This window comes from Pituophis catenifer, unplaced genomic scaffold (genome assembly GCF_029215685.1).
Source record: "Pituophis catenifer annectens isolate HBS135680 unplaced genomic scaffold, rPitCat1.0.hap2 SCAF_10, whole genome shotgun sequence".
In the NCBI taxonomy this organism is placed as follows: domain Eukaryota; kingdom Metazoa; phylum Chordata; class Lepidosauria; order Squamata; family Colubridae; genus Pituophis; species Pituophis catenifer.
Window position 1 is genome coordinate 31,305,174 of NW_027256890.1, and position 69,423 is coordinate 31,374,596.

The 69,423-nt window shown below is 49.2% G+C and overlaps 3 protein-coding genes across 3 annotated transcripts in view; all 3 read left to right on the forward strand.

The window, feature by feature from the left end:
- The first annotated feature begins 18,426 nt into the window (after positions 1-18,426).
- SEMA4A (semaphorin 4A) lies at positions 18,427-42,162 on the forward strand. Its single transcript, XM_070950914.1, has 14 exons — positions 18,427-18,523; positions 24,805-24,962; positions 28,393-28,455; positions 29,759-29,857; positions 31,679-31,790; positions 33,892-34,008; positions 34,471-34,610; positions 35,025-35,194; positions 35,412-35,562; positions 35,725-35,914; positions 36,727-36,842; positions 39,413-39,570; positions 40,600-40,718; positions 41,121-42,162. The coding sequence occupies exons 1-14, from the start codon at positions 18,427-18,429 to the stop codon at positions 41,774-41,776; spliced, it is 2,346 nt and encodes a 781-aa protein (XP_070807015.1). The 3' UTR covers positions 41,777-42,162.
- Positions 42,163-46,669: 4,507 nt separating this feature from the next.
- Positions 46,670-61,585, forward strand: SLC25A44 (solute carrier family 25 member 44). Its single transcript, XM_070950982.1, has 5 exons — positions 46,670-46,778; positions 51,437-51,558; positions 52,687-53,322; positions 54,952-55,079; positions 57,934-61,585. The coding sequence occupies exons 2-5, from the start codon at positions 51,546-51,548 to the stop codon at positions 58,123-58,125; spliced, it is 969 nt and encodes a 322-aa protein (XP_070807083.1). The 5' UTR covers positions 46,670-46,778; positions 51,437-51,545; the 3' UTR covers positions 58,126-61,585.
- A 2,407-nt stretch (positions 61,586-63,992) lies between these two features.
- Positions 63,993-69,423, forward strand: part of PMF1 (polyamine modulated factor 1) — a 5,738-nt gene continuing 307 nt past the window's right edge. The window contains exons 1-4 of the mRNA XM_070950981.1: positions 63,993-64,136; positions 65,476-65,581; positions 68,182-68,282; positions 68,554-68,749. Of these exons, the coding sequence (XP_070807082.1) occupies positions 63,997-64,136; positions 65,476-65,581; positions 68,182-68,282; positions 68,554-68,749 (543 nt within the window). The 5' untranslated portion in view covers positions 63,993-63,996. The remainder of the gene's footprint in view (positions 64,137-65,475; positions 65,582-68,181; positions 68,283-68,553; positions 68,750-69,423) is intronic.

The window sequence follows — 69,423 nt, forward strand, 5'->3', positions numbered from 1 at the left end:
AAGTGTGTGCACACACAAATGGCTATTCCCAGATGGTGTGTATGGCAGGAGAAGGTCCAAGTCGTGCATGGACTTTCCTGAGGATCATCTGTGGTGCCAGCAGGTTCGAAAGAAATGACTTTCTCGCTTCCTGGAACTCTATTTACCTCCCGACCTTCCTTTGCAGTTTATTTCTTATGAGGCCTTTTTATTAGCACTTTGGAGCCTTTTTATAGAAAATAGAAATAGAATGTGCAGTTAAATTAATGGGTTGCACCTTCCCAGGGATCTCAGGTCTGTAGTTCTTGGGTAGGCAAGAAACTATGATTTCCTGCAGAAGCTCCAGAGCTGAATCCAAATTTCTTTCCGAATTCCATGCCAGGATAAAAGAAAGGGAAAAAAGTTTCCTGAGCGCTGTGGCCCAAACAGGCTGGATGTAATATGGGTGCTCAATCACTGAAGGTTTTCAATAGGAGACTGGCCAGCCCTTTGTCTGGAATGGCATTGAGCAGGAGAGGGTTGGACTAGAAGACCTCCAAACCCTCCTCAACCCTTTCAATTCTCTTCTGCCATTTCGGAATTGGTGGTGGGATCCCTGGGGCTCTCTGAGCTTGGTGGTTTTCTTTCATTACTCAAACTGGGTAACATCCTCAGTACTGGTTCATCTTCAGCACTGATGATGTTACCTTGTCAGGTCATGAAACGTCTGCAAGAAAGCCACCAAGCTCAGAGAGCACCAAGGATGCCTCATTTCAACCCTGAGCTACAAATCATCTCCTTTGTTAGAATTGGGGTTGCTGGGTTTCCTCCCGAGGCCTCCTGCCTTTCCCCCAATGGATGAAGGGTTGCAGGCCCTTCATTCGCAGAGAGAGCATGCTCTTCTGGGCCTGGCCGGGGGGGGGAGAGCTCTTTCTGGGCATGGCGAAGCAGTGGGGGGGGGGGGGGGCTCCGATGTGCCTTGAGGCCAGCGGCTGTTACATGTTGGGGCAACGGAGAAAAGGGCCTGGAAGCTCTCAGAGTGGAGAGTGGCCTCCCTCCCTCCCTCCCTCCTCCTTTTCTTCCTTTCCAGCCGTTTTTATTTAATTTACTTATCCGCTGGGCACCAACAAAGGAGCGGCTTGCAGCGCCAGCGGCCTCAGAAACTCCCAATTGTTTGCAAAGGGAGGGGAGCTTAAGAAGCAGGAGAGGCAGAAAGGAAAGTCGCGTGACAAAAATAATTCCAACTTTGACAAATCCCAAGACATCTGCAAGGGTTGCCAGAGCTGAATTGCCACAGTGGGTGGAGGGTGTGAGTTTCAGGGTTTTTTATGCTCTCTTTATTTCCCAAAAAAATGCCCCTAGGTTGTTCCCCCCCCCCACCCCAACTTCAGTCCCAACTTAGTCTGGAAAAGTTATTTTGTGCCCCCTCCCCGAAAAGACAAGAAGAAGCTGGAAGGGCCAGCAGCACCACAAGGAAGCAGTCCCACCCGTGGTGCCCGGATAGCCCCACCAGGGCAGCTTCTCTGGAAATGGCAAGGTTGCCTGCTTACATGCCTGATGCCATGTAAATTTGACAGGTAGGTAGGTAGATAGAGGTAGATAGATAAATAAATAAATGAGATAGACAGACAGACAGAAAGAGGAGAATATTTGTAGCTCCAGATTGAAATAAGGCGTCCTCAGTGCTGAGCTTGGTTGTTTTCTTGCAGATGTTTCATGACCCAACTAGGTAACATCATCAGTGCTAGGTGATGTTACCTAGTTTTAGTGGTGGGTTGCCCCCGGTTCAGACCAGTTCACAAGAACCGGTAGTAAAACCGACGGAAGGCTCCGCCCACCGGCCCCCACATGATTAGGAAGTTCCTGTGCATGCACAGAAGCGCCAACACATGCGTGGTCCCGTTGTGAACCGGTAGCAAAGGTAAGTAGAACCCACTCCTGCCTAGTTTGGATAATGAAACATCTGCAAGAAAACAACCAAGCTCAGAGAGCACCGAGGACCCCTCATAAGGGGGGAGAGAGGATGGAAAGGACAGATCCAGATGGACAGATGGAAGATGGATGGATGAGTAAAACAATAGTTGGATGGATGGACAGACAGACAGACAGATGAATATGGATAAGTAAATAGAAGATAGGTGGACAGACAGATGCAGGAAGATCCAGGGTGCCAAAGGAGCTTGGAATCTGTTTGGAGACCTCAGCCTTTAGCTGCTTGGCTCCCAAGCATCAGCTGCTTAGAAACAAAACCAATGTAAGAAATTTGGATTGGATTTTCACCCCTTTCTCCCCTTTGGTGACAGGCCACGTTTCCCGTGGCCCTGATCAGGGGTTCTCCTGCTTCTTTACCTTCCCTTGAGAGACGGCTTTGCCAAGCAGGAAGCCATTCTTCCCCCTCGCAGGTCCTCTCCCCATCGGCTGCAGGAGTGTGGCTGGGTCTCTGATTTCAAGCTGAGCTCCAGAAGGACAGTAATGGCTGCCTGGATGGTGTGGCTGCTGGTGGCTGGATCCAGAGCTGGGCTGCTGTTCTTGAACATCTGGAGAAGGTCTGCAGCAAACTTGGGAGGGGCCCTCTGGGCTTGCCGCGTTTCCTCCAGGTCTCCCTTCTGCAAGCTCTGCTGGGAAAGCGGGGTGCACATGATACACCCTGGTTGTCATACCAGACACCATCCGTGCTTGTGACCTGGCGTGGCATGCTGTGGTCTGTGGGCAATTTTCTGCATCCTCCATGTTTGAAAAGCCACAAGCGGGGTGATCTTTATGATCAAGAAGTACAAGGAAAAGCGGAAGACTCTGTAAATAGTAACCAAACACGTGACAGGTTTGAATGTGTGAAATGGCAAGTTTTTGTCACGGATGGTGTTTCCCTGCATTGGTACCTGAGGATTGGAGACTGGTTCCTCATCTCCAACCCAATTTATAGAAACAGAATTCTAGGACTGGAAGGGACCCTAGAGGTCTTCTAGCCCAACCCCCTGCCTGAGGCAAAAGATCTTATACTATGCTGGACAAATGGCTGTCCAGTCTCTTCTTGAATACCTCCAGTGATGGAGCAGCCATAACTTTGAGAGGCAACCCCAAAGTTAATTAACAGTTAATTAACTCTTCTCACAGTGGGGAAATTTCTTCTGAAATTTGAAATTGTCTTGAAATTTAAAATTCTCCTGAAATCTGAAAACAGTAAAAAGCATCCTTGTGCGAAGCTCCTTGTTGGTAGAAGCAGAAAAACGTGTAATGCGTCCAGTGTTACTGGCTGGTGGGCAGTGCCTCTCCTATTGAAGTTGACCTTCTGGGTAGCAGAGTATGGAGGGCACCCCTGTATCGTAGGGCCCCTAAGACTTGAGCCAAGGAAAGGGACTGAGAAGCAGATGCACCTGCTGCCACTTGAGGAACTCATGAGGTTGGTCTGGGCCTCTCTTGTCCTGGCCAGATCCTGGGTCACCTCACGCATTAAGGAGGCTGTGTAGGAGAGGACCAGGCTGAGCTGAAGAGAGGGGGGGGAGGGAGGGGTCAAGCAACTCACCAGTCTCGAGTCCCTTGGCGCCCACAAGAGATCTAAGTCCAGCCCACCTTGAGTTCCGTTGACTCTTATCTGCCACCAGTTTGCTTTGACTGTTAGTTGGCCAGATTCTTGTCGAGAGCTTGAACTAGAAATCAACCTTACACCCATTTGCACTGCCTGGATCTTCTGATTTCCTGCCCTGGACAGGTTGCTTTCAATCCCGGGCAGCCGAGCCTGGCCTTAAACTGCCTGAGGTGCATCTCAGGCAGGAGAAGAAAGCAGCAGCACCAGGAGGGCACCTTTGGGGCACAGCTTGGGGGACGACTTCTCTGAAAACCAGGCTCCCCTCCTTTGCTCCTGCTGCTGGTGGCGGGTGCTGATGTCACAGATGAGGTGGCTTAGTAACCTGGGCAGGGCTGGGCGGTGGGGGGGGGGGGCATCCAGGGAGCCCTTCAGGACAGAGCAGAGTAATTTCTGCCTTTGGGGCTGGCCTGATCCCAACCCAGCTCCCTCCAACTGTGGGGGGACTGCATGCCTCCAGCCTCCGTGGATAGAAGATTTGGGGAGCCTGGGGCTTTCTAAAAATTGGCCTCTGCATCTGCCTGGATTCCTTCCCGGTCCCCAGATCTGCCTGGTTGGTTGGCTTGAAAGTACTTATGGTTGATTTGGGGATCTGGGTAGAGTCTCCCTCTGAGAACCAGGGAAAAAGGGCACCCCAGAAATTGATGGATGGCGTGGGGAGGGTAGTCTCTCTGCAGGGGGTGGGGGCTCCTGTCTCCCTGCCCCTTTCTCTGACACCGCCCCATGCCCCGGGTTTCCCCCAAGAGGCGAGGGATAAGGGAAACCTCTGGGCGTAAAGGGCATCTCAGGAACAGATGGTTATTTCTTTATTTTTTTTATTTCTTTATTAAATTTATTTGCTGTCCATCCCATTTCAAAGCAACTCTGTTGCTACGTGTTAGAGGTAGTCCTAAACTTATGGCCACAAGGGGGACCAGAATTTCTGTCGCTAAGCAAAGCAGGGTGAATTTTATGACCTTTTTTGCGGTGCCCTTCCCTCCTTGGCCTTAGTTGTTGGAAGCCCCCTGGGATGTTGGAAGGTGGCGATCACGAGACCCCAGGAGGCTGCACCTGTCCTAAACACCGGCCCAAATTCTGATCACGTGACCACCGGGGGGGGGGGAAGCTGTGACGGTCGTAACTTGGAGGATCTATCATAAACCACTTTTTCCAGTGCAGTGGTAACTTTGGACAGTCACTAAATGAACGGTTGAAAATCGGGGACTGTATCTGTATAAGGTTACAGATGGGCCTGTTGATTGCGTACCTGGCTCCCTGCCACGTATCAGCAGCCCTGCCTGAGCCCCTCAACGTAATAGCCGAGGTGGCAGTTGAGACTCCTAAGCTACTGATTATGGGAGATTTCAACCTGCCATCCATTGGTGAAACGTCTGAAGGGGCTTGGGAGTTTATGGCTTCCATGACGGCCATGGACCTGACCCAATTAGTTCATGGCCCTACTCACACAGGGGGACACACTCTGGATTTGATCTTTATCTCTGACCAGTGGCTGAATGGTCTAGATATAGGGGATATGGTCATCGAACCCTTGTCATGGTCAGACCATTCTCTCCTTAAGCTTGACCTTCTGAGCACTACAACCCATCGCAGGGAGGCAGAACCAATTAAATGGTTCCGCCCCAGGCGCCTGATGGATCCTGATAGGTTCCGGATGGAGCTTGGGCCATTTCCTGAGACCTTGGCTCATGACTCGGCTGAAGACCTAGTGGCGTCCTGGGATAGGATGGCTGCAGGTGCTTTAGACCGGGTCGTGCCTTTGCGGCCTTTGACCCGGCGTCAAACCTACCCAGCTCCTTAGTTCTCTGATGAGCTGAGGGGGATGAAACGCCGGAAAAGACGCCTAGAGAGCAGTTGGAGGACCAGCCGTTCCGAATCCGACCGAACACTAGTGAGATCTTATATTAAGACCTACTTAGTGGCGATAAAAGCGGCAAAATGTAACTATTTTTCTGCTCTTATTGCATCGGCAGATAATCGCCCAGCCGCCTTGTTTAGGGTTACCCGCTCTCTACTCCAGCTGAGAGCCTGGGAAGACCCTCTGCAAGGACGAGCTGAGGATTTTGCACAATATCTGCACGATAAAATTGCTCAGATTCGGGAAGGCTTGGACTCTAACTGGGTTAATTCGGATGAAATGACGAGGGCAGATCTTGAGGACATTATCTGGGATGAGTTTGATACTGTGACTCCTGAGGACGTGGACAGGTTACTGGGGAAGCTGAATGCGACCACATGTTTATTGGACCCGTGCCCTTCCTGGCTAGTGCTGGCTACCCGGGAGGTTACACGTAGCTGGCTCCAGAGAATTATTAACGCTTCTCTGAGTGAGGGATTCTTACCTCCTGCCTTGAAAGAGACGGTGGTGAGACCCCTCCTTAAGAAGCCTCTCTGGATCCGGCTGTTTTAGCAAACTACCGTCCAGTCTCCAACCTTCGCTTTTTAGCGAAGGTTGTCGAAAGTGTGGTGGCACGACAGCTCCCACAGTACCTGGATGAAGCTGTCTATCTAGACTCGTTCCAGTCCGGCTTCAGGCCTGGATACAGCACAGAAACAGCATTGGTCGCGTTGGTTGATGATCTCTGGAGGGCTCGGAATAGGGGATGTTCCTCTATCCTGGTCCTATTAGATCTCTTAGCGGCTTTTGATACCATTGATCATGGTATCATGCTGCACCGGTTGGAGGGGCTGGGAGTGGGAGGCACCGTATTACGGTGGTTCTCATCCTACCTCTCTGACAGGTCGCAGTCAGTGTTGACAGGTGGACAGAGATCGACCTCGAGGCTCCTTACTTGCGGGGTGCCACAGGGGTCGGTCCTCTCGCCTCTCCTGTTCAACATTTATGTGAAGCCGTTGGGGGAGATCATCCGTGGTTTTGGGGTGCGATGTCATCTGTATCCTGATGACACTCAGTTGTACATCTCCACCACAAACCACCCCAATGATGCCCTTGAAGTGATGTCCCGGTGCCTTGAGGCCGTACGGGTCTGGATGGGGAGAAACAGGCTTCGACTCAACCCTTCCAAGACTGAGTGGCTGTGGCTGCCGGCGTCCCGGTACAGCCAGTTAGTCCCATCACTAACTATTGGGGACGAATCATTGACCCCCGCAGAGAAAGCTCGCAATGTAGGCATCCTCCTGGATGCACGACTGTCTTTAGAAGATCATATAACAGCTGTGGCCAGAGGAGCTTTCTATCAGGTTCACCTGAATCGCCAATTGCGTCCCTTTCTAGACCGGGACTCATTACGCACAGTCACTCAAGCCCTCGTCATTTCCCAACTTGACTACTGCAATGCTCTCTACATGGTGCTCCCCTTGAAGTGCATCCGGGAGCTCCAACTAGTCCAGAATGCGGCCGTGCGAGTAATTATGGGAGCAACATGGCGCTCACATGTAACACCTCTTCTACGCGAGCTGCACTGGCTTCCGGTGGCCTTCCGAGTGCGCTTCAAGGTGTTGGTTCTTACCTTTAAAGTGCTCCATGGCTTAGGACCTGAGTACTTACGAGACCACCTACTGCAACCGATAACCTCCCACCAACCAGTACGCTCTCACAAAGTAGGCTTACTCATAGTACCATCATTAAAACAATGTCGTCTAGTAGTTCCTAGGGAGAGGGCCTTCTCTGTGGGGGCACCTACTCTTTGGAACAAAATACCCCCTGGAATATGAATAATCCCAGATCTTCGCACTTTCTGACGTCCCCTGAAGACCTTTCTGTTTCAACAAGCAGGGCTAGCAAAAACATCTAAGTTCTATGCCAAGGTCTTAGCAGATACACCAAGTTGACTCAATTTATTATTTACTGTTTATAGAAATTCAATAAATAAATAAATAAATAAATAAAATTTCTCTTTTTATAAGCGGTGGGACTTTTGACCAAAGCAAAACCGTGAAAATGGCGACTGCAAAGAAGCTTCTTTCTCTCGCAGATCCCACTGAGACGTCTGAGTGCTCCCTTGCCTGGTCTTGTCCTCCCAGGGGTCCCACGTGGTCGCTGACCTGCATGAACTGGCTTTAAGAGGTAAATAAAATAGGGGGCGGGAAGGGGGGGAGAGGGGAGGGAGACATGGATTTGAGGGGGGGGTCCTTGTCTTCACATTTGGCTGCAAAAGAACTAAAGCAGGGGTCTCCAACCTTGGCAGCTTTAAGCCTGGCGGACTTCAACTCCCAGAATTCCCCAGCCAGCAAAGCTTGAATTAAGTCACAAATAAATCCAAAAGTAAAGCTGGCTGGCTGGGGAATTCTGGGAGTTGAAGTCCGCCAGGCTTAAAGCTGCCAAGGTTGGAGACCCCTGAACTAAAGGATAATCCACACTTCCGTTTTCCCATCTAAGGGTCGGGGGGACGACACAGTAAGTCATTCACAACTCACGACCACAATTGAGCCCAACATTTCTGTTGCTAAGCGAGACAGTTGTTAAGTGAATTTTGCCGTGTTTTGCAACCTTCCTTGCAGAGTTGTGAAGTGGAAGCACTGCAGTTGTGACATTAGTAGCTCAGATGTTAAGTGAATCCGGCTTCCCCATCGACTTTGCTTGTCAGAAGGTCTCAAAATGGGGTCACGTGACCCTGGGACACTGCGACCGTCATAAGTATGAGTTAGCTGCCTTTTGATCACCTGACTCTGGAGATGCTCCAACGGTTGTAAGTGTGAAAAGTGGTCATAAGTCCGTTTTTTCACTGCTGGTGTGACTTTGGTCACTAAATAAATGATTTTAAATTGGAGTCTACCTATATATAACATATGTACAGTGTATGTGTATATATATACATACACACACACACACACATATATATACACATAATATATATGTTTTCTGAGGTTTTCACGGGTGTTTGTATGTAGGTCTTTGGTTCTTTGGGTTTTCTCCCACGTAGAATTGGAAGTGTCTTGGTGACGTTTCAACGAAGTCTCATTCGTCATCTTCAGGCTGGTGTTTTCGGCTCTGAAAACACCAGCCTGAAGATGACGAATGAGACTTCGTCGAAACACTCTGGTGTGCATGTACGCACCAGCCAGCTGATTTTTGGGCCTTCTGGGCCCACCAGAAGTAGAGAAACAGGCTGTTACCTGCCTCTGGAGGACCTCGGGGGGGAGGTTGGGAAGGGCCGTTTTTCTCTCTCCCCAGACTCCTAGAAAGGAGGCTGGGGAGACCAAAAAATGGGCCTAGCATGCCAGGAGCATGGGGGGGGGGTCGCGTGCGCATGCATGGGGGCAGGGCACATAGAATTATGGGTGTGGGCACGCGCGCCCCCCCCTGCTCCTGGCATGCGAAAGCAAAAAGGTTAGCCATCACTGGTATAGTTCTTAAAATTTGCCCTGACGAAGCGGATGTGAAGCATGATGTTTGTATGAGCCAGGATTACTCAGTCCTTCAAAGATGAAACGAGCTTCCTGTGCTGGATCTTTTATCATCCCTTTCGCTCCGTCCACCCAAACTAGAGCATCAGCGGGTGCTCCAGTCTCCCTGGCAGGGCCCAGGACATTCCGAGGGGACCCAGGCGGTCTGGGTGGGCTCCTTCTCCCACGAGGCTCTAGGGGAGGGGCGCCTAGGTGAGCCGTGGGGCTGCCTAGCCCTCCCTCCCCAGTGGGGTGCGGAGACGAGAGGCTGCTCAAGACAGCCTGGATGTGTCTGTACTCGCCGCCTGCCTCGCTTCACCTGGGCGAGAGCGGCAGGGAGGCTGGGTGGACTTTCAGGTTTTCTGCGCAGCAAGTGGCAGCCTGCTCTCTCTGGCAGGGCCTCTGCCAGCCAGGCGGCTTCGGGGCCCAGAGCCCAAGAAGCTGGGCTGCGGTGGGCTGCAGGGCCCAGGGGGGCCTTGGCTCCCACCCTCCCCTCTGCTCACTCAGAAAGATGCCCCCGATGGAAGAAAGGTAACGCTTCCTCCTGCGGGCACCGGACGGGCAGCTGGGGGAGGAATGGTGGCACAGTCTTTTGAAAGGGGGCTTCAAGCAAGGAAGGGAAAATGCGCCCGTGGGACCTGATCCCTGGCTCAGGGGGGAGTCTGTGTCCTCTCTCTCCCTGTCCCACTTTTCTGAGTCTTTCAAGCTCACCGGATAATTGTTTGCACGGAAGCTGTGTGTATTTTTGTACCCACCACTTTATCTAACTTGGTCTAACCTGCGTAGGTTTTGCGGAGTGTGTCTCCCGTTGGAGTGCATTTTGGACGTTTCTTTGACGTGTTTTTGAGTACAATTTTTCTCTTGACATGTATTATTTATTATGGCGAATGCACGACAACAACTAGAGGACTGCAGTGGAGGTGAGGGAGGTTGAGGAGGCGGCTAAAGGGACCCTTTTAACTAGGGACAGGGCATTTGTGTGGTGATTGTAGCCCCTCACCGACTCACTGCAGGAAATGGAAAAAAGGGTCTTATATGACTGGAATAAAATAATAGATTATAGGGGAAATGTAAATAATGCTGTAACCATGGAGTAAATCTTTATTTTATATTTATACTTATAACTGCTGTAAAAGTTGTTTCTTGTTCTTTTTTTTTTCTTTGATTCTGCACAATTGTTTTTGCTCCTTCCTTCCTTCCTTCCTTCCTTCCTTCCTTCCTTCCTTCTTTTCTTTCTTTTCTTTTTCCTCTTTCCTCTTTTGTTTCCTCTTTTTCCTTTTTCTTCTTTCCTTTCCTTTCTCCATTCTAAATAATAGAATAGTAGAATTTTGATCATGTCATCACAGGGATCCTGTGATGGTTGTAAGTGCATGGACTGATCATAAGTCACTTCTTTCAGCACTTTGAAAATAACTTTGAACCGTGAGTAAATGAATAGTCATACGTCTAATTCTTTTGTTTTGCCCCTCCCTCCAACCTACTGAGATTGTTTTGAATTTTACTTCTATCTTCCAGTTGACTAACTTCCTTCTTTTAGTCATCTGCAAATTTGATAAGCATTTCCCTACCTCTTCGTCCAAATCCTTGATAAAAATATTGCTGAGTTGGGGGTCTGGGACGGGGCTGCTTGGGGTCTGACTGAGTGCTTCTGACCTTGCCTGGCGTGGCACCATTGATTGACTCCCTTTGAGCACAATTTTTATGGCAGCTGTGTATTTACCCAATTATTGGTTCAGCCCACACTTGAATAGCTTATTACTCAGAATGTCATGGGATATTTTGTTGAAATCATTTCTCTAGCAAAACAGAAAGCAAGCTATGTCTGAGGCAGTTCAGCTATCAATAAAGGAAATTGCCCAACGAAAAGCAAAATCAGGTTAAATTGATTTTTGACTTCTTCAAAAGTCCAGCTGACTTCTGGTCATCACTGCATCACTTTCAAGTTATGACCTGATCTAAAAATTTCTCTGGATAACCATTTGTCTGAAATGGTCTAGGGTTTCCTGCTTGAGCAGGGGGTTGGACTAGAAGACCTCCGAGGTCCCTTCCAACCCTGTTATTCTATTCTGCTCTCCAGGGAACTGAGGAGGTTTGGTAGCCCCACTCTAGGGCAACTCTGAGGGTTCCTCCACGCAACTCCACTGAAGTGGAGACTGCCATGGCTGCCCATACGACATTCTTGTACTTTATCTTGGTGAGAGATGGATTGGGAGAATGCAGGAAGACTGGAGAAACTGCTGAATGGAACCAGGGCAAGAGAAGAGGAGAGAAAAAGAACGAAACCCACTCCTCCCTCATGTAGGCCTCCCTGGGTGGGATGGGGGTCCCCACCTCAGCTAATTGAAGGCGAAAGCAGGTAGACCATCCCATCTCCATTTCAGAGGCTAAAAAAGTCAACATCAAGCCACTCCCAAAGCTATAAATAATCACCCACCCCCTGAGGACAGTCAGTCTCTGGGTGTGATGTCTTCTTGAGTGGGGAGGGTAAAAAAGAAAGGGGGGGTCTACTTTCTCCTCTGGGAATATAGGAGTAGACTAGGTGATCTTCAAGTCCCCACGATGGAGTCCTTCTGACCTGGAGATTTAAATTCATTTCTTGGCCATGTTGCTCTCGATTATAAACTTCTGTTAGGTCCTTCATCCTACTTTTCACAATCTGCTGGTGGAATTACTTTTGTTGGAGAAGCTGAACCCAAAGGAGCCTCGTCTCTTAATTCTATTTCTCTGTTCCCTGTCAGCATTTTGCCGCCTTCTCTGACCAGCCAGAAATGCTCGTCCTCTTCCTTTTGAGCAGAGATGAGAAGAGATCCTCCTGGCATCCCTGGGTGGCCTCATCCCTTCTGCAGCTCCATCCGACCTTGGCCCGTCTCCCGGCCTCTGTTTTTTCTCACTTGTCTGCTGTTCCCTTTTTAGCAAGTCCTTCTTTGTCAACTCCCGTTGGTCTTGAATTCCTTTCCCTTCCCCTGCCTCCTCATTGTTGCTTCTCCGAGTTGAGTAAACCTGTTTGTTGAAAGTCCAAGGTAGGCAAGGAAGTTCAGTTTCAGCTTCTCTTAAAATCAAGACCTGCCGCATGCCAGAATCATTTTACTCCTCTCACCTCTTCCTGTTCAGATTAGCCTCGTGTGCCTTTTTCTGAAGGAGATCAAGAATCTGAGTAATTAAAGTCACTGTGACTTCGAAGCTTCATTGGAAGGTTTGCAAGAAGACCTTAGGAAGACATCAACCACGTCTTCTTCTGGGCCGGGTGGGTGAGAAGAGACGCCGTGGTGTCCCTCCATTTATTTTAATCCAGATGGTGTCCATCACACACCTTCATTTTGGATTTCTGGGAAAAAATGAGTATTTACACCAGATATTTGAACTCCTGCCTTTCTGATAGCCTCCAAGATCCTTTCTAACTCCCTTATTCTATTGCATCTATTCCCTTTGAGCAACTGGGTCCCTCAGTTGTTATATTCGCATCCTGGGAGTGGTCCCACCAGACCTCTTTTACCTTTGAAGTCCTACCTGCCTTTTTCTGCTAAGCGTGGAGCTCCTCTGGTGAGCATTGCTACGTAGACAATGATGTCAGTAACACGATTTAAATGTCCAGTTCTGAGTATAAGATTTTGTTCTGTCTTGAGATTTTTGTGACTATTCCCCAAACTTTTAGGGGTGTTGTTTCTTCTCCTTGGAGGCCAAAGCACCCAGATCCCATTTGGTCTCCTTCGCCAGATCCCCATGGCTGAGGATAGCGAATTAATCACAGCAACTGACTTAATTCATATTGTATAAACCTGGACGGCTCCTTTCACCCTTGACATGAGGTCTGCGGTGGGCCACATAGTGATCAAAGGCAGCCCTCTGCCCCCCCACCTCAAATAGTCCGTTGATGGCTTAATGGTACTGTGCAAAAAAAGAAGTAGGACCCAGATAGTCCTCGACGTACAACCAACAATTGGGATCAGCGAGGTGGCCATTAAGTGAGTTGCGTTCAATTTCATGACTTTTTTGCAATGGTTGTGAAACAAATCACTATGGTTGCTAAGTGCTAAGCAAATCCAGCTTCCCCCATTAACTTGGCTTACCAGGAGCTGCCTCCGGGGGGCGGGGGGTCACAAGGGTCAGTTATATGATCCAGGATGCTGCGACTGTCGTAAATGCAGACTATCGTTCCCCAGTGCACAAAGGACGCGGCGATGGTCATGGCATGAGGGGCCATGAGTCCCTTTTTTCATTATTATTCTTCATTATATCTTCAGAGAGTTGCTGAAAGAATGGTCGTAAGTCGAGGACTACTTGTATTGATAACATATCATAAAAAGGAGATCTCTCGGTGAGGCAGATGCAGTCTTTAAAGCTTTGTCCTCAGTTTCCCTGGCTTCCGGCCTTTTCTGCTCCTTCCTGCGCAGAGCGAGGGACACTTCAGGAGCCGAGAGAAGCAATTCTAAAGTGAATTTGCTCAGAAATGGGCTTTGTTGTGATTCCTGCAAAAACAGTTGCAGTCAGGCCGATTTTTTCCCTTTTCTGAAGGATGCAATTGGAACCATGAGCAGACCTGGAACATTTAACGGATCCCAGATTCCTGGGGAATGCAGGTACGATCTTCTGCATCAGGGATCTGTTTCTTCGACTTCTCTTCCCAGCCATCTGCCAACCACAAACCTAGTTTGCAGCCCTCCCTCCCGCTTTCCTATGAGCCTTTCTCAGATTCTGCCATTGTGGCCCATCTGTGTGGTGGTTTGCTAAACAGACGGCGGGAAAATATGGGGAAATTGGCTTCCACCTGTCTCCATGCTTAGCTCTCACCGTGTGGCTGCTCCAGAGATGCCAAATCAGACACAAACACACTCCTGCTGTGCTGTCTGTTCTTGGAAAGGGCTGTAGGGATTTTGTGCATGGGTTTTCCCCCCCTTCAAATAAAGATTTGGGGTACCTTAAAAACCTCAGTTTTGTCCCTGTTCAGTGTCTTTAAACAGACATCCCGATGCCTTTAAAGCAATGTTTTTCAATTTCAGCCATTTTCAGATGGGTGGACTTTAATTCCCAGAATTCCCCAGCCAGCTGGCTCGGGAATTCTGGGAGTTGAAGTCCACATCTGAAAATGGCCAAAATTGAGAATCAATGCTCTAAAGATCATAGATGCCAACTACCATAAGCCCTAGGCATCATAGAAATATAGCTCAGTGTTGTGGGAGTTGCAGTATACCAAACTACAGAAAGCACCCGTTTTTTCTGGATTTTTCCACTTTGAGCAGCTTTTTTCTTCTGCTTCCTCCTGACTGTTGTTCTGTTTTCTGCCTCTCGCCTCTGCCTGTTCTGGATCTGCTGCTGGAGAGAACTTTGAGCTGCAATAAAGTGGAGATCACAAGATGAATTTCTGAGCGGGCGGAAGCTGCCGGACTGCCATGCTCTCTCTGCAAAAAACTCTCTTTCTTGGCTAATGAGGAGGGTTTTGAGCAGGGTCACGAGGGTGGAGGCCAAGGAAACATGCCCGGGAAAGGAATCAGCCAGGGAGGGGCTGGGGAGACTCCTCCTGGCTCATGGACAGGTACGCTCGTCCCTGCAGCGGAGGCCAAAGCGATTTCTTCTTCAGTCAACTCATCACCGACTCACTGGGTTGGAAGTCAGCAGTGCAGCCCAAAGTGACTTTGAGAAGGACGAGGTCTCTGGGTCGGAAAGCCTTTGCTAAAGGCCGGTGGTGGGGAGAGGAGGACCCCCAGGAATCAGGAGGTGGGTCATGGGAAGTGGGCGTTTGAATAGAGAAGGTGGAATAACAGAGTTGGAAGGGGCCTCGGAGGTCTTCTACTCCAGGAGACTCTATACCAGGGGTGTCAAACTCAATTTCATTGAGGGCCGCCTTAGGGTTATGTTTGACCTCAGGGTTCTGGGGTGGGCGTGGCCAGCTCGACATCATTGGTGTCGGGCGCGCCTGTGGTGGCCCAAGTGCTCTGCCAGCAAAAACGGGCGCCTGAGCTCTGTTTTGGCTGCGATGGGCTCCTCCAAGCCTCTGCCAGCAAAAACGGAGCCTGGGAGGGCCACGTGTTTTCTCTGGCAGAGGCTTCTCAGGCTAGTCCTTGGCTGTTTCCAGGGCATCCCTGCAGGGCAGATCTTGAGTTTGATACCCCTGCTCTATACCATTCCAGATAAGTGGCTGTCCAGGCTCTTCTTAGAACGCCTCCTGTGATGAAGCCCCCACAACTTCTTGAGGGAAGCTGGTTAATTGTTCTCACTATCAGGAAATGTCTCCTTAGTTCCAGGTTGCTTCTCTCCTTGATAAGTTTCCATCCGTTACTTCTTCTCCTGCTTTCTGGTGCTTTGGAGAACAGCTAGACCCCCCTCTTCCTTGTGGCAGCCCCTTAGATAGCGGAAGGCTGATATCACGTCACCCCTAGTCCTTCTCCTTGCTAGACTAGAGATATCCGGTTCCCACCACCATTCATCGTACTCTTTAGTTTCCAGACTCCTTTGTTTGAAATGGATTTGGTGCCTGGAGCTCTCCAAGGAAGCAGGATCAATCCAGATCAGTGTTCCTCAACCTTGGCTGCTTTAAAATGCATGAACTTCAACTCCCTGATTTCCCCAGCCCCTTTGAACTGTCATTATACAAAGGGTTGTAAGTCAAGGACCACCTGTCACTAAAGTCACAAAATACAGAATAGCAACAGCACTTAGACTTATACACCGCTTCATGGTGCTTTACAGCCCGCTCTGAGCGGTCTACACAATCAGCATGTTGCCACCAACAATCTGGGTCCTCATTTTAGCGACCTTGGAAGGATGGATGGCTGAGTCAACCTTAAATTGGTTAGGATCAAATTGCCCAACTGCTGGCAGTCGGCAGTCAGCAGAAGTAGCCTGCAGTACTGCATTCTAACCACTGCGCCACCTTGAAATATTTGCTTGATGGAGAGACCCGTCTGCAGATTCAGAAGCCGTAGAATTTTCTGCTCTGGAACTTTTGAATTGTCTTCCAACTTGACAGTTGATGACGGTCACAAAAGACGTGTGGCCGTCGCAGGCATGTTGTGAATTGCTTTGCATGTGTGGGCAAACTTTGGCAAGAGAAAGCAGCGCAGCGAGTGTCCTTGCAAACATTTGTGCCTCTTTGGAAATCAGCCCGAGCAATTAGAGCCCCCCTTGGTCTGCAGGGGGGTTCACCGCCAGCTGCCAACTTTTCAGCGGGGTTTCTGTGGTCGTTTCCACGCCTGCTGACGTGTCAGCCAGGCCAGGAAGTGGAGATGACCACCTTATTATCGCCCGTCATGTGCTCTGTGCGCCTGAGGTCAGTGTTAGCAGCAAGCAGGCCGGGAGGGAACGGATGCCTGGCTTGGCCTGTGGTACAGCAAAGCGCTGGAAAAGAGGCCGATGCTTAGCAAAACTTGGCCGTTTCTGGAGTTTGGTTTGTGGTTCTGCGTCTTTCTTGTTCTGTGGCAGGAAAAAAAGGGGCCGTTGCAAGAATTAAAGCAAACCCAGGGCAAAGAGGAAACAAGGAAGTGTCAACCGAAATACTTCTGAGACTTATAATGGGGGTGTTTTTATGCCCAAAACTTTCAGACCGGCAGTCAGACTGAGATGAAGCTGTGTGGCTCAACAGAGGACAGGCTGGCTTATAAAAGAGCAATCAGTTATGGCAGCGTTGGTCCATGAGGGGGTCGGGGTGGGGGGGTCGGAAATCCAAAATTAAATCATTCCTTTAGAGCAAGGTGGACAACTTGACATAGTTGTTTCTATAACAGCAAACTATATTAGCAAAACCCAAAGTAAAGAGTTTTCTTGTTTTTTTCTCTCTCAAGCACAAAGTCCAGAAGCGGTTTCCAAGTAGAAGCAAAAGGGAATCTATTCCTTTCTCTAACTGACACGGCCAAGGTGTCCGTCTCTGCTAGCGCCATCATTTTCCCCATCTGTTCTTCCGAGGTAGGGATTGACGTCTCTTTCCATTTCTGCCCCTGCTCAGAGAGATCTGTCATGGCGTACTTCATGTACTGGCTCTGGGTCTTCAACCCACTGTGTATCACTGGTGGCTCCTCGCTCCTTCTTAGCAAGGAGGAGGCTTGGTCAACCTTCTCAAATGCCTTTCTGAAGTCCAAGCTCACCACAGGCCTTCATCTTGCAAAGGAAGCAACAAGATTAATGTGGCACATGTTATTTTTAACAACCCCATGCCGGCTCTGGGTAATCACCTTCCTTTCTAAGTGCTTCCAGGCCGACTGAACATCTTCTCCCCGGATTTTCCTAGGCACCGGCGTCACTTGTGCCAGTCTGGAGTTTCCTGGGTTCCCTTTAGAAAGATAGGAAGTTGCTTGTCTGCAGTCTTCTGTGACTTCCATTGAACTCAACTGAGTTCCCCAAAATTACAGCTGCTGGCTCCCAGCACTCTTTAGTTCTCTGTGATGTCACCTTCTTTGGCCAGGCTAACTTGAATTAAGGCAGTGCAGCCGGACAGATGCAGCTCTGCCTTCTCCTGCGGGCTACCACCATTTTGCCCTCTTCTGCTGCTAGTAGACTGGCGTTTCCTTGACTTTCCTTTTGTTCAACACATACTGTCTCCTCCTGAAGCCTCCTCTGCTGTTGTTTGTGTGTGTTTGTGTTTGTTGCGAGCCACAACTCAAGTTAAGACTTAGCCTTCCTGACCCCATCCTGGACTATTTCCACATATCTGTTAGTGCTTCCCCCCCCCCCAGTGGTGGGTTGCCCCCGGTTCGGACCGGTTCACAAGTACCGGTAGTAAAACGGGTGGGAGGCTCCGCCCACTGACCCCAACGTCATTCCCTCCTTCTACCACACAGAGGCATTCAAGGGATTGCAGGCAGGGGTGACTGAGCTCCTTTTTACTGTATTTTTTTCCAAAGCGGTTTGCAATCCTCAGCTTGTTTTGCACTGTTGCTTCAACAAGACCTCGCCTCGTCTCGCCTCTCCTTTTTTTTTTTTTTGGGTGTAAAAAGTCAGTTGGTTGCGATAAGGTTCATTCCAAGGATGTTCAGAGACTTGAGAAGGAGAGACAGGTGGCACCAGCAATTTGGCCAAAAAAGGGTGGAATTAAACACTGTTGAAACAATGCAGTGATTCTTGTACAGATGTTTTCCACCTGGCAAGGCAGAGAAGGGTTTGCAAAGCCCCGTGGACTCTGCAGACGTAGACCCCTCCCCGAACGCCCCTCAGGAAATGCTCGCAACCCCCTGGGGCCGGCTCAGAGCTCTCCCACCCCAGAGAAAGGTGCCATCACCCCTTGCAGGCGGGCTTCAGAGTGCGGAGACGCCTTCCGGCAGATGTTGCCTCATGCCACCTTCCCCTGCTCAAGCGTCTGCCCTCAACTTGAACCAACATCTTCTCCTTCCTCATTTCTCCGAAGGAGGGACCAGCCAGCATAGCCCAACGTTTCAAGCTCTCAGCCGCTTCTGCTCTGGACAAGTGGGAGGCCCTGGATTGCCATAAGTGGGCACTTCTAACATCCGTTTTCTCCTCCTCTTCCTCCTTCTCCATTTCTTAACAGCTGCCGAGTCAGGACCGGCCCCTTTCCGTCTCCTTCAGCCTTCTTGGTGACGGCCAGCTGCTAACCAGCCATGAAACCTGGCCGGTTCCCCTGCCTCCTGGGATGCTTTCTGATGGCTGCAGCCACCCTGGGCAGCAAGGTGGTGCCCAGAATGACCTTTCAGAGAGGTAAGAAGCCACAGCGCAGGACGGTGCCCGGGGAAGTCATCCCTCGGAGGGCCAGGAAGGGGGACGGAGGGCCCCGGGCAGGAAACGGGCGCTGAGAGAGGCACTTCCCACTCTCAGGTTGCACAGTTCAAAGTATGTTACGCCACATCACCTTAAAGGCAACAAAGCTGTTTGCAGAACTGGTGCAGAGGCCACGCTGTTTGTTTGTTTATGATTGATTCCATTTATATGCCACCTATTTCACTCTCAAGGGACTCTGGGTGACACTAAAACTTTATTAAAATGAACAGAGATTGAATAAGATATATTTGATTAAACTATTAAATAAGGACCAGAATTGGGACCCAGAATTTCTGATGCTAAGGAAGGCAGTAGCAAAGGGAGTCCCACCCGATTTTATGATCTTGTTGTTAAGTGAATCATTGCGGTTGTTAAGTGAATCTGGCTTCTCAATTGACTTTTCTTGTCAGAAGGTTGAATAAGTTGCATTTAATTATGACAGTTAAATAAGGGCCAGAATTGGGACCAAGATTTCTGTTTTTAAGAAAGGCGGTTGCAGAGAGTTTGCCATGGTTGTTAGGCAAACCACTGCAGTTATTAAGTGAATCATGGGGTCATTAAGTGAATCCAGCTTCCCCCAGTGACTTTGCTTGTCAGAATTCGAGAGGGATGGTCTCAAATAGAGATCACATGACCCTGGCATGCTGGTTGCCAAGTGCTCAAATTTAGATCTTGTTACTGTAGTTCAGGGCCCTCCAACCCCCCCGGCCTTTAGCCTTTCAGAACCGGGCTGTGGAAGTGGTGGGCCAGCGTGTGCATGTGTGCAGGCATCCCCACTCGCACGAGTAGCATGCAAGCGTGTGTGTGCGCACTCTATTTGTGCAAAGCCACCCCTTCCCCCCATCTGCGAAGCCAAAAAGGTTGGGGAACTCTGCCGTAGAATATGCTGCAATGGTCATAAATGTGAGGATTGGTCATAAGTCACTTTTTCCATAGTCGTCATCACTTTGAACAGCCACTAAACGAATGGTTATAAGTCGAGGATGTAATGTCTACACAGCTAGGGAAAAGGAGGGGGCCGGGAGCCTCTCCAGCCCCCCTGGAATTTGGGCAGGTTCTCCCCTCCTTAAATCATTTCCAATTGAATCGCTTTCTCTGTTTTATTCATTTTTCATTATCACTGTTATAACTTATCCCTGTAGTGTTGTGACTTTGATTAGGTATGGGTTGTTTTTATTTACTGATGTTTTTCTTTACGGATGTGTATGTTTGTTGTTGTTGTTGTTGTTGTTGTTGTTGTTGTTGTTGTGTAAACTGTAGCAAGCCTCTGTTAATCCAGGCGCATCTAACTGGAATGAATCAATACAGAATATGCCAAAAATCAGCAATATTGAATGAAAGGCACCTGGGCTCCAGTTAGCACTTGCTGTTTCTCTCAGGAAACCTGGAACCATATTTCAGGCTAGTAGGATATTTAGGCCCCTTTCAAGCATGTGAAACCTCCTGAACAGCATCTCTTGCAGCATGTTAGTTTGATTGTAAATGACAAAGCTTTCCTTTTCTGGAGATGCACTGGAAAACTCACACCGAAGTGATTGAAGGTGGGGTGCCCAGCCGACACCATCACATCTCCCACAATTTCCTTCTTCAGGGGAAGCATCAGAGCTTCACAGGGTTTGTTATAGGAGCCCCACCGTCCTCCCTGCCAACTCTTGGGTCAGAGACCCAATTTTTCAATAGCTGTTGCTGTATTTGCAGCATTTGTGTAGCATTTCTACATGCTGATTGTCCCCCTCAAAGCCCTCTGTGGCTCAAATCCTTGAAGGACCATCTTTTCCCATTATATCCACCCAACCCAGCAGAGCAAGGAGGTAGAGGGTCTCCTCTCTTAAGGAGGTCCACCTGGAGGGACCCAGAAGAAGGGCCTTCTCGGTGGTGGCTCTCTCCCTGTGGAACATCATCCCTGCGGAGACAAAATTGGTCCCACCTTGACGCTCTTTCAAAAGGCCCTGAAGGTACGGTTTTGCCAACATGTCAGGGGACCCCAGAGGGTTATGCAGCCCCTGCTTTGTAGGGCTCTGTCAGCCTTGTCAAGTAGACTGGAATCACGACCAGAGGAGCTAATTCTACCCCATTGTAAGGCAACATGAGCAGAATCTTGCGAGTCTGAAAGGACAAATCTCCCACCGTCTCATTTACAGCCTGAGTTCTTTTATGGGGTGTGTGTCCTTTTGTTAGCCTTTTTCTCCACCCATTTTGCAGCTGTGGGCTCAGCTGTCTCTTATCTGATACTCCCTTGGCAGCATCTCTTCACCTGTCTCCTAAGCGTGTTCCTACATGCCGCTCCTCTCTCTAAAGCAGGGGTCTCCAACCTTGGCAACTTTAAGACTTCAACTGCCAGAGTTCCTCAACCAGCTTTGCTGACTGAGGAACTCTGGGAGTTGAAGTCCACAAGTCTTAAAGTTGCCAAGGTTGGAGACTCTTGCTCTGAAGGATCGCTGCCTGCCCTAGGGCTCCTAAGTGTGGGGCAGACGTGGCTTAGAAGCCCTTATCCCATTGCCCTCATCCAGCCCATGAGGGAGGACCTTTCCCTAGTGCCATGGAGAAGTGCCTTCCGTCTGCTGAAAACTTTTCTGGCAGGGATGCATGGATCCCTCCTCCTGACCCCCTCCCCAGTCCATGCACGTCGTGGTGCCCCTCCAAGATAATGGAGAAAGGCCCGTAAAGGGGGAGGCTCTGAGTCGCCTCTCTTTGCCACTGGCTTCACCACTGCTTAAACTCAAAATCCAGGCAATGTTTGCAGAAATTAAAACTCATGAGAAGAATTGGCCTCGCTTGCTGATGGTTGGCAGCACAACACCACTTCCCCCCCCCCCCCCAGTCATGGATTCCTTGTGTTAAAATGGAAATTAATTAATCCAGCCGCTTGCAGGAGATTTGAAATCCAGCTCCTTTTGGTGCCACCCCAAGGTTGGCCCTGCTGCCTGCCAGCTTTGGCACCACCCAAGGTCCCTGAGTAGGTGAGGGGAAGGAGGGCCACCTCTCTCTCTGGGTTAATTGTCGGCATCTTCCCTGAAGCTTGCAAAGGGCGGGCAGGTGACAAAAGCAAGGAATTTAGGCTGAGTTGCCGTTGAGAGGCAGCCTGTTAATTATAGGAGCTGCTCTCTGGCTTTAAAAGAACCTGTCAAGTCAACTCTGCTTCCTTCCTGGGCTGGAGCTGTTAAGGGGCTCTTCTCCTTGGCTTCCTGCCCTTCAAGACAAGATGCAGGCAGGGTCCCTTCTGCTCTGTCCTCTAAGCGGCAGAGGGTGACAGGCAGGAGGCGGCGAGTGACCGAGCTCTCCTTCGCTCGGCTCCTTCATTTGCTGCCCGGGAAAAAAAGAACAAAGCCGGTAAATCCAGTGGGAAAAATTCTCTGCCTCTATTCTGAAGTGCAGGTAGTTCTCCAGTTATGGAACGGAGCCCAAAATTGGTCTTGCTATAAGTGAGATGTTGTAAAGTGAGTTTTGTCCCATTTTACAACCTTTCTCGCCACAATTGTTAACTGAATCACTGCAGCTGTTAAGTGACGAACACGGTTGTTAAGTGAATCTGGCTTCTTCCCCATTAACTCTGCTTGACAGAAGATTGAAAAGGGGGATCACATGACCCCCCCCCCCCGGATGCTGCAACAGTCATAAAGATGAGTCAGTTAGTTGCTAAGCGCCTGAATTTTGATCAGATGACCATGGGGATGCTGCCAGGGTCGTAAGTGTGAAAAGCGGTCATAAGTCACTTTTTTCAATGCTGTTGCAAATTTGAACGGTCACTAAATGAACCGTTGTAAGTGGAACACTGTATTTTACAGCCTTTTTTTGTGGCAGTCATTAAGTGAATGTGACAGCCAAAATAATGGTGTCGTCCGTTCAGCTGAGTCCGGCTCATGGCGATTCTCTGGGCCGGGACCCTCCCCCGCTTCCGATCTTGCGCTGCTCCTCCCAGTCCTTCTCTGCTCTGGCCAGGTCAGCTTTGAGGGTGTCCAGTCACAGTGTTCTTTGGCGGCCGGTTTTCCTTTCACCACTAACCATAGTAATAATTTCTTTCTCCAGTGAATTTCCCCACATGACATGGCCAAAATAAGTGAGACTTTAAAATAATAATAATAATAATAATAATAATAATATCAATCGTAATAATAGATGCCTTGGGTGCAATCCCAAAACATCTGGGGCACCACCTGAGCACCATCAGCTTCATTCGGAACAGCTGAGCTCCTGTGACGAGACCTTTAACACCATCTAACGCCAATATTTGTCTGGAATAGTAGAGGGTCTCTTGCTTGAGCAGAGGGTCAGACTAGAAGACCTCCAAGATCCCTTCCAACTCTATTTGGTATTCTATATCTGCCTATCCCAGGTCTTGGGAAAGACTTGACAGTGAATAAAAATACCAATTCCAGTTTGAACATCTGGCTGACGGTGTGATGAATACTCCTCCTACTAGGGGTGAGAGGTTAAACCCACCCTGGGGCCTGATTGTTTTGTTTACTGATGGAAGAAGAAAGGGGCTTTTGGCATGGTTTGTATATTGAGTTGATCAGTCGTGTTGGTTTAATTGTTAAATTTATTTGCTTCCCATCTTGTCATGGGACTCTTCCGGGTGGCAGAGCCGGCTGGGGAATTCTGGGAGCTGAAGTCCTAAAGTCCTAAAGTTCCCAGGGTTGGACACCCCTGGTCTCAATGCTGTGATGGAAGAGAATCCTTCACACAACAGGTTGAAGTCTCTGGGAGGAAGGGCATCTCTGGGTCATCAGCGCCGGCTGGGGAATTCTGGGAATTTTAGCCATCTCAAAGTGGCCAGGCTTGACCTGACGAGAGAAACTCAGGAAATATCCCTCTTTGTTATTCTGGTTGGGGGACTTTTTCTTTCTTTGGAGCAAGTGCTTGGTTGTGTCTTACACACACACACACACACACACACACACTTTTCGTAGCCTTTGTTTGGGGGTCATTTTCTTCATTCCTCTCTTTTGGCTGCTTGCAGCTTTCTAAGCCTGGGATTCCACTTTTTCACCTTGAGAGCCTCCCGTCTGCCACCCACTCATGGCTGGTTGAGATTCCTGATGTTTTTCTTGTAAAGCGGCTGGGAAATCTGGCAGCTGTTTAACATCTGGCTGAGCAAGACACCAGGTGCCATATAAAGGGGGGCACCCCAAAATGGGGGAACCAAGAGCCCCGGATTTTGTAAGAGAAGAAACAGGCTCCCGGGTCCTGCTCAAAATGTCCTGAACCGGCCAAGTTGCACAAAGCAGGCTGCCTCCCGGGGGGGGGAGGGTTGATGGCCCCCACATTTGCCCGCCTGCTCCAAGGATGCCTTCCACCACACTATAAAAAAGAGGTTGAGGCTCTAGAAAGAGTGCAGATGAGAGCAACCAAGATGATGAGGGGACTGGAGGCTCAAACACAGAAAGAACGGTTGCTGGAACTGGGCATGGCTGGTCTAGTGAAGAGATGGACCAGGGGAGACATGACAGCAGTCTTCCAATACTTGAGGGGCTGCCCCAGAGAGGAGGAAGGGGGTCAAGCTGTTTTCCAAAGCCCCCGAAGGCCAGACAAGGAAGAATGGATGGAAAGTGATCAAGGAGAGATTCAAGCTAGAAATGAGGAGGAACTTTCTGACAGTGAGAACAATCAACCCATGGAACAGAATTTGTCTTCGGAAGTTGTGGGAGCTTCATCACTGGAAGTTTTCAAGAAGAGACTGGACTGCCCTCTGACAGAAATAATGTAGGGCAGTGATGGTGAACCTTTTCGGCACCAAGTGCCAAAAAGGTTGTGTGGAAACATCAGGCGTGCATGCACGCGCTTGGAAAAGCTGAACTTCTGGGTACTAGCGTGCACGCGTGCCTGACAATCAGCTGGCTGGCACACATGTGCAGGCTGGTTTTCGGCACTACTGCATGCATGAAGGGGTCGTGTTCTGGAAAAGTTGAACTTCTGGGTTCTGGTCCGCATGCACACCCGACAATCAGCTGGCCGGCACGCATGAACACACCGGTTTTCAGCACTGCTCCATGCGCAAAGGACAGTTGATTGTCATGCACGCGTGTGCGCCAGAAACCCAGAAGACAAACAGGCTGCGCATGCTGGGTGACATGGTTTCACGTGCCACTTTGGGCACGCGTGCCATAGGCTCGCCATCACGGGTGTAGGGTCTCCTGCTTGGGCGGGGGGTTGGACTAGATGACCAACAAGGTCCCTTCCAGCTCTGTTAATCTGTATACATGTATTCCTTTCTCCTCCAGGGGACCCCAGCCGTGAGGTCGGCACCTTCAGCCAGGAGGGGATCCTCAGCTATGACACTTTCCTCCTCAGTGCAGACGGTGCAACTCTCTTCGTGGGAGGGAGGGACGCCATCCTCGCCCTCAATATCAGCAGCTCCCCCATCAGGCTGAAGGGGAAGGTGAGTGGAAGCGGGGGATTTGGGGAGGGGGAGACCAGGGGGGCATGAGAGCTGGGGGGAGACTCCCTCTTCTGCTTGAAAAGGGTCGGTTCCCACTTTGGAGGAGGGGAGATCCTGACCTAGTGGTTAAGCCACCAGACTTGAAACCGGGAGATTGGGAGTTCTAGTCCGGCTTTAGGCATGAAAGCCGGTTGGATGACCTTGAGCCAGCCCATCTCTCTCTCAGCCCAGCCCACCTCACAGGGTTGTTTTTGTGGAGAAAATACGAGGGAAGAATATTAGATACGTTTGCCACTATGAATTATTTATAAAAACAGGTAAAGGCAGGATCCAAATAAACACATAAATAAGCCTTGTTTCTCCTTAATTCCTCCCTTCCCAGCCAGGGATTCAAAGACCCAAAGGAGGCCTTTCAGGAGCTGCTGTTCCAACATCTGGATGGAGGAAGACAGTCCTCAACAGTCCTATTTATTCCTTATTAATTAAATGTATTGGCCACCCGTCTTACCATGGGGTAACGCTGGGCAGTATTAAAATGCTCTATCAAGTGGCAGAGCCTCCCCCTCCTCCTCCAAGGCTTCTGAGCTGGTTTTTCTTTCATTCTGTTAGAAACGGAAATGTGGGGTTTTTCTTTGCTTCAAAGTGGAGCTGCTAAGGGTGGCTGACATCCTGTTTTGGAAAGTGGCTAAGAGCTGACAAGTCTGTAAATATAACTTGGTACCAGGGGTGAAATGCTCCCGGTTTGGACCGGATCGCCTGATCCGGTAGCGATGGCGGCGGATGGTTCGGAGAACCGGTAGCAAAAATCCCTGCCCCCCCTCCCCCGCCATGCCCAGCTGAGCCGCACAATCATCAGAGGCTTTTTTTTTTTTTTTTTACTTTTAAAAGCATTTTTTCTACAACCTCTTCGGCCGAAAAAATGCTTTTAAAAGTTAAAAAAAAAAAAAAGTTGGCCATGCCCACCCAGTCACATTATCCCCCCCCCACAAGCCACGCCCACAGAACCCATAGTGAGACGTTTTAGATTTCACCCCTGCTTGGTAGAGAAAAGTTATGTGCCCAGGAGCTGCTTGAAAATGTGTGGACTTCAACTCCCAGAATAGCTGGCTGGGGAATTGGGGGGATTGAAGTCCCAAGTATAAGGTATTTGTTGCAGGGGTTGAGAAACAGTGGTGCATCAAAGGGCTTTCTTTCTAAAAGAAAAAAAACCTTTTAACAGAATAAAAGTTGGAAGGGGCCTTGGAGGTCATCTAGTCCAACCCCCTGCTCAAGCAGGAGCCCCAAGGCTTAGACCGTTCCAGACAAATGGATGTCCAGCCTCTTCTTGAAAACCTCCAGTGTTGGAACACCCACAACTTCAGAAGGCAGGCTCCAAATCTTTTGGGGAGATCAGGGATGAAGAAGCTGTGAACACTCGCTATTCTGTGTCTCTTTTCCGGCCAGTTTCTCTGGGAAATCACCCCGTTTTTCCTGCAGCAGGCGCCTCATTGAAGGGAAAGGAGGATCTCTGCTGACTTCTATGTCAGCCCCACCGATAATGTCATCATGGCATCCTTTCTGAAGAAAAGGGGCGTGGGATGCATTTCAGAAGGGACCCTCCCTACACTTCCGGGAGACTTCAAAGGCAGAGATGAAGACTTTTCCTTTCTTTCTGAGCAGCGGGTTAGACTGGAAGACCTCCAAGGTCCCTTCCAACTCTCTTATCCCATTAAATGCTTTCAGTCTTGCAAGGTTCTGCTAATGTAACCTGAAATGAAGCTGGAGCTTCTTGCGCTTCTTGCCTGGACTAACAGCCCCCCAAGACTAGCATTCACCCCCCCATATCCAGCACCCTCCGAGACCAAGCTCTCTCGTTTATTTATTTAGCATATGGCATATCATACACGGGTTTGCAATATATATCAATATATATCAAGCTCAACCCTTCCAAGACTGAGTGGCTGTGGCTCCCGGCATCCCGATATAGTCAGTTGACTCCATCACTGACTATTGGGGGCGAGTCCTTGGCCCCCACAGAAAGGGCTCGCAATCTGGGAGTCCTCCTGGATATGCAGCTGTCCTTGGAGGAACATCTGACGGCTGTAACCAGGGGGACCTTCTGTCAGGTTCGCCTGATTCGCCAGTTGCGGCCCTTTCTTGATCGGGATTCCCTGTGCACAGTCACTCACGCCCTCGTCACCTCTCACCTTGACTACTGTAACGCTCTCTACATGGGGCTCCCCTTGAGGGGCACCCGGAGGCTCCAGCTGGTCCAGAATGCGGCCGCGCGGGTAATTACGGGAGCTGCATGGCGCTCCCACATAACACTGCTCCTGCGTAAGCTGCACTGGCTCCCTGTGGTCTTCCGGGTGCGCTTCAAGGCGTAGGACCTAGTTATCTTCGAGACCGCCTGCTGCTACCGATGACCTCCCACCGACCCGTGCGCTCCCACAGAGAGGGCCTCCTCGGGGTGCCATCAGCCAAACAATGTGGGGACACCTACCCTCTGGAACCAGCTGCCCCCTGAGATAAGGAGAATCCAAGACCTCAGTGCCTTCCACCGTGCCCTTAAAACCTTCTTTTTCCAGCAAGCCGGGCTGGCTTAACATATTTTTTAACATATTTTTAAATATTTTTAATTGGTTCATTATCTTAAACTGGGGCCAAATTAATATATATCCTTTTAATTGTTTTTTAATGTTTGTATTGTATGTTTTTATCTGGCTGTACACTGTCCTGAGTCTTTCGAGAGAAGGTGCGGTATATAAATTTGAAATAAAATAAAATATATATATATAAACATTTCGCCTAGATCAGGGGTGTCAAACTGGATTACTTTGAGGGCTGGATCAGCATTGTAGTTCTCCTCCGTGGGCTGGCGGGGCGGCAGGGGGGGAGACAGGACGGACAGACGCCTCCTGCACCACTTTACTGGCCAAAACGGGCCAAGGGGGTGGCATGTGCCCCCCCCCCCACGCTTCGTTTTAATCCTCCCCGGCCTCCAGCAGCACTCTGCCGGCCAAAAACGGGCCGCATGGAGGACCCCCCTGTTTTTGGCCGGCAAAGTGCTGCAGGAGGCCGGGGAGGCTGAAAACGGGCTGTGGGGGGGCCGCATGCAGCCTGTTTTGCCTGGCAGAGGCACCGCGGGCTGGATTTAAGCACCCCACGGGCCGAATCCGGCCCACGGGCCTTGAGTTTGATGCCCCTGGCCTAGATTAAAACAAAACACGCAATAAAATAGGAATGTTAAAAACTATGTTCAAATACCAACGTCTAGGCCATCTAACCATTGAAGTGCAGCCTTGTTTATATTAAAAAAACCCCTCAGCTTACAGCTCTCTCATAATTACGTTGCTTTGCTGATGAGGAAGTCAAAGCCTGGCCAGCTTTTGCTTTCTGCTTCCTTCCCTTTTTCTCATGCTCTGCTTCTTCTCCTCTCCCGCCCCCCCAGATCCCCTGGAGCCCCAGCCCGGAGAAAAGGAGGGAGTGCGTCTTCAAGAAGAAAAGCAACGAGGTGAGGGCAGACGCGGCTCCTCCACCTTTCCCCGGGGCCTGAAATAACCTGATTATTCACCTGGTAGATTGAGTTGTAAACTTAGAAGCACGGGTAAACCTCAAGTTATGACCCTGCCCGTTATAGTCGTACAGGTGACCTACAGGGTGACTAGGTGGCTCAGTGGTTATGACGCTGAGCTTGTCGATCAGAAAGGTCGGCAGTTCGGGGGTTCGAATCCCTAGTATAGGTCTCCTGCTTGAGCAGGGGGTTGGACTAGATGACCTCCAAGTCCCTTCCAACTCTGTCATGAGTCTAGGTAGTCTTCGACATAGGACCACAATAGAGCCAACATTTGCATTGCTAAGCGAGACAGTTGTTAAGTGAGTTTTGCCCTGTTTTATAACCTTCCTTGCTGCAGTTCTTAAGTAACATGGTTGTTAAGTGAATCTGGCTTCCCCCTTATCTTTGCTTGTTGGAAAGTCTCAAAAAGTGATCTTGTGACCCTGGGACACTGCAACCGTCATAACTATGAGTCAACAGCCAAGCCTCAGAATTTTGATCATGTGACTCTGGGGATGGGAGAACGGTTGTGATTGTGGAAAACGGTCCAAAGTTGCTTTTTTCAGTGCTGTTGTAATTCGAACGGTCACTAAACGGATGGTTGTAAGTTGAGGATTACCTGTATTTTACAACCTCTCTGCAGCAGTTGTTCAGCAAATGTGACATCTGTAGGTGCAAAATGTCATGGTTGTGTAAATAAAGCTGTTGTTTTCTATTGTTGGCTGTGGCTGGAAGTGCCAATCTGCAGCTAAACTGTCATAAAATGAGGTCCTAAGACGGACGGGTGGGTGCCTGGCCCTCAGAATTTCAGATCTATAGTAGATAGTAAATCCCCTTTTTAAGGTAGGCTGTAATTTATTGAACAATTGCCAAGCAACCAGCTGTAAGTTGAGGACTAGTTGTAGACTGGTTTGCAAACCTCCCCCCCGTCCCCAAAAAAGCATTTAACGTAGTACATCTCCCCTCCCCTCCCCTCCCCTGAATTGCTACCTAAGGTTGGGGATTTCAGGGCCCCCAGAGATGCTTAGAAAGAAGCTTTCAGGCTGCAGACTGCCAAGAAAAGTATTCAATAAATAAAGGGAAGGTAAATTCAGGAAATGATCAAACTGAGAAGTGAAATGGAAAATCTGATTCCCCTCCCCCCCCTTCCTACCCTCCAGCTCAGTTCTGCTTCTTAAGTACCGTTTCGTGTGTGTGTGTGTGTTGAGCAAAATTTAAGTGGGAACTGACTTGCCCTCCCCTCCCAATTCTCCTTCCGCAGACGGAATGCTTCAACTTCATCCGCATCCTGGTTCAGCTGAACGAGACCCACCTTTACACCTGTGGCACCTACGCCTTCAGCCCCACCTGTGCCTACATCGTGAGTCTCCGGGAAGCAGCGGAATGGATCTTGCAGAGTGGTCCCTAAATTACTCACAAAGCACTTTATGATTATTATTTCTCCCACATATAAATACCTAACACACCCTGAGTGGAAGGCAGAGGGATTGTTTTGGTGGAGGAGGGTCTTCTCTCTTACCCCACACAGGGAGACCCTTGAAGTGCAAAAAAATGATGATCGGGTGGTGGTTTTGTTGCTTGGCCGAGTCGCGTTCCTTCCAGGGTTACTAACTATGAGCACAAATCCGTTGCATTCTTGGCAGAGAGCAAGGCTTGAAAACAGGGTTACTTCCAGGCCAGGAATGCACACTTCTGTGGCAGACTTCTGGCCTTTTATTCAGTTTTATTTATTAGGTTTTTATCCTGCCTTTATTAGCTTATAAATAACTTGAGGCAGCAAGCATACCTAATATCTCTTCCTCCTCCTGTTTTCCCCACCACAACCACCCTGCGAGGTGGATTGGACTGAGAGAGGGACTGGCCCAAAGTCACCCAGCCGGCTTTCATCTCGAAAGCGGGACTAGAACTCACCGGCACCCGGTTTCTAGGCCAGCATTTCCCCCTCTACAGTCGACTGGCATGCCAAGGGTTTTGCTGCAGGGTGAAAGTGTGGGGGAGCCTCGGGTTTGCCCACTGGCGGCCATGGATTTCACGGTTTCCCTCCTCTCCCACTCGGGATGACAATGTGGTAGCAACCTCTGGAGGCACATTGACAGGACTTGGGATTGTGGGGGAACTCGGATTTTGCACCCAGGGCCGAGACGCTGAGCTGCCAGCCCAGCAATTCTCTGCAGAGGCTTCCCTGCCCAGGAGGAAGCGAGAGTCCTCCTGCCTCTCAGCCTCCATCTCCGGATTAGTCATTTCAGTCGGTGGGTTCTTACAGCAGTTTGTCACCAGATCCGTGGGGTCGAAGTGATCCCTGGATCAGGAGATCCGAGTTTCAAGAGGGTCCCAGTGGGTGATTTCAAGGGACTCCCCTTCCTCGCCCCCCTCCCCCCGTTTTTAGGCTGCCTTATTTATTTATTTATTTATTTATTTATTTATTTATTTATTTATTTATTTATTGAATTTCTATACCGCCCTTCTCCCAAAGGACTCAGGGCGGTGAACAGATTAAGATTTCATATACATATAATATATATATATATATTTATAAACAATAAATAATAAATTGAGTCAACTTGGTGTATCTGCTAAGACCTTGGCATAGAATTTAGATGTTTATGCTAGCCCTGCTTATTGAAACAGAAAGGTCTTCAGGGCACATCAGAAAGTGCGAAGATCTGGCCTTGCAAGTTAATTGTGAAAAAAAATAAAATAACAAAATAAAATACATGCAGTCCTTGTCTTATGATGACAGTGGAGCCCAAAATTTCTATTGGTTGTTAACTGAATTTTACACCACCCTGTGATCTTTCCTTTGCCACAATTGTTAAATGAATCACTGCCGTTGTTAAGTGAGTGACAATGGCACTCAACGGTGGTTGAGTGGATCTGGCTCCCCCATTGACTTTGCTTGTCAGAGGGTCACAAAAGGGGATCACGTGACCCTGGGAGACACCACGGCCATCATAAATAGGAGCCTGTCGCTAAGCAGCCAAATTTTGATCATGTGACCATGGAGATGCTGCCACAGTCATTAAGTGTGAAAACTGGCCACTTTTTTCAGGGCTGTTATAACTTTAAATGGTCCCGAAACAAATGATGGTTAAATCAAGGACTCTGTAAGCGTGGATGAGGAGGGGGCCTGTCCTTTGGGGGAGATTTCCCTTCACTTCCCCATCTTTTCTTGTCTTGCCAGGACGTGGAGAATTTCACTCTGGTGGCCGATGCCAAAGGGCAGCCCCTCCTGCAGGAAGGCAAAGGGCTCTGCCCCTTCGACCCGCGGCACCAGAACACGGCGCTCATTGTCGGTGAGCAGAGCTGGGCACCTGGGGGGGAGCCAGGGTGCGTGTGTCCTGGGGAGATCACATTTCAAAAAAGACGTTGAGACTTTGGAAATAGTGCAGAGAAGAGCAACTAAGATGATTAAAGGCCTGGAGACTAAAACATAGGAAGAAAGGTTGGAGGGTTTGTGCTTGGTTAGTCTAGAGAAAAGAAGAATTAGGGGTGACATGATAGCAGCCTTCCAGTATTTGAGGGGCTGCCACCAAGAAGAGGAGGGGGTCAATTTATTCTCCAAAGCCCCTGAAGGCAGGACAAAAAACAAGGCATGGAAACTAACCAAGGAGAGAAGCAACCTGGAATTAAGGAGAAACTTCCTAACAGTGAGGACAATTAACCAGCTTGCCACTAGAAGTTGTGGGAGTTCCCTCACTGGAGGTTTTTAAGAAGGGACTGGACAGTCACTTGCCTGAAATGTTATAGGGCAGTGATGGTGAACCTTTCCAGCACCGAGTGGCCAAACTGGAACGTTTACGCTCGCGGCGGAGCACCGGAAACCCAAAGATCAACTTGCCAGAAGAGCAGCTGGCGATGGCTCTGCATGCCACCTCTGACACGCGTGCCATAGGTTCGCCATCATGGGTATAGGGTCTTCTGCTTGAGCAGGGGGCTGGACTAGAAGACCTCCAAGGTCCCTTCCAGCTCTATTCGGATTCTCACTTCTCACACTTCTGCCTAGGAAGACCACCAGCGGAAGCAGGGAAGCATTTAAGCCGCAGCCTGGTTTTTATGAAGGTTGCACGGATCCTTTCGAACTGCTTCCCTGACCCCTTGCCCTGCATCGGTCCTTGACTCCTCAGATCCCAAGGCTACAGTGCTGAGGATTCTAGGTTGTGTAGTCCACTATCATTTCAGAAGCCGACTTGGCCGGGGGGTCTGTAGAGCCACACAGGGGTCTGTGCCGTAGAGAAGAGGCCTTGCCTTCACCTGGCCTCTTCCGTGGTTGAGCCTTTCCTTGCGAGGTTGCCTTGGGGAAGGGGAAGGGGGAGCCCAAATCTCAGATTTCCAGACCAAGCAGGTTCCCATTACAAGCCTCAGCAGCGGAGTTGCTTTATTTATTATTTTGACTTTATTTCTTAAATTTATTGGCTGCCCATCTTACCACAGGGCAACTCTGGGTGTCTTACAATATTGAAAGGATAACACTTGTTTGCAGGTTTTGGAGTCAGCGATGGGCCCTAAATAGGGTGGGGGTGCCAAAGAGGAGGAGACAGAAAATGGAGCTCCTGCCATCAGGTTCAGGGTCCTCAGATGGAGCCTGCTCCCTTGGTTTGGAGACCCTCCCTCTATTCATGCCCCACGTGTTTATAGAATAATTGAATAACAGAGTTGGAAGGGACCTTGGGGGTCTTCTAGTCCAACCCCCTACTCAAGCAGGAGACCTTGTTGCATCCCGGATAAATGGCTGTCCACTCTCTTTAAAAACCTCCCAAAGAAAAGCCTTTCCACTGATCAATTGTTCTCATCGTCAGGAAATTTCTCCTTAGTTCTAGGTTGCTTCTCTCCTTGATTTGTTTCCATTCGTTGCTTCTTGTCCTGCCCTTAGGTGCTTTGGAGAACAGGTTGACACCCCACCCCCCCCCCCGCTCTTCTTGGTGGCAGCCCTTCAAATCCTGGAAGGCTGCTACCATGTCCCCCCTGGTCCTTCTCTTTGTTAGGCTAGACTTTCCCAGTCCCTGCAACCGTTCTTTCTTCCTCTGTTTTAGTCTCCGATCCTCTCGTCCCCTGTTGGAATAGCTTCTTTTATCAGCTGCTACTCTTTTGTTTTTTCTTACTGTTATTTATGATACTTTATTGTCTCTACTTACTCTTTCTCTCAGGAACCTAGTAGTGGGCTTCATTTGCCAGTTTTGTCATTATTTTATTTGTTCATTTACTAAATTTATATGCCCCAACGTCTCACTTTCGAGCAGCCCCAGGAAGTTTATCCTTTACGAAACAGGGTTTTGTTTTCGAAAGCCGCCCTGCTTGCATTCAGATGAATGCCTTCCATGAAGATTTGCGGGGATGAAAAGCAGGCAAAAGGTCTGCAGGGCCCCCCATCTCATGTTCTGCTCATCCCCACCCCAGATGGAGACCTCTACACGGGCACCATGAATAACTTCCAGGGGAACGAGCCGGTCATCTCTCGAACCCTGGGCAGCCGGACCATTCTGAAGACTGACAGCTTTCTCTCCTGGCTTCACGGTGAGGGCAGAGGCGGGGGAGGGGGGGAAGGGTCTTAGCCCCTCCCACGGTTGCCTCTATCGTTTGGGGACTGGCTGTCGTCTTGGCAACCAAGGCCCGGTGGGTAGCAGGAGAAATGCATCTCCTAAGCAACGGATGCTCCTGGTGGGGGCCCAAGCCCCCCCTGTGTGTGTGTGTGTGTGTGTAGATTCTCCATCATCCAGGTCCTGGTTATCCCAAAGGTGCTTTTTCCAAAAGGCAATTGAACTTTCTTGGTTTTCTTGCTTCTCGAAAACATTTCACTTCTTATCCGAGAAGCTGCTTCAGTTTTGAAGAACTGAAAAAACCAAGAAAAAGCAAGAAAGTCCAGTTGCCTTTTGGAAGAACACCTGTGTGTGTGTGTGTGTGTGAGTGTGTGTATGGGTCTGTGTGTGTCTGTGTGAGAGGGGATGGAGGAAACATGACTCCCTGTTTTTTGCACAGACGATGCTGTGTTCGTGGCCTCGTTCAACGTCCCAGGACCCCCGGATGACGAAAAGATCTATTTCTTCTTTGAAGAGACAGCAAAGGAATTTGATTTCTTTGAGAAGCTGACCGTGTCCCGGGTCGCCCGGGTCTGCAAGGTGAGAGGCTTCCCCCGTGCCCAGTTGGAGCCGAGGCTCAGCCGTGTGTCTGTGCAGAGAAGGTTGAGGTTGAAGACCAAGGTTTGATAGGCACCGTCCGCAAATGCAAAAGCATCTTTAGGTCAAACATGGCAGCCGGGGCAATTCTGGGAGTTGAAGTCCTCCCATTTTCAAGTGGCCAAGGTTGAGAAACAGCATCTTCCTGCGGACGAAGCTCCGGGCTTAACCATCGTATCTTCTGCTCAAACCAGTCAAGTCGAGTTTTGGCCTAAGAGGGTGGCTTCCAGAAAGTGCTAAGAGGAAACCACAAGTCCCACCAGACCCTGAACCCCAAACAGACCATCTTATTCCTGCCATGGACCCAGCCGAGGCTGGTTCCTGAGTGGGTCTTTTCTGCTCCCTCTGTCTCCGCAGAATGATGTTGGGGGCGACAAGGTTCTCCAGAAGAAATGGACCACCTTCCTCAAAGCTCAGCTCTCTTGCAGCCAGACGGGGCTCTTCCCCCACACCGTCCTCCAGCACGTCTTCGCTCTCCCGCAGCCGAGGGGCGGCACCCTGTTTTACGGGATCTTCGCTTCTCAGTGGTAAGAGGTGGGGCGGGTTTGCACAGAGACGGCCCCATAAAGCAGGGGTCGGTCTCCAACTGGGGCAAGTTTACGGCTTGCCGGCTGAGGAATTCCAGGAGTTGAGGTCCACAAGTCGTCAAGTTGCCATGCTTGGAGAACCCTGAGATAAGGGCCCTGAGCATGTGCAGAGGGTTTCGGATGGCTGAGGTGCAGCTGGCCTGTCCATTCCCCGCAGGCAGACCAGGAGCTCCAGCAGCTCAGCCGTCTGTGCCTTCAGCCTGGACGCCATCCAGAAGGCCTTTGACGGGAAGTACAAGGAGCTGAACAAGGACTGCTCCCGATGGATGACCTACAGTGGCCCCCCCATGGACCCCCGGCCGGGCAGCGTGAGTGTTGTCATCTCCCTTCCCCCCCTTGCAACGCTGCTGGCAAATGGAGGCCCAGCCAAGGTTTGGACCATCTCTGGAGGGGAGGAACGTGGGGACCCGGTCCAGACCTTCCAGAAACTTCCAGCAAAATTGAGATAGGGGTCTCCTCCTTTCCTTCAGTGTTCGGTGGGCCCCTCTTCCGATAAAGCCCTGACCTTCATGAAGGACCATTTCTTGATGGATGAGAAGGTGGCTCCCATCCACAACCAGCCTCTGCTGGTGAAAGAGGACGTGAAGTACACCCGCATCGCAGTGGACCAAGCGCAGAAGGCCTGTGGGGCTGCCTGCACCGTCCTGTTCTTGGGCACAGGTAGGGCTCCCTCCACCCAGGACAACAGAGTTGGAGGGGAACTTAGAGGTCTTCTAGAGCAACCCCCTGCTCAAGCAGGAGACCCATCCCACGATGGACAAGTCTCTTCTTAGAGACCTCCAGGGATGGAGCGCCCACAGCTTCTTTCTCACTGTTAGGTTGCTTCTCTCCTTCATTAATTTCCACCCATTGCTTCTTCTCCTGCCTTCTGGTGCTTTGGAAAATAGGCTGATTCCCCCCCCCCCACTCCACTTCTTTGTGGCAGCCCCTCAAATACTGGAAGACTGCTGTCAGTCATGTCCTGCCCTGGTCCAATGGTGGCGCATGATTTGAGTCATGGCCCTTGGGGGACAAGAGCTGGGGGCTGGGATTTTTTGCACCTTTTTTAAAAAATAATCAACTAAAAATTCAAAATAAGGAAAAGAACAAACAAAATTGTAAAAGCAGGAAAAGGAAAGCTAAAGTAAGAAACAAATATCTCTGCCATGGGTAGGGGGGTTGGACTAGGTCGTAAAATGAGCCAAAACTCACTTAAGAACTGTTTTGTTTATCAACAGAAATTTGGAGCTCAATTGTGGTCATAAGTCGACTACCTGAATTGTTCTCCAACTAATGTTTGGCAAACTGTTGTTGGAAAATACTGTTCAGTTAACTCTTCTTTGCGTGGCATTCAGCCACGGCTTGTTTTTGGAAGTTCATCCCTTCCCCGTGTTACTTTCAAAATCCGACCCAAATCATTGGGTTGGGGGGAGGCCGAGTAGGAGCCCCCTCTCCTCTGACGGGCGGCTCCAACTTCTGCTTGTCCCCTGCAGACAGAGGCTCCCTGCACAAGGCGGTGGTGGTTGGCCACAAAGCCCACATCATTGAAGAGATCCAGCTGTTCGAGAAGCCGGAACCCGTCCAGAACCTGCTGCTTGTTCCCGAGAAGGTGGGCCTTGGGTGGGCGCTCATCAGCAGCTGCGGAGGGGGCTGTTTTAATTGGGGGCGAGAGGGAGCTCTGCCGGGACCCGCCTTTTCTGGCCCAACTCTCCCTCCAAGGGCTTTTGGTCAGAAAAAATGTCAGAAGAGCACATTTTTCTGCTGCGTAATGGGAGATAAATGGAAGCTGGTTGATAATCCTGACTCTGGTTGTGGGAACATCCCGCAAACTCAACATCATATTGCAACAGAATTCAAAAGATTTCCTGGATCCCTGCATGAAATATATCGTCTGGAGGGCAGTGCTGTCCAATGGCTAAATGATCTGGGCATCTGGCCCCAGCTTTAGTCCCTTCAGTCCCTGCTCGTCTGTAACTCAAGTCTATACATGCTTTTATTCATCACTCGTGCTGTGTGTTTTTAAAAGAATTCACTGCTCTGATGTTTTATATTTTGATAGACATTTATGTGCTGTTTCGATGAATTTTTTAATGGATTAATGCTGTATTCTATTAGCATGTGAGATGGCATTGCTGACAGCTGTGTGTGAAAAGACACACACACACACACTTATTACATGATCGAATTTGGGTGCTTGTAATTACAGCTGTTTGCAGCATCCTGCAATCACATGAACTTTATTTTATTTTTTTGCTGGAAACCACTTTTAATTTCTCATTTCTGGCAACAAGACCAAATGCGCATTGTGGACAATGAGTTCTCTTAATGACTCTGGCGTTTGCTTAATCTGTCGGAAAAAAGGTTATAAAATCTGGAGCTGTCGCATTATGACCTGCTTTGCAATCGGCACAACTATGACCAACCATAATTCCAGGCTCAGTTGCGGTTGTAAGTTGAGGACTCCTTGTATTTCTTCCGGAATACCACATCTGGAATAGTGGAAACCGCCTCCGGTTTGGGTGATTTAGTTGCAGGAATGACGGCCTGGCACACAGCACGGTCCAGAGGGGAGATGGAACATTTTGGATTTCTCTGCAATGTGTCTCTGAAGGCTCAGCCATCCAGGCCAAAGGTCGATTCATGTCAACTGGACCAAACTTTGTTCCTCTGAAACATTTCGTTGCTCATCCAAGCAACTTCATCAGCCGGAGCAAAATTAGAGTCTTGGAATGTGCCAAGTCTTGCCATACCAACTTCGGGGGTTTCTCCCCAAAATGGGTTGAAAATCACCCAGGCCAAAGGTGTCTACTTTTGCTCGGATAAGCCACGAAACGTCTCAGGTGAGCAAAGATTGGTCCAGTTGCCAGGAATCGACTTTGAGGCCCATTTCTCTGCAAGGTTTCCCTAAATGGGTCTCTGATCTCCAGCTTCCATCTCGTTTCGTTCCTATTGCTCCGTCACTCTTTCCCAGAGGAACGGGGGCTTTTTCGGCTCAGCCACAAGCGGGAGAGAGGATTTTTAAAAACTTTTTCAACTGCCCCTCTTTGGCCTTTGGAGATCTGGGCCAAGTGGCTGCGCCCCAATTCCTTCCCTTCCCTTCCCTTCTCCTTGGAGACTCCAGCTTCCTCTACTCGTTCCGAGCTCTGGCTTTCCCCACACTGGCATTGCTTGTGGGGATTGTTTCTTCGGCTTCCGAGGGGAAACTGCAGGAAGCCTCCCACCAAAGTTTCAGCCACGAGAGGGCCGGGCTGGCTTGGAGGCTTCCTAGCTGCTCCCCCTCCCACCCCAGCTCCGACGGAGATGTGCAGAGGGGCGGCCCACACAGGCAGCCTCACAGCAGCTGTTGACGTGAAGTTACTCTGTGCCAAAGCAGCCTGGAAACAAAGCCACCGACACAGAACAAAATGGTGCTTTTCTCCAAAAAGGGGACAGTTAAAAATAGCTGGTGTTTTGTATCCATTCTCTTTTGTTTTGTTTTTCTTATTTATTTCTTCTTCTTATTTCTTTATTCTTTATTTCTTCTATCCAAGAAGCCTTCAGACTGAGGTCTGCATAATACAGGTAACCCTCAACAAGAGTTTGTTTCATGATCGTTTGAAGTTACGAACGGCACTGAAAGAAGCGACCTACGACCGGTTTTCACACTTGTGACCGTTGCACCAACCCCATGGTCACATGGCCAGATTTTAGACGCTTGGTAACTGACTCACATTTATGACGGGTTCCAGTGTCCCGGGATTATGTGATCCCCTTTTGCGACCTTCTGACAAGCCATGTCAATGGGGAAGAATCACTTAACAACTCTGTTATTAACCGTCATAACAATTGCAGAGATTCACTTAACAACTTCACTGGTGGCAAGGAAGGTCGAAAAATGGGGCAAATTCACTTAACAGCTGCCTTACTTAGCAACAGAAATTTTAGGCTCAATTGTGGTGGTAAGTCAAGGACTACCTGTATGAAAGTTCATTTAAATGTACCTGAATTCATGAGATAAAATGGTGGCGAATTTTCTCTCTTCTATAAAGAGCGGATTGAAGCGGATAATTATAATGAGTGATATAAAGAAATGAATTTAAGTTACCGATTTCCTAAACTAAGGAACATTCCATTTTTGCCAGAATGGATTTTCCTTTTCCTGAAGAATGCGGTGCCAAGCACCTCTTCCTCTTTTCCTAGGGCATCCTCTATGTGGGCTATTCCGAAGGGATTTTAGAAGTCCTGGTGGCCAACTGCAGTGTGTATGCCACCTGTGCCAGCTGCCTCTTGGCACGCGATCCGTACTGTGCCTGGGACGGCCACTTGTGTCGAGCAGTTTGGGAGGACACCAGAAACAGGTGAGCAAGGGCGGGAGGGAAGCACCACCTACGAGAGAGCAGAAGAGGTGTGTGTGTGTGTGTGTGTCTGTGTGTATGTGTCTGTGTGTATGTGTGTGTCCATGGAGAGACGGAGTCTCCAACCATGGCAAGCTTACGACTTGTGAACTTCAACTGCCAGAATTCCTCAGCCAGCATGGTTGGAGATCCCTATTCTACAGGATTCCCAAGGTTTGTGTTGATTTGGATCCACTAGATTCCCCTGACCTTGAACCAACTGGGCAGTGGAGATCATTACTGGAGAATGTCCCTTTTTAAGTGGGATTTTGCATTCTTTATTTTATATGTTTACTTAGGTACCTAATTTAGCAACCGCCCATCTGCCTGGTAGAGAGACTCTGGCTGGGGTTCAGATGCAGGCTGGCTGCTGAGGGCCCAAAAGACAATCGTGCAACCAGCCTGCATATAGTGTCACGTGACCGCAATTTATAATGCTCCCCCCCCCCCCCAAGAAACTAGCATTTATTTCCGGTTTCAGGCAAAAAAACCCCAGACAATGAACTCCACAAAAAAGTCAAAAAATTGTGTGTAATCATGTGGTGACCTGCTTAATGGCTGTAATTGTGGGCTCAGTTACAGTTGTAAGTGGAGGACTTGCCTCCGGAGGTTGTGGATGCTCCACCGCGGGAGTTTTCCAAAAAGAGACTGGACAACCATTTGTCTGAAATGATATAGGGTTTCCTGCTTGAGCGGGGGGTTGGACTAGATGACCTCCACAGTCCCTTCCATTCTGTATTCAATATTCTATCCTACATGTACTTTGTGGGGATAACAGACAATCGTGTGGGCGCAATCTGAAAATGGCTTGGAGGTGATCTCCGTGGCAGGATATGGGGCAAGCTATAGGGCAGGTTGTCCATTGAGAGGCTCGCTGTGTGACTGCCCAAGTGTTGCTTGCTCACACTTAGCGGTTGTGCTATGACTCAGAAGTTCCTTTCTTCCTTTCCCTTCCCTTCCCTTCCCGTTCCTTCTTTTCTTCTTTCCTTCTAGGACTGACTGGCTGCAGGACGTTGAGCAGGGGAAGGCTGAGGCCGTGTGCCAGCGCCACAGCGGGAAGGGGCGAGCCATGCCAAGGTCGAGGAACGACTCTGATGGGATCTCACTGAAAGGTGGAGTACCGTCAGCAGCAGCAGCAGCAGCAGCAGCTGAGGAATGGCCTTCAGCTCAGGCGGGTCCAATCGGCCTTCTGCATCAAGGCTGCCCCGGAGGGTGCCACCTCCCTTGGGTGTGCCAGGGCCTCGTGGGAGGGAGGTTGGGCCAGGGAGGAGGGTTTGGCCCCAAGGTCAGAGTGGCCCTTGTTCTCTTTTACCCTCAAAAGGGAAGGGTGTGTCTGACTCTCTTTGTGCAAGTTGGCTTTGAGGGTCAATCTCGCAGGCCTTAAGAGCCACAAAGCGTTTTTTAAAGTTGAAAGCTTTCACACCACCCCCCTGGAAGGGGTCCATGGAGCAAGGAGCTGTTTTTGTCCCTCGGGAGCAGAATTACACCTTCCTTCTTGCTTTCCTTCCTTGCAGTGCTGACCGGCCCGTTCAACTCCCTGCTGCGGCTGCCCTGCCCGCAGGTCTCTGCCCTGGCCAACTACTCCTGGACTTACCCGGAGGGCATCTTCCCATCACAGGAGGGGCTGGCCGTCCGAGACCACACTGGCCTGCTTGTGTTTGTGCACAGCCGCACGTTGGGCGAATACACGTGCTGGGCCAGCGAGAACGGCTACCAGCACCGGGTGGCCTGGTACGACCTGCGCAGCGACCTCCCTATGGACGGCGCCAGCGGCTCCAAGGGCAGCCCAGAGCACCAGGCAGTGCCCGTGGGGGAATGGCGCTCTTACTGGGTCCAGTTTGTGACCGTGACGGTACTGCTCTCCATGACCTTGGCGGTGGCCATGGCGCTGGGCTTCTTCTCCTACCACGACAAGCTGAAGGCCAAAACCAAAGTGCAGGGGTGCAGCGTTCCCGAGTCCACCAGGACTCCGGTGCAGGAGAAGGCCCCCCTCAACGGCAGCCAGAGCCCGCCAGGAGACAGGGACTACCAGTCGCAGGATGCCACTGACGGGACCAAATCCTGCTGCGTCCAGGTGGAAGGTGGGAGCCGAGACGTGGATACAGACAACAATCGCCTGAACTGCCCCTTGATGAATGGGGAGGACGCCCGAGCCGTGGAAGCCATTTAAGTCGGTTTTGACCAGAGAATTTTGTGGACTCTCAGATGAGCACAAAACGCCTTGCACGATTGTAGTATGGCTCCCAAACACGGCTAGCTTACCTCTGGGGTCCATTTTTAAACGTTGTTTGTTCTCGGTTGTGTTTTGTACGACACCACACCAACTGCAAAACTGATACTGGGGATCCGGACGGGTTTCTTTCTTTCCCACCTCCTTCGTTTCTGTCTTCTCCTGCCCAGCAGCAGCAGCAGCTCCACCTGCTTCCTCACAGCCCAATCTGCAAATATTTGCAGGAACCGGAGGAAAAACAAAGCTGGCGTTGGGGGTGTTTTCGTTTGAGGAGCTCTGAGAGGACGAGGGAGGTGTGGGGTGGGTGTCTTCTTAGAAAGACAGTTGGCCGCTCAGGTGGATGACTGAGCCCATCTCCAGAAACTGTGATGCATTTGTTTTTCTGGAGCAGCGTTGCTCAAATTTGTCGATTTGAAGATGGGTGGTCTTCCACTCCCAGAATTCCCCAGCCAATTCTGGGAGTTGAAGTCCACCCATCTTCCGGTTGCTGAGGTTGAGAACTCGGGGGTAATTTTAGCCACTCCACGCATTGTGAGAGCCACTAGAAGTCTATGTTGACTGCAGCAAGAACAGCACATTTGTGTCTTCGCCCGGCTGCTTCAGTTTAGTCCTCCTCCATCTTGCTGCCACATTCTGCCTTTTGTTCATGGTTTTTGGGCCAAAGAAGCAGCTATGCAAGGTCCTAAGCAAGCCTCCTTGTTCACCCCCCTCCCTCCAGCTTCCCTTGCCCTAGAAGTGCCCCCTCTGGCCTCTCACGCTGCATTCACACACGACCTTGGCAGCCGCCAAATCAGAGCCTTGACGTTTCCAAGATGAAAGCTGGTTTTTCCCGAAGGCGGAGCGCTCTGCAATGTTGCTGCGTTCCTCTGTCCCTCTGCAAGCCCCCCACCCGTTTTTATTCTTTTAAGAATTCAGTTTTTAAAAGGCTTCCTTTGCACCGGTTGTGCCAGTGAAGATTAGGCTTCCCTCCTGCTTGGCAATGCCGCCTCCTACCCCCTTTTAATCTGTGCTTTGCCCAGTGCTTTAGGGGAGTGGGCACCGGGGGTGGGGGTGGCTTGATTTTTGACAGGCAGGCACACTCCTTGCTTGTTGCCTCACTGTATTCACTCGTGGAGAAGCAGAGAAGCCATTGGCCGCAAGAAAACCTGTTTTGAACCAAGGGGGCTTTAGTGGATCCATCCAGCCTCACTTACAAGAGGTTGCTTGCAGCCTCCCTATTTTTCTTCCGTTTCTTTTCATTGTGCAGCTTCTCCAAAATATCAGCTCGGCTGGGGAGATGACAGTTGCATGCAACATTTTTGAGGTCATTACTCTGGGAGCTGGGATTAATCTGTGCCTAGATCAGCTTTTTTCAACCTCTGCAATTTCATAAGATGGATGGACGGACTTCAACTCCCAGAATTCCCTAGCCAGCTGGCTGGGGAATTATGGGAGTTGAAGTCCTCTCATCTTAAAGTCACAGAGGTTGAGAAACACCAGTTTCTATTTCTAATGGTTGCAGCTGCTGCCCTCTGGTGAATAAAATGACAGTTGCATCTGAGCAGGTATTTGGTCCCTGCCGAGCACTGGAGAATTTTACTGTTTGGTCCCCACCGAGGGCACGCAGAATGTATTATTTCTAATGTTTATAATCCACACCATTGTTGTTGGTTTCACTTAAGCGTTAGTTGAATGGAAGACTCTTGGGAGCACCTTCAAGGTTGCAGAATGGGAGGGAGGGAAGGGGTCTGGGAAAGACCCCCTCATCCCTGAAAGCTGTTTCAGACAATATTCTGCCAAAAACCTGGGTCTGCCATTCAGTGCCATGCAAGGATGATTGCAAAAAAATACAAAACCGGTTTGTATCTTGTCTGCTTTAAAGAGCTACCCTTAAAAATGTGAGGTGTGAAGAGGACCTGGGTTGCAAAAGCAAAAGGCCAGGTAGATAGGCTACCCCGGATCCTTATTAAACACTTGGTGTATGCATGTGTGTGTGTGTGTGTGTGTGTGTGTGTTTCTCCTGTCTCGGTGTGCAAGAGAGTGGTGTGTTTAATTGTGGTATTGGAGCAGCATGTCTCTTCTGAAGAATAAAGTCGGTACTCAGATTCAGTTAAAGAAATTATCTGTATTATCACCGGCCCGTTTGCCACCCATTTTGAGGAGAAAGAAGGAAAAATGGAAGGAAAGGGACTTTTAAAAAGGGGTCAGATTGTACAGAGAAGGGAAGGGGCAGCGAGCTTCTCCTTTACCCCAATCTGCCAAGGGCAGGCAGCCTGGGAACAATTACGAAACTGAGAAGGGAGTCATCTGGTGGCAGAGAGATGTTGCATTTCAACCGGCAGATGTAAAACTAAAAAAATGTTTAAAACTAGAAGGTGGCTGGTTCTTCTGCCTCTCAAATGTTTGGGTGCAAGAAGTTGGAAGATCTCGCTGGCCCTTTCTCGGCTGGAGAAAGAAAAAGATGTTGCAAGGAGCTGAAAATAGTTTGCTTGGATATTTGACGTACAAACACCTCTGTGACTCTCTTGGTCGGAGAAGGACGGAGAGCAGTTGCACTGTGGCCGAGCTCTTTGGTCAAAGTATCTGCAGGGTTTTTAAAAAGTGCCCATTTTCAGCTCAATTCCATAGAAAGAAGGGCATTCATTCATTCATTCATTCATGACTGGCTGTTTGTTGCAATGTTGTTCCTAACTTTGTTTTTTTCTTTTCCTAAAAGAAAAAAAAAGATGTAAATCATTGTGTTTATACAAACTATTTTTATTAAAAAGTGTTTGTGCGGTTGTCCAATGGCTACTTGTGGCATGATGGTCTCTGAAGCGCAAGTACTTTGGCGCTCAGCTGGCACAAGATGCTCTCCGCAAGGCGACTAGAAGAGATTTTCCTGCGGAATTGCCAATCAGAACCAGGATGGCCTCCCAAGATGGTGCTTCATAGTGGGTTGGGGAGAAAATTCATTTCTTATTTATTAAATCTATTTACTGCTCACCTCACTGTTACAGCAACTGGGCAGTTTACAGTGTGATGAGAAAATAATACAAAACAATTAAAAATTAAGAAAGACTAAGAAGCTAGAAATTGGCCACAAATCACCCTAATGTATGTTTGTGCACAGCAAGCCCTGACCCTGGAACTCAGTGGGTGGGGCTTCTGCAATTGAGAGAGGGGCGTTTTACAGGCTTTAGGCGCCAACATTCTCTCTGTGTGGTCTCCTTTTCTTTCTTACCCAAGCAGTAGGGAAGGATGTTGGTTTCTTAGAAGGATGCTAGTTATCCAGTCCTGCCATGAAATATTTTTCCATTTACAGGCAGTAAAAGGACTTACAACAACTGAGGCCAAAACGTCTATTGCTAAATGAGACAGTTTTACAGCCTTTCTTGCCACCATTAAGTGGCAACTTAACTGCACTTAAGTTACTAATATGGTTGTTAAATGAATCCGGTTTCCCCATTGACATTGCTTGTTAGAAGGTTGCAAAAGGGGATCACGTGATCCCAGGACACTGCAACCGTCATAAATATGAGTCAGTTGCTAAGCGTCTTCAGTTTTGATCATGTGACTGTAGGAATGCCATAACAGTTGTAAATGTGAAAAATGGCCATCACTCACTTTTTTTAGTGGTGTAACTTCAAATGGTCATTAAACGAATGGTTGTAAGTCAAGGACTACCTGTACTTCTATCACACTTTTTGCTGAACTGAAAACAACTCGTCTCCTGTTTTCCCCTCAACCTCTTAAGCAGGTGAGCTGGGCTGAAAAACGCTGGCCGAGGCACCCAGCCGGCTTCCTTGCCTTTGGACAGCCACTTAGCAGAAAATCAAGGTTTTCCCACCTTTCCTGTTACGTTGGGGGGAGGATTTACTTGGGGCTGGATTATTTCACGGGTGTCCCTTGGCTGGGCCTGCCAGTGGGCTGTCATGTGCGCATGTGCAGTGTCCCCACTGCCTCTGCAGCGGCCATGTTTCTCCAGGGCAAAGAGTTGGGTAACCTGGCCCTGTTAAAATGTAGATCGTATCAGAATGGAGCAGGAAGGGACCATGAGGGTCTTCTAGTCCAGCCCCCTGCTCAAGCAGGAGACCCTATGCCATTTCAGACAAGTGGCTGTCCAGGCTCTTCTTAGGAGCCTCCAGTGATGAAGCACCCACAATTTCTGGTGGCAAACTGTTCCATTGGTCAATTGTCCTCTTTTGTTAGGAAGTTTCTCCTTAATTCCAGGTTGCTTCTGTCCTTGATCAGTTTCCATCCGTTGTTCCTTGTCTGGCCTTCAGGTTCTTTGGAGAATAGCTGGACCCCCTTCCTCCTCTCTGTGGCGGCCCCTCAAATACTGGGAAACTGCTCTCATGACTCTCCTGGTCCTTCTCTTCTCTAGACCAGCCGGGCCCAAATCCTGCAGCTGTTTTTCGTACCTCTTGGTCTCCAGGCCTTCGAGCCCCTTAGTTGCTCTTTCCCCAAAGTCTCGACCGCCTCTTTGTAACGTGGGGCCCGAAAGCGGCTGCAGGATGTCCAGGCGGGGCCTTCAGAAAGCGGTCCCGCTTCTCTTTGGATGAGCACGGAATGGAAACGAGGTGAAGTATTAACAGCGCTTTATAACACACACAGACAAACCGGGGAGACTTCCAAGCCCATATTGCTGGCGGGGCTGATGGGAGCGGTAGTCCGGCGAGAGGAGCAAGAACCTCCTTCGTTGCCGGCCCGTTTCCCGCCGCCCAGCATTCCCCGCCGGCCTCCAGTGACGCCACACGCGCGCCGGAAGCGCCGCTCTCCTTCCGCCGGCCATCTTTGTCCAGGGCAGCCGAGCAGGAAGCCGGGCGGGAGCGCGGTTGCCCCGCTCTAAAGTGGCGGCGGCGGCGGCGGCGAGGAGGAGGAAGGAGAAGAGGGCGGTGGTGGCGGCGGCTGTCGAGGCCCCGCAGGGCGTGCTGAGCCGGAGCTCTGGCCGGCCCGGAAAGAGAGCGCGGCCTCCGGGAAGGTGAGTGGCCGTGGCCGCCAAGGCGGGGAGGGCGGGGGGGGGGAGGGGGCGGGGGGAGTCCCGAGGCCCTCAACACGGAGGGCGACGCGTGTCTCCGCTGTCACGTGGGGAGCCCCGCATGGCCGGTTGGAGCGGCGCTTCCTCCGCGGGAATCGCCCGCCTTGCGCCGCCCCTTTGCCGTGGGGGGAGGGGGAGGGGGAGGGGGGCCCCAAAGCCTCGGAGGGGCCCCGGACGGAGCCCCGAAGCGGCTGCGGCTCCTTCGGCCGCTGTCGGTCCGGTGCGGTGCCGAGCGGAGCGGAGCGGGCTCTCCCTGCCTGCTGTGGCTCCTCGGCCAAAGAAGCGCCTCCCTGGGCGAAGGCGGAGGGGTCCTTTCCTGCACGCCCCGCCGTCCACCGCGGACAGGCAGACCCCGTTTAAGCAAAGCGCCGGCGGAGGGACTGCCAACCGCAACGGAGCCCGGGATTTCTGGATTGCTGAAGGAAACGGCCGCTAAGTGAACGTTGCCCCATTTTACAACCTCTCTTGCCGCAGTTGTTAAGTGAATCCCGGTGGTCGTTCATAACACGAGCCTGGCTTCCCCGTTGACTTTGCCGGTCAGGAGAGCTCAAACGGGGACCACGTGACCCCGGGACACTGCGACCGTCATAAATACGAGTCAGCTGCCAAGCGCCTGAATTTTGATCACTTGTGACCATGAAGCGGCTGCAAGGGGCCCAGAGTCCCTCCTTTCAGTGCCATGGCAACTTTGAATGTCACTAAATGAACTGCTGTAAATCGAGTAGGTGATACCACTTGCAAATGCGCTCCCCCCTCCCACCATAATCCACAAAAGGGAATAGGAGTGTGCTAATATAATGGTTTAAAATCTGATACTTATATAAACCAAATAGATGGCGAAAAGATTTCTCCGCTAATGTCACAAGGATGGCTCAGTATGGTTGCTGGAGGGTGTGATGGGCAGCATATTAATCCAATTTAATAATAATAAGTGGAGGAGAGGAGAGTCAAACAGGCCAAAGAGAACCTCTAAGCAGTGTATGTGTTTAACATCTATATGAAGCCGCTGGGGGAGATCATCCGTGGTTTTGGGGTGGGGTATCATCAATATGCTGATGATACCCAACTTTTTATATCCACCCCGAACCAGCCCAGTGATGCCCTCGACGTGATGCCCAGATGCCTGGAGGCGGTGCGGCTCTGGATGGGAAGGAACAGGCTCCAACTCAACCCTGCCAAGACGGAGTGGCTGTGGGTACCAGCGTCTCGGTTGCAAGGGAATATTCCATCTTTGGTCATAGGGGGAGAGGTGTTGCCCCCTGTGGATAGGGCACGCAACTTAGGCGTCCTGCTGGATGCACGGTTGACTTTAGAAGACCATGCATCCAAGATGCCCCCCTGACCATGTGATCAGGGTGGCATTTGCCCAGATTCGTCTGGTGCGCCAGTTGCGCCCCTACCTGGACCGAGATGCCCTACGCACGGTCACCCATGCACTCGTCACCTCCCGGATCGACTATTGCAACGCTCTCTACATGGGGCTGCCCTTGAAAACCACTCGGAGGCTTCAGCTGGTGCAGAATGCGACCGCGTGGGTAGTGATGGGAGTGTCCCGATGCTCCCATGTCACACCCCTCCTGCGTGACCTGCATTGGTTACCGGTTGGCCACAGGGTGAGGTTCAAGGTGCTGGTGATTACCTATAAAGCCCTACATGGCTTAGGCCCGGGGTATTTGACGGATCACTTGCGGCCAGCAACAGCTCCCCATCGCCCGGTGCGCTCACATATAGAGGGCCTACTTGGGGTCCTGTCGGCCAAACTGTCGGCTGACGGCCCCTAGGGAGCGAGCCTTCTCTGTGGGCGCATCTACCCTCTGGAATCAGCTTCCCTTGGAGCTCTGGGTAGCCCCCGACCTTCGCTCCTTCCGCCGTGACCTTAAAACATGACTGTTTCGCCAAGCTGGCCTGGACTGAATGGGGTTTTAATGGGAATTTTAGCTTTATTGTTGAATTTTGATTGGACTTGTTATTGTTTATTGCTGTGAGCCGCCCTGAGTCCTTGTGGAGAAAGGGCGGCATATAAGTCCGATAATAAATAAATACATACATACTGTTTATTTGTTCGTTTATTTGTGGGTTCCTAAACTCCCGAACTTAGGTTGATGCTAAACCAAGGAGAGCCCAACCTTGGCAACTAAGACTTGTGAGCTGGGTGGGGAATTCTGGGAGTTGAAGTCTTAAAGTTGCCATAGTTGGACACCCTGGGCTAAGCATTATACAAAAGCAAAAAGTGCAATAATAATAATATACAGAGAGAGAAATGCAATGTATAGTTTTCAATAAGAAAGTGTAAATAAATAATGCAGCACTCAGATCCCAAAGAGGAAAACCTGACTTTTACAGCCTCAAGATGTGTGGGAACTCCCGTTGCCAGGGGAAACAAGCTGTTCCAGTGGGGAGGGCAGCCCCCCTCTATGAATGCTCACTTTGGGCCATTTCTCTTCCCTCTTTGTTTGTTTATTCAATTTCTATAGCTGCCATCTCGGTCATTTACTCTGGGCAGCTCTGGTTTGTCCTCTAAGACCTCTTAGTATGGTCAAGAACCATATTTTCAGTTCATCAGGCCTGAATTAGCCCATCAGAGTTGCCTTATCCTCCTCGTGGAGCTTGGTGGGGCCAGTCATCCCCATTGCCATGAGGAAATGATCATCCCCAGTGAGGTACTGATGGAAATGTCCCTGCAACACATCACATTTCATCTGACCCAGGGTATAAAACAGTGGATCAATTCCATGAAGATCCCTTCCCCCCCCCCCACTTAAGGGGCTTGTCCCTTTTGACTTTACAAATGCACCCAGCTGCCTGCAGAAGTATTGACTTCCAACTAAAGCACCACTTTCTTGCATGGTAGTCTGTCTCTATATATGTCTGTCTGTCTATCCATCTATCTATCCATGTATATCATCTTTATCTGTTATATCTATCTGTCTGTCTCTATCTAGCTATCTAGCTATCTAACTGTTCATCTATTTAATCTTTCAATCCAATCTAATCTTTAACCTATCAAATCTATCTAATCTTTCTATCGAATCTATCTAATCCATCCTAAATCTAAACTAAACTAATCTAATCTATCTGATAGGACCGCCTGGGGCACTTCCTTGCATGGTGTTTGTTTGTTTGTTTATTTCCTGTATCATTTTTACAAATAACTCTGGGCAGCAAGTGTACCCAACATACCTTCCTCCTCCTATCTCCTCCACAACAGAAATCCCATGAGGTGGGTTGGGCTGAGGAGGAGAGACTGGCCCAAAGTCTCCCAGCTGGATTTCATGGCTAAGGCGGGACTAGAATTCACCACCTCCCGCTTTCTAGCCAGGTGCCTCCACCACTAGACCAAACGGGCTCACACTAGAACCTGCCAGAACGTGTGGACAATTAATTGAGGGTCTCTTTTCCCCTTTCTTGAACCTTCATCTTTCTCTTCTGGTCCCTTTGAGGAGGGCTTTAGTTTGGTGGGTATCTTTTACCTTCTTGCCTTAGCCACTATATTCATTTTTTTTCCCTAAACACATTTTATTTTCTTTAGGAGAATGTTGTTGCAGAGCAGAGTATTTCATGCATGCAAAATTGCCGGCATCTCTTGGGTGGAAGAGCTGATAGCGACCCATAATGTCAGATTAATTATCAAGCCTTAGGTTGACTGCAGTGAGCTTGGGAGGTGGGGGCGGGGGGAGATCATGGACCAGAGGAGCCTTGCAGATGAAGAGGTTCACATCAGCCCCAACATTTCTCATGAAAGAAGCCTGAGGAGGTTCATGGAGAATTGACCCTTGACAGAGCTGGACTGGCTACCAGTTCAACCCCCTAAAAAGCTTGTATGGTGCCTGCTCTTTCGTGAGTTAAGACCCAAAAGGAGAAAGGAAAAGAAGCAGCCGAAGTTTCCTTCTCCCCCTCACAGAGCATCCCATTTGCCCTTCTGGTTGTTTTTAAGCCTTGGACGGAAATCTCTGGGTGGGAAGGACCTTGATCTGGTCAGTTGAGCAGGTGTCAGAAATACCCAGACATGGTATGAAATCCGCACAGCAAGATTTCTTTTGCAGATATCTGGAGATTTCCCTTAAAAGCCAAAATTACTCATCCTCCAGAATTTAAACATTACAAGTTATGCACAAGTGTTTCTTACGCCGTTCTCTGTTTGAGTAAGCGGTGTTGTGCAGAGCGTATAAAGAGCACTACTCGGCAACAATAGAGCCCAAAATTTCTGTGGCTACACAGTTGTTAAGTGAGTTCTCCCTCCCTTCCTTGCCACAGCTGTTATGTGAATCATTGCAATTATTAAATTAGCAATATGGTTAAGTGAATTTGGCTTCCCCATTGACTGAGGTCGCAAAAGAGGATCACGTGACCCCAGGACACCGCAACCGTCATAAATACGAACCAGTTGCCAAGCAGCTGAATTTTGATCATGTGACCATGGGGATGCTGCAACGGTCATAAGTGAAAAGATCATAAGCCACTTAAATGAACTGTTGTAAGTCTAGTGTATTTAGTAATGATATACCGGTAGCTAGGCAGGGTTTGACTATGAAGCAGGATGAGACTTTGAGGAACATGTTCCTGCTAACACTTGAAATACAATCTACACCCTTATTTTGCAGGAAGGCGATGCCTTGAAGGGAAGGATCTACAAGGTTGACAAGGACTCGGAAGCCAGCATGAGGAGGATCAATTGGATCCACAACAAATCCCCAGATCTTCTTCCACCACATGTTCACTGAAGGTACTGCTTCAGTTTAGGGAGTGCTTAATCTGAGATCGGTGGCTTCAGGGGTTCTGTTTATTCCTGCCTAACCATGGCTTGCCAAGCTCTCTTTGACTGATCAATAGTTTTTCACGTCTTTATCTTTAGCTGAGGGTCTAATGCATCTTCTGCCATGTGCCTGTAGCTGCTGCCTAGAGCGCAGGTTTTCTCAACCGTGGCAACTTTCAGATATGTGGATTTCAGCTCCCAGAATTCCCCAGCCAGTAAGCACATTTGTGGTCACATAATTTCCCACTTAGCAATTGCTTTTCTTAGCGGCAGAGTTGCCAGTCCTAAATACGGTGGTTAAGCAAGGACTACCTATCATTGAAATGGACGGTCCCATCGGATAGAGGGGAATATTTGCAGCTCAGGGTTGAGAAGTCCTTGGGGCTCTTGGGAGCGTGATGGTTTTGCACTGATGACGTCACATACTTTGGGTAATAAAATGTCTGCAAGAAAACAACCAAATTCAGGGAGCCCCAAGAGCCCCTCCCTTCTCTGAGAGCCTGGGAATCCACGATCTGGATTGTGGCATTTTAGCCACGGGGGCCTCTGCTTGAGCAGTCTGTGAGGCCAGGTGTCGGGTCCCAAGAACGACTCATGGAGTTACTTATGAGTAGTTTCCTTTATTGTTCCTCACCTGTAGATGGAATCTTGCAAAACTAAAGCAAGCATTTGTGTCACTCAAAATCACGGGGGTCAAATTTGCGGCCTCACATCGTTACATGACATATCGTGATGTTTTTCCCCTTTGCGGAGCTGGGGTGGGCGTGGCCTGTGCGTGATGCATCTGCCCCGGGGGCCACCAGTTTGATGCCCCTGCTAGATCAGGGGTCTGGGGAATTCTGGGAGTTGAAGTCCATAAGTCTTAAAGTTGCCACGTTTGGAGACCCCTGCCCTAAATATACTCTGGGAATCACTAGGGGGGAGCCATCTTAACTTTCTTCCTGCCTACCAGGCATTCTCAGCTCTGCTGCCTCTTTGTCCTCTGGGGTGCAGCCCCCTCCCCCCTCTAGGAACCCAGGCTACCTTCCACCATCCAGGCCTCGATCTGGGAGACCCCAGGTAAGTTGAGAAGCTCACCCCCCGCTTGCTCCTCTGCAGGGCGCCCCCCAGCCATGGAGAACAAGCGCAACATCCAGATCATCGAGTGGGAACACCTGGACAAAAAGAAGTTCTACGTCTTCGGGGTGTGCATGACGATGATAATCCGCATCAGCGTCTACCCTTTCACCCTCATACGGACACGGCTCCAGGTCCAGAGGGGGAAGAGCCTCTACAACGGGACCTTTGACGCCTTTGTCAAGATCCTGCGGGCCGAAGGGGCGGCCGGGCTGTACCGGGGCTTCCTGGTCAACACCTTCACTCTCATCTCCGGCCAGTGCTACGTGACCACCTACGAACTCACCCGCAAGTATGTCTCGCAGTACAGCAGCAGCAACACCATCAAGTCGCTGGTGGCCGGAGGCTCGGCCTCCCTGGTGGCCCAGAGCATCACGGTGCCCATCGACGTGGTCTCCCAGCACCTGATGATGCAGCGCCTGGGCGACAGCATGGGCCGCTTCCGCGCGCAGCCCCACCAGGGCAAACGGTTCCCTGTCTTCGGCCAAACCCGGAACATCATGGCCCAGATCTTCAAGGCCGACGGGCTGAGGGGCTTCTACAGGGGCTACGTGGCCTCCCTCCTTACGTACATTCCCAACAGCGCCGCCTGGTGGCCCTTCTACCACTTCTACGCAGGTAGGTGGGTTTTCTGCAGGCGTTTCTCAGTGCTAGAAGGGAGCAGGGTTTGTAGATTGGAGGAGGAAGAGGTGACTGTGGGTTGCTCTCTGAGCTTGGCTGTTTTCCTGCGGACATTTTATGATCCAAACTAGATAACATCATCAGTTCTAGAAGGAAGCAGGGTTTGCCAGGAGGAGGAAGAGGTGAGAGAGAGGCCTCCTGCCTTAGGCACGAAAGCCAGCGGGATTACTGAGATCAATCACTGTCCAGGGCAGAAAATCCAGGCAGTTCAAATGAGCATAAAGATTTATTGCAAGCTCAAGCTCTCTACAAGAATCTGAACTTTTAATGGTCACAGCAAACTGGCGGTAGATACAAGTTAACAGAACTCAAGGTGGGCCAGACTCTGATCTCTTGTGGGGCGAAGGGCACCGAGACTGATGACGTGTTTGACCCTTCCCTCTTTCTGGCTCAGCCTGCTCATCTCCTACAGTCACTCAGCCCTAAGGAGCAAGTGGCCTTGTTATAGGCTATCTGGGATCCCACTAGCTGAAAGGCAGAGCATGAGGATTGAACGAATAATATCACAGTAAAAACTTTGGACGGGGCGTGGATGCACCCCCTCCTACAAGCTTAAGGCCGCCCTTTCAAATGCCTCCAGCTTGCAATGGGCAAACTCATCCTTGAGAGGAGGACACCAATACAAGAAGAGCAGGAGGAGGCTGGGCCCAGAAGACCCTCCTTCCCCCACAAGCCCAGCCTGGCAGAGATTATGGGCTGGGGACGGGGCCCACCGCCTTCTCGGTGGTAGAGCCCATTCTAGGACTTTTCTTGCCACATAGTGAATCACTGTGGACTTCCTGTATAGTGGAGTATAGTGGGGGAAACTGTGGTGTGTGAACTTCATCTATTTAGTTAATTTATAAATGTAATGCAGGATTTTTTTAAATTACGAAGATTTCTTTTAGTGACAGGTAGTCCTTGACTTACAACCACAATTGAGCCCAGCATTTCTGCCACAAGATAAGACCGTCGTTAAGTGAATTTTGCCGCATTTTCCAATCTTTCTTGCCACAGTTGTTAAGCAACATGGTTGTTAACTGAATCTGGCTTCCCCTCTCACTGTGCTTGTCAGAAGGTCACAAAAGCGGGTTCAAGGGACCCCAGGACACTGCAGACGTCATAAATGAGAGTCAGTTGCCAAGTGCCTGAATTTTGATCAGGTGACCATGGAGAGGCTGTCATGTGTAAATATGAAAACTGACCGTAAGTCACTTTTTTCAGTTCCGTTGTAATTTTGAATGGTGACTAAATGAACTGTTGTAAGTCGAGGACCAGCTGTATTGGTTCATATCCCCCAAATGGAAGAAATTTCAGGAACTAGGAAGTTCTGGCATTTATTTTGGAGCCGCTAATGTCTTGCTGTCTGTGGAAACATCTCTGTGCAGTCCCATGAAGTCCCACCATATCTGGGAGGGAGGTCCAGATTGGGGGGAAACCCTCCTGGATTTTCCCAGGAGCCCAGAGCCTTTTAAGACTGGATCCCCAGCAGCTCCCTATCGGGATACTTCCAGTGTGCCCCCCCCCCAAAGCATGGCTCCCCAGCAGCTTTCCAGCCCCTGACCTGGTTTCCCTGCCTGTTTGCAGAACAGCTCTCCAGCCTGACCCCCAAGGACTGCCCCCACCTGCTCCTCCAAGCCATCTCTGGCCCCATGGCGGCTGCGACTGCTTCCACCCTCACTAACCCCATGGACGTCATCCGGGCCCGTGTGCAGGTAAGTGCCTCTTTTGCCTGAACCTGCTACCTGCGAGGAGAGCCAGCAGCTACTATGGCCCTGCAGGGAAGTCTGGAGACTGTCCTGCCCCACTGATTTTATTTTATTTTATTTTATTTTTATTTTATTACATTTCTATACCGCCCTTCTCCCGAAGGACTCAGGGCGGTGAACAGCCAAAAGATAAAACACAGAAATACAAAATTTAAAATAGATTAAAACAGATTAAACAATTTGGCTCAATTTTAAAATATCCCATAATTAAACAAATTAAAATTAGTGTTTAAAATTTAAGTTTAAAAATTTTAAAAAGGAGAAGATTTAGGCCAGGCCAGCTTGATGAAATAAAAATGTTTTAAGCGCGCGGCGGAAGGTGCGCAGATCCGGGATCCTCCGTATCTCCGGGGGGAGCTCGTTCCAGATAGTAGGTGCCCCCACAGAGAAGGCTCTCCCCCTGGGGGCCGCCAGTCGACATTGTTTGGCCAACGGCACCCGGAGGAGCCCCTCTCTATGGGAGCGTACTGGCCGGTGGGAGGCTATTGGTGGTAGCAGGCGGTCCCGTAGATAACCAGGTCCTAAGCCATGGAGCGCTTTAAAGGTGGTAACCAGAACCTTGAAGCGCACTCGGAAGACCACCGGGAGCCAGTGCAGCTCGCGCAGGAGAGGTGTTACATGGGAGCTCCACGTTGCTCCCATAACCACCCGCGCGGCCGCACTCTGCGCCAGTTGGAGCCACCGAGTGCACCTCAAGGGGAGCCCCATGTAGAGAGCGTTACAATAGTCCAGACGAGAGGTGACGAGGGCATGAGTGACTGTGTGTAGGGAGTCCCGGTCTAGAAAGGGACGTAACTGGCGAATCAGGCGAACCTGATGAAAAATCCTCCCGGTCACGGCTGTCAACTGCTCTTCTAGAGACAGCCGTGAATCCAGGAGGACGCCCAAGTTGCGAGCCCTTTCCGTGGGGGCCAGTGATTCACCCCCAATAGTCAGCGATGGCGCCAGCTGACTATATCGGGACGTCGGAAACCACAGCCACTCAGTCTTGGATGGGTTGAGCCTGAGCCTCTTTCTCCCCATCCAGATCCGTACGGCCTCCAGGCACCGGGACATCACTTCAAGGGCATCGTTGGGGTGGTCCGGGGTGGAGATGTACAGCTGGGTGTCGTCAGCGTACTGGTGGTACTTCACCCCGAAACCACGGATGATCTCGCCCAGCGGCTTTACATAAATGTTGAACAAAAGGGGCGAGAGGACCGATCCCTGCGGCACCCCACATATGAGGGGCCTCGGGGTCGATCTCTGCCCCCCTGTCAACACAGACTGCGACCGGTCGGAGAGAAAGGAGGAGAACCACCGTAATATGGTGCCTCCCACCCCCAACTCTTCCAACTGGTGCAGCATGATACCATGGTCGATGGTATCAAAAGCCGCTGAGAGATCTAATAGGACTAGGACAGAGGAGCAACCCCTGTCCCGGGCCCTCCAGAGATCATCAACCAACGCGACCAATGCCGTTTCCGTGCTGTACCCAGGCCTGAAGCCCGACTGGAACGGATCTAGATACGACGTTTCATCCAGGTACTGGGGAAGCTGTCGTGCAACCACACTCTCAACAACCTTCGCAACAAAGCGAAGGTTGGAGACTTGACGATAATTAGCCAATACTGCCGGGTCCAGGGAAGGCTTCTTGAGGAGGGGCCTCACCACTGCCTCCTTCAAGGCGGCGGGGAAGGCACCCTCACCCAATGAAGCATTTATAATCCCCTGGAGCCAGCCTCGCGTCACCTCCTGGGAAGCCAGCACTAACCAGGAGGGGCACGGGTCCAACAAACATGTGGTTGCATTCAGTCTACCCAGAATCCTGTCCACGTCATCTGGGGTCACAGGATCAAACTCGTCCCAGATAACCTTCTCAAGACCTGCCCCCGTCACCCTCGCTGGACCTACCCAGTCGGAGTCCAGACCTTCCCGAATCTGAGTGATTTTGTCATGCAGATATTGTACAAAGTCCTCGGCTCTTCCCTCCAAGGGGTCCTCCCGCGCTTCCTGGTGGAGCAGGGAGTGGGTCACCCTAAACAGGGCGGCCGGGCAATTATCTGATGACGCAATAAGAGCAGCACAATGAGTACATTTTGCTGCTTTTATCGCCACTAGGTAATTCTTAATATGAGATCTTACCAGTGTCCGGTCCGATTCAGAAAGACTAGCCCTCCAACCACTTGGGGGAGGTGATGCCTCTGAGTGGCTTCTGGACTCCGCAGGCAGGCCTTGCATGCCTCCCTCTCCCCCAGCCTCCTATGTCCCGCGGGCAAAGTGATGGTTTTGGTCTTGGGGTCAGAAGCCACTAAGACACTTGGCAGAGGGGGGAGGGGCTCCCTGTTAATCTCATACCTTTCTCCAACCTGTTGGACTACTTGGAGATGGTGGACTTCCAGAATTCTGAATCTTCAAGTGAAAAGCACCGGCCCAGAGATACAGGTGGTCCTCAGCTTACGATCACAATTGAGCCCCAAATTTCCATTGCTAAACGAGATGGTTGTTAAGTGAGTTTGGCTCCATTTTACCACCTTTCTTGCCACAGTTGTTACGTGAGCCACACGGTGGTTAACCTGGCTTCTCCATTGACTGTCAGGAGGCGGCCAAGGGGGATCTGATGACTCAGGGACACTGCGATGGTCATAAATAGGGGCCGGTTGCCTGGCGCCCAAATTTTGATCACGTGACCACGGGGAATGCCACAACGGTCATATCTGTGAAAAACAGTCCTGGGTCACTTTTTTCCGTTGTAAGTCAAAGACTGTCTCTACCGGGATTTCTGAACCTCAAAAGGGGGGCCTGTCCTTTCTCCCTGCAGGTGGGGGGCAAGAGCTCCATCATTTTGACCTTCAAGCAGCTGATGGCTGAGGAGGGTCCCTGGGGGCTCACCAAGGGCCTTTCCGCTCGCATCATCTCGGCCACGCCCTCCACCATCGTTATCGTGGTGGGCTACGAGACCCTGAAGAAGCTCAGCCTGCGTCCGGAGCTGGTGGACTCCCGGCACTGGTAGGGTGCCAGGACGAAGAGAGACCTTGGTTTCTGAAAGCCCTTGGACGGTTGAGAAAAATCACCGAAAAGCAGGACACGACTGGACGCTCCCTGCCACCCATTCTGCTCCAACACCCACCGTCCATCAGGGTTAGCCTGGTCCAGCCAGGAGATTTCCGCATGTCCTGGAAAAAGTGTAAGACTTCCGGGCGAGTAAACCTGGCCTGTCTGCTTAGTGCCCCTTTCTAATTTTTTTTAAAAAAGATGTCGGTTGAAGCAAAGCCGTTTTTTCTTCCCCAGGGGGATTTGGATTTTTTTGTATTTTGCCAGAATTTCTGCATTATTGGAAGAGTCACTTGTCCTCACTTTCCCTGCTGCTTGGAAAGGACCCGTCGGGCACAGCCACACGATACACACACACCGCGTTGGAAAGCAGTAATGCGGCTTTCCAGAAAATCCTCCTTCTCCTGATGCTTCTGAAAAGGGTTTTTTTTTTTTTTAAACTGAACATTTGGGGAGGAGGGGATGCACCAAATACCCAGAATTATTTTTCTAGCCTTTCTTCCAGAACTTGATGTGATCTGTACATAGAGATTTCTTCTTATTTTGTATAAACTTGGAAGCTGTCTTTCTGATCTTCCGTCTCCGAAGAGTAGGATTTTTGTTTATATGTTTCCAATTGTGTCAACGGTGATTGAAGGGAAGCTCCCTTCTTGTCTGTACAGTCGTGGTGCCCAACTGCATTTGTGTGTGTGTGTGTGAGAGAGAGAGACCTTCCAGGCAGGGGGATTAAAACCCACCCAGGGAGGGATGTGCACTTTATTCTCCAGGGTTTCACCCATGTGAGCGTAGACAAAATAATAATCATCATCAGATCCCTCTTGTATTAGTCTCCTCCTTACCCTGTGCACACAGAGAAATGCGATGGTTGTTTATTTAGGGGGCTTCATTTGAAAGGCAAGGCTGAAAAAAATCGAGGATAATGCTGTTTTTGATCTTCGTATAAGTGGGACTGTCTGAATCACTGGATGAATATTTCATTAGCGTGTAGGACGGGGTAGGGAAGGAAGGATGGGATGGGTTTTTCTTGGGAAGAGGAGTCCTTTGAAGCCTAATTCTGATGCAAGAGCTGGTTCTCCCTTGGACTAAGCCAACTGGGCTCCTAAATCCAGCCTAAAACCGTGTAGCCGATGGCAAAGGAGGCCCCAGCAGGCAGCCTTTTCCCAGGCCCAGCAGCATTGATTGACTCCGTCCTGCCACCTGGCCACCATTTTTCTACTGTGACTCTGGTGCTGATTTGGGGCATTCTTTCCTGAGCTGCTGCTCTTCGCCCCAAATGCGGGTACAAAAACCTTAGAAGGCAGGGAGAGGCTGCAGTTGCTAGGCTGTAAGTAAACTCCTGTGCTTTAAAATTAAGTATTGGGGGGAGGGGGGATAGGAGGGATTAGAAGTAATGCCAGTGTGAGGTGTTTTTCTCTGCACTTTGGAGAAGCTTCCTTCAAGCAAGCAGCTTTTAACGTCAAACAGGGTTTATTTCTGCCCTAATCATGGGCTGCATAGGGACCTCTAAACCCTTAAATGCGGGGAACTTTAAGCTGCCTGGGCAACGCTGGGAGTTGAAGTCTGCATATTTTAAAGTGGCCCCAGTTGAACGGTCCTTCTAGGTCAGGGGTCTGCAGACTTGGCAATTTAAGACTTGCAGACTTCAACTCCCAGAATTCTTCAGCCAACTGTTCTAGGTAGGACCCCTGTCCGAGGAAGACAAAATGTATGTTGTGGAGCACATGGTCAGCATGCCAAAGCTACCTGCCGGCCACTCCACCAGACTTTCTTATGGAAATGACCCCCTCCTCAAATTCAAGCAAGTGTCTTGGGCTCTCTTTCACCTTAAAGCAGTGTTTCTCAACCTCCGTAACCTTAAGACGGGTGGGCTTCAACCCCCAGCTGGCTGAGGAATTCTGGCAGTCAAAGTTGCTGAGGTTGAGAAATACTGGGAAAGGATGATGGGAGGTGAGTCCTTGAGCGAGAGAGAGACTGTTGGTAATTTCAGTAGGGCTAGAAATTTGGCGGTGGGTGGGGAAAATGTTCCCTGAAGTACACCTCTCATGGGCCCTAAATCAGCCCTCAGTGGAAGCAAACCTGGGCCTGCACAATTTTTAGTCCTTCCTAGCTTTGCCCAGCTTAGTTTCTTTTGGGTGTCCTAAGATTTCTCGGTGTTCATTTATTTTCTTCAGATGTGCCACATCTGTGGCTTGAATGTGTGCTTCAAGCTCAGCCTCGACGAAGGTATCCGGGGTTGCTGATGGCCTTTGGTGGAAGTGGATTGTTGGGGTCCCGGGTGGCCAGAGGAGACCTGCTCCCTCTCCACAAAGGACCTCACAACTCTACCACAAGTGCAGTTGTGCCATTGCCAAGAAAAATAGGGTAAATTTGGTTGACTGTAAAGTGAATCCACTCCCCCCCCCCAAACGCCCCCCCTCCCTCCTTTGAGCTTTTGAAAAAGAATATGTAAATCTGTTCTAGGCTGGGCTTTTTCCCGTTTTGCTGTAAATACCAGATTGTGAAGATGGGCTAGCCCTAGTGTTGACGTACAAGGCTCTCTGCAAAACGAAATGGCTTGTGAGAACTGGATCAGGGGCTGGAGGAGATGGGTTACTTGCTGCCCCCCTCCTCTTGCAGCCAAATCGTGAAAAATGCTTGTCACCTCAGCAAGAGAAATGGTGGAACACCACCTGTCCTGCCTCCTGGTGAGATTGTCTCTAATGGATGTGCTTTTCCTGGTGAGCTTACTGGACATTTAGCGCTATTCCAAGCATCACTACTGAACTGAGATTTCATTCCATTCTTTAGCCAGACCAGTAATTTCTCAGGCATGGCAAGTTTCAGCTGGGTGGACTTCAGCTCCCAGACAGAGAGACTGGGTGGGGATTCTGGGAATTGAAGTCCGCCCAGCTTAAGCAAGCTTGAGAAACCCTGTTTTGGACATCTTTCTTTTATGTAATGGTACTCTGAATTAATATGTTTCTGATTCAAATTATCGAGATTCTGTAGGGAGCACTGCTGTGAACTTCTCAGGAAGCTGCTTTCCAAACTTGGCAACTTTAAAACTTGCGGAGTTAAACTCCCAGAATTCCCCATCTGATTACGCAGGCTGGGGAATTCTGGGAGTTGAAGTCCACAAGTCTTAAAGTTGCCAAGTTTGGAGACTCCTGACCTAAACAATGCCACATAGACTTTTTATGTGAGTGGGGAAGGGGTTGGATGGGTGGGGGTGGGATAAGGCTGAGCGGAAACCACATAAGGCAACCTAAAATAAGGGTTATTTTATTTTCCAGCTGACACTTAATTCCGAGGGTCTCTAATATTGGTGCCTGCCTTTTCAATATGAAGTTTGAATGTATTTGGTACAGTACATTAAAGCTGGTTTCAATTTTGCACTGTAAAAAGTCTTTAAAAGTATAATTAAAGTTTTTTATTATTTATTTGGTGGAGGGATTTTATTTGTGTGGTTAAGGCGAAGAGCAGGCATTGTCCTAGGATGCCCCAGGATTTTCCACCCAGAGACCACCGGAGACGGTGAGATTCACAGACGCCATTCACAAAATGGTATCAGGAGTGAGGGGAACCATCATTCAGGAGAACGAATGGACACAGATTTTAAGAAAAGAAAAAGGCATTGTTTTACTATTTGTAACATATCTGGAAAGAAACCAGAGCAGATGATTCCGCAGCTACAGATACAAATAATTTAAAAGTAGGCTTTGTTGCACACACAGCCTTTATCCTTTTGTCTAAATGTCCTTTTTTTGTCCTTTTGGTTATCAAAAAGGAAATGTGTGGGGTTTTATTATCTGATGGATTTTTAGCTTTTTGTAAGCCGCCTGGAGTTACCTATGTGTGAGTTGGGCAGCTATATAAATTTAATGAATAAAATAAAATGCTCAGGTGTGACACATGGATGAGTCTCAACCCGTGTATACTTGAAGAGAATTCCTGAATAGAATTTAGCAGTTTATCATATTGTGTGGCCTGCTTCTCGCTCACTATCACTATTTGCAAAACACAATGATCCCTCTTGCACATTCTGTGGTGGCCATATTAGCAATTTCTCTTCCCGTTGATGAAGTTCACGTTGATTCCAAGGTTTTAATCCTAAATAATACAGATGCACTGTTTCAAATGATTGACCATTAAATCCATTCATTTTCTGGGCCAAATAGTATAGAAGGGGAAGCACCTTCGAAATGATTGTTGAGTTCTCGGCAGCCAGCCCAAATCCAGCCTGGCCACCTCCATATCTTGTATTACCGTATCCATCATCCCCAATCATAAGCAGTGGTTGTACTGCTGGGAGTGATTAAGCTAACCTTTATTGTCGTTTTTTATTGTGAGCACACTGGTACACATTAAAAATGAAATTCTGTTGCCTGCTCTGAAAAAAAGTATATATAACACTGTCCATTTTGAATATATAGCGGAAAGAAGAAATTAGAGTTCACGAGATTGATATTAAACTGTGACTGAGTCTAGATGTTTTGCTTCGGAGATCACAAAGCCTCCTCCCAGAAGATAACAAGGAGAACAGGTCATAAAGAGGATGAGTAGCATCCTGGACAATACCGTGGACAAGTATCGCTTATATGCCATGTCCTGGATAGAAGAAAGTGAACTCCCAGTGATCTTTTTTGCCATCCTCGCTACTCTGCACAGCCTTCTTGCCCAAAGAAGTAATGCTTCCGATCCAGACAGTATATGTGGGTATATGCATACTTCTGTATTTATTTATTTTGTCAAGTTTATGTGGTGTATATTGGAGGTAGTGACCCTTTGAGAGCTGTATGCAATGAAATTTCATTTTAATGTATGGCGATTTGCGTACATCCAAAGTGACAAAGTTATTCTAAGTTCTAAGTAATGCTCTTTAGAAAGTGGTAAAGGCAGGGGAAGGCAGATACACTTTTCTCATATAGAATAGAATAAAAGAGTTGGAAGGGACCTTGGAGGTCTTCTAGTCCAACCTTGTTTAGGCAGGAAACCCTACCCCACTTCAGACAAATGTTATCCAATCTCTTCTTAAAAACTTCCAGTGTTGGAGTGTTTACAACTTCTGGAGCCAAGTTATTCCCCTGGTTAATTGTTCTATGTGACGCAGAAAATGCAAGTGCTACTGTGCCCACTTCATCGCTGTCTCACTGTTGAGTTATCCAGAACATCTGGAGAACAAAATGTTCTCACAGCACCAGCAACAACTATTTCCACACGAGGCAGTTCTGATCATGTTGTTATAGCTGATGAGGAAAACTTGATTTTGCAAAGCATGTTTTAGAGTAATCTCTATTCCAGATCAGATATTCTCCAAATACGGTAGTACCGGGACCCCCAATACAAAAAATGATGTTTTGAGTTGAACTGAATATTTTATTTGGCCAAGTGGGATGAGACACACAAGGAATTTGTCCCTGGTACAGAAGCACTGGATAAAATGCAAAGCAAGAAAAAGAATAATATCTATAAAAAGGGGAAGTAAAGAAGATATTACAGTGATAATACTACTGCAACCCTCTTGTTAATAAAGGAAATGAGAAAACCTAAGAGCGGCGGTGCACTGCATTAACTCCCAGCTGGCCAACATTGGGCATGGCATGTTGGCTTGCAAGGTATTCTAGTTTGCATCCCAATCATGGCCGCTTGAAGACGGTGGACTGCAACTCCCACAATTCCTCAGCGGTCAAACGCGGCGCCCTGTCTACTTTTCGTGAGGGGCGGGGCCTTCCCGAGCCACGTGATCGCCGCACGCGGGCGAGCCGGGCGGCGGACACCAATCAAGGTCCGCGTGACCGCGACTGGGCGGGGCCTCGCCAGGTTTGGATCCGTTGCTTTTGGCGGGAAGAAGATGGCGGCGGCGGCGCCGCCAAAGGAGGAGGAAGAGAAAGGAAGTCGCGCTCCTGCCGCGGCCCCTCAGGGTAAAATCGGCCGCGAGGAGATCCTGGACTACGTGGTCAATCAGTTCCTGCAGGCGCTGGACGCCGGCGGGTGAGAGGGGCGAGCCGGGCGGAGATGATGGGCTTGGACCGGCGGTGGCAAAGCTGGCTCAGGAATTCTGGGAGTTGCAGTCCACAGGTCCTCAAGTTGCCACAGTTACCCTCCCCTGCTCTAAAGGAGTGACGTAGCTGTGTGGGATTATTTCTCCCCCCCCCCCGCTTGAAGCCGCGTGGACTTCAACTCCCAGAATTCCCCATTCAGCTCAGTCTAGCCAGGGGTCCCTATCGCCCCCCAAGCGCCAGAGGGAGCGTCCAAGGGGTGGGGGTGGGGGTCAGTAAATGAGGGAGGGTTGATGGGCATCACCTTTTGGGGTCTGGTCCTCGTCCTGAGAGAGATGGTCAGGGGGCCCAGGGGTGGGTGGTCAGCAGCCAGCAAAAGCCGCCCGCAGATGGTGGAGTTGAGTTAATATTACTGCAGTTTGAGTTTATTAATGAATTATTATTAGCCTGTGAGTCTGTAGAGATTCTCGGTCATCATCCAGGTCCTGGTTGTCCCAAAGGTGCTTTTTCAGGAGGCAACTGGACTTGCTTGTTTTTTCTTGGAGGAGAAGCGGAACGTTTTCAAAGAAAAAACTAGAAAGTCCAGTTGCCTCCTGAAAAAGCACCTTTGGGACAACCAGGACCTGGATGATGACCGAGAATCTCTACAGACTTTTAGCTATACAATTTGGGATGGGGTGGGAGTAGGAATGGATTTCCAGAGGAAAAATTACAGACTACAGGAAACAGGAGCACCATTCAGGTGACCCTGAGGACACAGACAAACCTCCCAGGGGCCTCAACAACTCTCTAAAAGGATGCAAATGACCAGCTGTCTGCAAGGAGTGTAAATCATTCCATTCCCCTCCATCCTAGTCAGAGCTGAAGAAACTTCTTGGATGAGAAGCGAAACGTCTTCAAAGAAAAACAATGTCCAGTTGCCTCCTGAAAAAGCACCTTTGGGATATTAGATTGAGTTTTGTTATTCTTAGGGATTGGTTGTACAGTCGGCCAGATGTTTAGAACAGATTTGGCCTGGATTTGACCAGTGAGCTGAAGAATTTGCCGATCTTTGGCTCATCTGCTCCAGATATCAGATGGTTATCAGCAGCTCACAAAAAAACTACACCTTTGACTCATTTGGAAAAGGTGCCACCAGAGTAGATATTGGTGAGCCCCAAACAAGTTTTGTTCTTCAGGAGGTTTTCAACTATGAATTGGCTCTGCATATGAGAAAGGTAGAGGGGATGTTGGCCACCAACTTCATCCAGCAAATGAAGGAGTCCTTCTGAAAAAGAATATTTTGTATTTGTTTTATAACCTGATTGACAGCTTCCCTTTTTTGTCCCTAGATGTCGCCTTTTCTCCAAGTGCTACAGCTGCCTCTACAAAGCTCATCCTGAATTCACAAAATGTATTTATAATCAGTTCATATCCCATCTGCAAAATTCTGTACGGGTAAGTCCCAGAACATGGACAGTTTCCTTTTTTCTTTTTTTCAGGGCACCCAGCAGTTGTTAGTTAGAAGCAAAGATTCTCAATTTGCAAAAAATGATTAGGGGACTGAAGACTAAAACATATGAAGAATGGTTGGAGGAATTGGGTATACCTAGTTTAATGAAAAGAAGGACCAGGGGTGAATAATAGTGTTCCAATATTTGAGGGGCTTCTTCAAAGAAGGGTTGGTGGGTGTCAACCTATTCTCCAAAGCAAGAAGCAATGAGTGAAGGCTTATCAAAGAGAGAATCAGCCTAGTATTAAGGAGAAATTTCTGACAGTGAGAACTATTAACGAGTGGAATGACTTGCCTCCAGAGGTTGTGGGTGCTGTAATACTGGAGGTCTTCAAGAAGAGATTGGACAGCCACTTGTCTGAAATGGTATATAGTGTTTTCTGCCTGAGCAGGGGGTTCGGGTAGGTTCCTTCCAACTCTGGTATTCTGTTATTTTGTTAAAAACTACTGTTCTACTGTGAACTGCATTATTTTGGTGATTATACTCCCTGTTCCCAAAGCAATTGGCAATAAACAGCATCATAAAAATGGGAAGAAGTAATCTAATTGAACCGCTGCAAAATAAGAGATTTATCTAAAACATTTCAAACCTCCAGTGAAGAGGAACATGTCCCTTCATGAGGCAATCTGTTCCGCTGGTTGACAGCTCTTCCTATCCAGATGTTCCTCTTAATATCTAACCTGAATCTTTGCCAACAATTTCAACCTATCATTTCTGCCGTTGCCCTCCAGGACAACCAAGGAGAGGTCAGTTCCTTCCTCCATTACAGACAAATGTGTTTTAGAAAGGAAGATTCTGAATTTTTTGCTTATATTTTGGGAAATGTTTTATTAAAATGTTTTGTTTTGGTTTTTTTTTACAAACAGGCTAGTTTGGAAAGCTATTTTAGTTACCCAGTTAAATCATGACATTCTTAGGTACAGGGTTTACCAGGACTAATTTAGGGTTTCCACCTTTGCCAGCAGTAAAATGTAGTTCGGCCCTACTAAGTGAGAAATTTAATTTGATGAATACTTAAATGTAGAATAACTCTACTCTTAAAATTGAGGGTAAAACTTTTGTCTGGAAAGAATGGGTGCAAAAGGATGTAATTACACTTGCTCCATTGTTACTTAATTATAACTTTAAAAGTTCTCAGCAAGTACAGCCCTTTAAACCATCAATCCAGTTAAAATGTGTTTTGAAAATTTAATATGGGGCCAATGTTTTAGCACCTTCTAAAGTATCTGATTATTAATGCAAGACACTTCAATTTTAGAATCTAAACCTATTTGCACATTTTGTGAAAAGTTGAAGTGTTCAAAACATCAAAAACAAATATACAAGAATTTTGGAATCAAGAACTGGAATTTCCAGTCCTTCCAAACCAACAGACTCAAATCTTGAAGAATATTAAGTTTAGATCCTGTGATTTAAAGTTGAAATTAATCTTCCAAAAGATTGTTTTTCATATTTATAGGATACCATCTAGAAAATTTTTGGAAAGGATGGGTTGATAATTATTTGTGTTGGCATTGGAAGAAAATTGAGGGAACTTCAATTTATATTGTCAATGTTCCTTTTGGAGCAATGCTATATCATATGCTAACAGACGTATCGGGAAAACTTTGGTTTTGAAACACATGTGTATTGTATTAAATTATATATCAGCTACTTGGAACTTACCATGTTCAGAATAAATATATTTTTATACCCTAGGAATACCACAAATTATTTGAGAAAATTGCATATTCTGTCAATTGGAAAAATCAACATTCTCTTTCCCTTTGGAAAAAAATATTGGACAGTTTGGGGTATATTGAAAGCTTATTTTTCTGAGGTGAAGGAGCTGGAAGCTGCTTCTGCTTTGCTGTGCCTGCCCTTCTCTGTGAGAAATAGTAGGCCTTCCCTTTAGTAGCATTTCCTAAATGGCTCAGAACTGAGTTACTCAGAAAAGCATTTGAGTTTTGATCCCTTTTATTCATGTATTTATTGGTTTTATTTTTTATACTTTTGTGGCGCTTATTATATTTTGTTCTGTGTGCTTTGTTTCTAATTACTAATATTTTTTGTATGCTTTTTTGTGTACTGGATGGCCTTATGAGCCCCCAGGAGTTGTTTGATTGCAGTGGATAAATGCTTTCATTTGAAGCAGGCTGTTTTTCCGGGGAAAACGGTCTGTGTGCTTGCAGTTCCAACCCAGCAGCTTTCTTCACGTGGCCCATTTCACTGATTTGATCCATGCCTCACAAAGCGTTTACACCACTCCCATTGGCTGCATTATATAACTATACTCTGATTTTAAATTTTATTTATTTACTCGTATGCTGCCTTTATTATGTTTACAAACAATTCCTTCCTCCTCTGTTTCTCCCCACAACCTTCTGTTGGGCTGAAGGAGAGGGACTGGCCCAAAGTCCCCCAGCTGGCTTTCACGCCTAAGGCAGAACTAGAACTCCGTCTCCCACTTTCTATCCTGGTGCCGTTCTCTGGCTGTTGACATTTTGCAAGCCAACCCAGGCGGTCCTTCTTCCACACATCACTAGACTGTCTCTGTCTCCGCAGGAAGAGATCCAGGCCCTCAAGGAGGAAGGGAACCTGCCGTTGCTCCTGGAGTCCCTGGATAAACTCGAGAAAGAAGCGAAGGACAAGGAAGGCCCTGCCTGGTGAGGCTTCTTTGCGTGCAGCTGCATTCTCGGGATTCAGCCCAATGACTCTGCGGCCTGCTGTTTCTCTTCACGACCCCTTCTTGCTGCCCTCTGTTTCTGAGCTTTGGAGCAGTTGGTATTATGCCTCTGAAGGCAGCAATGTTGTGTGTTAACGGCAGAGGTGTGGCCCTACTGCAAAACGCTGGGTGGGAGCTTTTATGGTGTCCTCCTGCCAGGAGAGCTGATGCCTCCAGGTCGCTCCTGATGTGCGCCTTCTCTCTGAATCCAGGCGCCCGAGTGGCATCCCCGAGGAAGATGTCCGTCGGGTGGTCCTGCCCTACCTTCTGAAGCAGCGCAAATTCCTCCAAAAATTCCTGAAGGAAAAGCAGGAGAGCAACTCACAGCTGGCTGCCGCTGTAGTGGCCGGTCGGCAGAGGATTGCAGAGCTGCAGGAGCAGATCTGCCGGCAGAAGGAAGAGTGGCAGGTGGGTGCCGCCTTGACGAGCAGTTGGGACCAGGAAATTCACAGGGATCTCAACATCTTTTTTATAGTGTGGTGACCAAAACTGAATGCAGTACTCTAGGTGTGGTCTTACTAGGGCTTTTAGTACCTCCCTTGATCTTAATTGTATCCCTCTGTTAATGCAATTTAGGATTGCGTTGGCTTTTTTGGCTGCATCTGCACACTGCTGGCTCCTATTTAGCTGGTTGTCCACTAAGACTCCAAGATCCCTCTCACAGTCACTGCTCTTAAGCCTGGTTTCACCTAGTCTATATGTGCACTTCTGGTTTTTCTTGCCTAAATATAGGACTTTACTTTTCTCTACATTGAATTTCGTTTTATTAGATAGGGCCCAGGGTTCAAGTCTGTCATGATCCATCTGGGTCTTGAGCCTATCTTCTTGGCTGTTGGCTCTTCCTGCCAGTTTAGTATCATCCGCAAATTTGGTAAGTTCCCCATCCATTCTCTCATCTAAGTCATTTATGAAGATATTGAAGAGTCCTGGGCCTAAGACGGAACCTTGTGGTACCCCACTGCTTACTTCCCTCCATGTAGACGTAGTACCATTAATGACTACTTGTTGAGTACGGTTTGTCAGCCAGTTACAAATCCATCTGATGGTGAAGCTACCAAGAAGTAGGTTGTGGTCTACTTTGT

What these genes read in the sequence shown, in the direction of transcription:
- SEMA4A (XM_070950914.1), top strand. Translation starts at nt 18,427, where the DNA reads ATGAAACCTGGCCGGTTCCCCTGCCTCCTGGGATGCTTTCTGATGGCT. An exon ending in CAGAATGACCTTTCAGAGAG is followed by an intron (nt 18,524 to 24,804) that starts GTAAGAAGCCAC and finishes TTTCTCCTCCAG; the next exon opens with GGGACCCCAGCCGTGAGGTC. An exon ending in GGGATCTTCGCTTCTCAGTG is followed by an intron (nt 35,195 to 35,411) that starts GTAAGAGGTGGG and finishes CATTCCCCGCAG; the next exon opens with GCAGACCAGGAGCTCCAGCA.
- SLC25A44 (XM_070950982.1), top strand. An exon ending in CTTCTACCACTTCTACGCAG is followed by an intron (nt 53,323 to 54,951) that starts GTAGGTGGGTTT and finishes GCCTGTTTGCAG; the next exon opens with AACAGCTCTCCAGCCTGACC. An exon ending in TCATCCGGGCCCGTGTGCAG is followed by an intron (nt 55,080 to 57,933) that starts GTAAGTGCCTCT and finishes TTCTCCCTGCAG; the next exon opens with GTGGGGGGCAAGAGCTCCAT.